The following is a 72,089-nucleotide window of genomic DNA, read 5'->3' as shown; positions in this document are numbered from 1 at the left end:
ATTGCCTCCGTTATTATGATGCTGCTGCATACTATTCCTATTTGGTCCATTCACTCCTGGGTGTCCTCTATGCTGTCTCCTCTGACCAGACCCATTTCTATTCTGTAGATGTGGACATTGCGCTCGCCAATGTCCTTCTTCTTTACAGTATGCACACTGATTTGGTCCCACTGTTCCCCCATGCATATTCAAACTACTCCTTCCTTGTGTGTTCCCTCACCCTCTATTATGTCCTACTACTTGTTGCATTAATACTCGTGTCTTTAGATTTACCCTATCCCTCTCTTCTTTTTCTTTTCCTGCAGTCACTCTGCGCTCATAATATTGGGTCATATGCAGTACTTTGCCCAACGTTTTTGCTTGCCATGCACTCTCTGATGTCATTATTAAATCCTGAATTGGAAGTTTTAACCCCCTCACATATTTGTCAACAAATAACCTCTTTCCTGCTTCTGAACCCACATCCTGCCCACTGAAGTCTGTGAATACTTCTTCAAATCTATTAAAATAATCTGTAGCCAACTCATCTTTGCCTTGTGCACATGCAGTCAATTTGTCCCATTGGATTCTTTTCTCTGGTACAATTGTTTTTAACTTCTGTGCTATTCGTGCTGGTAACGCCGCCAGGTTTGCTCCTGGTGTCCCTCCAACCGCTTTATTTCTATCTTCTATTATCAAGTCCGCCCATGTGGCGCCAAAGGCTGTTGTGTCATCTATCTTCCTTATTTGTTTCCATATGTCTGCTGGCAGGATCACCGGGAATATTAGGTCTATATCACCCATGGTAAGCACGGATGATTGTAGGCAGGACTCTACTTCCTTGTAAAACCCTGCAGGATTCTTTCTTATATCAGGAATCGTCTGTTTTATGTTGTTCACCTCCTGTCTGGAAAAGGGGACATGCACATATTGGGCAGTGTAATGGGCTGGTGTTACCTGCGCCGCTACATTGCCCACTGCGGGCACCTCCACTTTGGGCACAAAGGTAGGTGGGACCTCTCTCATAGGAAATGCCCCACTTACTGTCCCTCCCCCTTCTCTTAGGTGTAATAATATTCCCAGATCTAGCGATAGGGCTGTTTCTCCTGTCCCTCGCTCTAGTGCTCTTCTATATATTGCCATTATTTCAGGCAGGCTGGCCTTATCGTTTTTTATATCTTTATCTAATAAATGTTCAACCATCGACTGTAGCGCTTTTCTTTTCATAGGCATGGAATATTCATCAAATATCTCGTGTATCTCCATTGTGGGAATACTAGGATCTGACATCCATCTAAACGCTTCTCGCATACATACTTTTAACTTGTTGCCCCTTTGTACTGACGACATCGAATGTCGTCGTTGTATATATGACTCTACAGTTTCCTTCCTATTTCTCCCGATATCTCTGCTCCTGTACCCAGGTGCAGTAAACATTTCGGCATAATCATTATCTAATTCATCTTTAAGCTCAAAAAGTCTATACACATGTTCTCTCACTTCTTCATCCCTCTCCCTACAGCGTGCTAATGCATTCAAATCTAACAATCGCTGCGGTGGTAATTTCCCAATTAGATGTTTCCATTTCTCCACCAAATATTCACCCATGCATTCCAACACTACCTGTCTTTCGTTGCTTCTACGGAAGTCATATATCGAAGCCAATGTTGCCGTCCCATCATTACCGTCTATATACATCTCTGCCTGTTGCTGCAATTCCACCTTCCTTTCTTTGCTGATTGCGCTGCGGGTTACCCTCGTGCACCCCTGTTGGTCAGTCCCGCCTCTTGCCCCCGCGGTTTCAACTTCAACCCCGGGAGGAACGGACGGTACCGAGTCTGTGTCTAAGGAGGGAGGTGCGGATGGGACAATGGGAACAGGGAGTGTCTGTTGTGGGCCTGGTTGGCTAATAGGAAGTGTTACGTGCACGGTCTGTGGCTGTGGGAGGGCTTGAGCTACCGGAGGGGGAGCTTGAGCTACGGGCGGGATCTGGGCAATAGCTACTGACGTGTCTGGTCTTACTTCTGATCTTGGGCCTTGTTTTGTATGGGTCAATATATTTTCTATCAATTCATCTGCTATGTGTAATTCTCGTTGTGGGTATATCTTTTCTATATTCAACTGGTCACGCCTACCTGCCCTTCTTAGACTCTCAGTCCACTCCTCCTCTTATTTTTCTTCCGCTACCTCACCTTTTGATTTATGCCTGCACGTATACTTTGCTCTGCTTTTAAATCGGAGCATTGCTTCCTTTCTCCAGTCTTTAATAGTCTCAAATGCTGCAGGACGCGCTTTCTTTCTTATCAACACCCTTTCCAGGTTATCTATCCTCGCCATCTCAAAACTACCATTAATCGGCCACTGATGGTCTTGTTGCTTTCTGGTTTGCCTATGCCAAGTCTCACAGAATATGATCGCACCCACTCCATACTTCACATACATCTCATACGCCGGCGTTCCCCCAGGTGGTACAATTTGGCCCTCTTCCAAAAATTGTCTACCACAGCGGAAAAACTCTGCTAGGGTGGACAATACCCCAGGCATGTTTCAACCTTCCCCCGGTTAATCAACCTTACCTATGGCATTTGATTTTGCAAAGTCAACTCTCAACCAATATCAGGATGCTTTCAATTCGGGGAATGACTCACCTGATAAATCAAGTCGTCTGTATACTAACGCATCAAAGGACATTGTGTCTGCATTTCTTGGCTTCCGCCTCGTTTCGGCACCCTCGCCTCCTTGTTCTCTAGCCAGGCACGTTGGTCAGGGATCAGATGTGTGCAGATCTGCAAAGGAGTCTCTCATCACTTTTACAGGGTGCCCCGAACACCTCTTGATCCCGGCTCGATCGTCCCGTCCTCGCCGTTCTCTGCCTTACTCAATTACAACGTTACACGATGGAACAAGTGGGGGAGGGTCCCTATTCGGGTGCCATCTTGAAAGGGGCCCCTAGGGGACCCTGACGTCTATGGAAACAAGGCGAGTCACCACACACAATAGAGACACCAGACACAAGGTTGTATTCCCAAAGCTAGGGTTTTATTGCAAAGCAAAAGTCTCAGTTGGCCAACTCGTTCTCACGCCCCGCGATGTGTAGCTCTAGACCTCGAGGGACGCAAAAGAGTGAATTACGTACATCAGTTACATATATACAAAATGCATATCAAACAATCAGCTATGACATGTTTAACACCCCCCTTTATTGGGTTTCTTTGAACTTGGTGTGATGATGGACATCTCCGACCACTAAACATCTATTCTAGTAACAATTTGCAATTTGTGAGTGCGAAGGCATCTTTCGGTTATTGAATAGAACATGGCGCTTCTGTTCTTGGAAGCGAACTACATACGGTGGGGGAGTTGCATTCCGGACCTTGCTATCTATCAGGTGCTATTCGCGTCCTGGGAGCCGACATGCTCTAGTGGGCTCAGCAAAGGGGGCCGTAAGAAAAGCATAATTCAAGCCTTTAGCGGTATTATTCTAACATATTCTACCATATAACGAGACTGGCTGGCAGCTGTGAAATGATTAAATGCCCTACATTCGGGAGGGAGCCGGGCATTATTCCTGGCGTTGCCTACGTTTGTGTTTCAGCGAACTCTTGTTATCCTCGCGGCCCTGCGGCCTTGTCCTTTTCACATACAGACAACAATGTTTCACAGTCGAGCAGTGTAAGCGGAAAATATACTGCGAAGCAATAGGAACAGAAAGCAATGAGCAATGGTTAGAAAACAAAATGGCGATTCTTGTTACATCAAAATGGCCGTTCATTGGCAAACTCGAAAACCTACATTCTGTCATATCGTGCATGAGACGGTTGGCCCACGGCCACCAAAATGCGTTTGCGGTCTCAAAGTAGAGGTATCCGTATTTCTAGACTGACAGGCCTAGTAAGATTGTTGTTTTTGTTTCTCCTCTGTTCCCCTTCCCTTGCCTTGTCGCGCTCTGAAACACTTGTGTATGAGCGCGATAGAAATAAAATATCAATATCAATATCAATACTGTTGTCTGAAAGTGCTGGAGTTTGTAGGTGCTCTTCAGTTCCAAAATATTTCCTTTGGATGGGCTCTATTTCTTCGAGCAATTGATTTGCTGTACAGTTTAGGACAATATCATTTAAATGTTGCAATGCTAAAGCTGGTCTTTTTGCATAGTACAGTTTGTAAATGAGATTCCCTACAGTAGATTGGTGTGTTTATAACATTTTAATATGGTAGAAGGTGCTTTTGCAAGTAGGTCCAGAAATACAGGAGAAAGAATGACCTCATAGTCCTGTGTATTTGTGCACTGGACAGGAGTCCATAGTTTGTAGTATTTTCATGTTTCCTTTGTCGTTGGCTTTCACATAGTGATTGAGGAACTGCTGCAAAGATTTGATAGAGTATTGGCGAATGTTACTCATTGATGTGCAAGGCCATTTGTAGGTGGGGCGTATTGGTTCGGTAGAATGGAGAGTGGCATCTAAGTTTGATGGGGATATTTGTGAAAGCAGTGTTTCTTCTTCCATTATGGTATTGTGTACCTTTTTATACCTGTGTCCACTGCTATGTATGGCAATTTGGTTTGTTTTCTTTTGTTTGTATGATTGTTCATTGAAGTATGGCTCTGTGCTGGTGGTGTGACTCCACTCACCTGTACAGATGTTGCCAAAGGTATCTATGCTGATATTGCATTTGTTTCGAAGTAGTGGTTGTAGTTTATTAATTAATTTTGTTAGTGGTTTCATTCTGTTAAAAATTAATATAAACAATTTCCGTTTCAGGAGCATTGCACTGTCGACAAGAGCTTCCAGGATTATTTTCCTGCGGTAAGTTTTATGGGTTGAGCATGATTTCTCCCCTCTATTTATAAGGTTCTGGTGGAAAATGTTTTGTAAAAAGAATTTTTTGGAATGTTTCCTTGTGGTGATATTATCATTTGTACGTGCTCTGTTAGCAGTTGTGCGAGTTGGACTCTTTTTAGTGCATTTCTTTTCATTTCTACATTTTGACAGAGGAATTACAGTTTCCTTACTTGTATGTGCTTTCGTTTTCATTTGTGACTGTATTAGCTCTTCTATTTGAACTTTCTGTACAAATTCTGCTAAGGGTGGATGGCTACTTTCTATGCTTTTAGGTTGTGCTGATTTATTTCTGTGTTTTGTTGTTTCGTAGGCATTTGAAGAAGAAAAAAAAATGGGATGATCCTTTCCCCCGATTCTCGTCCAGACCATGGCCTATGATGTCACGACCTAAACACCCGCCTCATGAGGAGTTCGACCAATATACAGCTGCCCCGGACGTCAAGATCCACCGTGGCCACGCCATACACACCCAGGCAGGCTGCACGTTATCCCAACCTCGGCCTGGGACCTCGGGTGGAGCTGACACCGACCATATGGACCAACTCAATTAGACATCACCCACCAACATCGCTAGAGATACCATGATGACAAAGCCAGCAGGCAGAGCACACGTGCCACCAAGCACATGGATCAGACACACACCAACCCACACAAAGAACATACTCAGTACTATGACCTAGAGGGCCACTAACACTCACATATGCATCATTGTTATTTTTCACATAGGCCAGTTACAGCACTGCAGAAACACAAGACGCCAGAAGAGCTTGTATACATGCTTGCAGATGCTTCCTCACTACTAAAGCTATGAAGATGTAACCCTATATGTGGCCTATGCATAAGAACCCATGTTGCCCCCGCGACCCCTATATTACGGACTGTATGCCACCACCCATGAGCTAGGCTAAGGTAGGCCTCAAACCAGAATCCCCAGGCCAGAGCAGCTCAGATGAGGCTGCAAGACGCTGATCGTGCAGAACGAAACCTGATGAGAGCCCACAGCCAAGGCCACAAAGTTACAATCTACACGCCGCACTCCCTCCCGCCAAGGTTACACCTGCTACTGCTAAATGCTCATCAGAGCCGAATACAAATCAAATGCTCATAATTCTGCTCCAGCCACGGTCTGACCACACGTGACCAGGCCGACCTGATACGATGCCAAGCCCCAAGGACCAGAGAAGCTCTGGGGTCTTACGTATGGGACACAAACTGCAACAATGAAGTGACAAATCAGACACTGACAGTGATGGGAAAGGGACACCCAACAGCTCATAGTCAGACCTGTCCATTGTCTGCCACCGACACATAGCCATACATTGTTGCCAGCACCAGGTACACTGCAAGCTGGGAACGGCGGTGGTCCCAGGATTGGGGGCTCATGGGTAAACCAATCAGAATACGCAGGGCTAACCACTGACGCTACTATAGTTTAGCCAATCACTAACTGTCCCCTTTTAACAACTTTCTTGTAGCAACTATTAGGGATGACCCAAGTGTACCACCTGACCCTCTCTCCACCAATAAAATCTCCTCCTATATGGGCCTATACTGACCCTACCACTCGGGGAGCCAACCCGTGATAACATAAGGTTTTGGGGCTAGTTTTCCCAGATGACGCTCCTAGCCACATCACACAGCTAGAAAAAGGTCCTGCGAGCCCACCACAGGTGAGACGTTTCCTGGGTTCCTGTGATCCGAGAACTTGTCCTTGTCTGTTTTGCACTATAAAAAGCAATAACTCTTTTGCTCTTGTGTGTGCCTCATACTCCTTTGGGACGTGGGAGGAGTTGGGGCCTCCCCAACCCCGGAGGTCCGCGGACCTCCCTGCCGACCCCCGGGAAAGTACCCTGACCCATTCTGTAGTAACTGTTGGAGAAAAAAGGAAAGTGTGGGTGTGCAGATTTTGAAATGTATATGTGTGCAATGTGCATGAGTGGTTGAATATGAGGGTAGGCATATAAATGGAAATGTGTCGCTGTGTAATGGGCTCTAACTTTCAGTTGGGAACACTATATTACTATGTGGGGGTTACTATAATGGTGGCAAGATGATAATATAAAAGGAGGAACTGTAGAGGTGTCATGAGTAAGAATGAAGCACATACCGGTGGGTTGATGCAAGTCTGTATCTTACAATACACTCTCTCTCAGTAAAACGTAAAATACTACAATGGTATTGTACTTACTTTGTTGGTTGGTGAGAGTAGGTTTATTCTAGGTTGTTTATTCAAGTTCACATGCCAGTGGCTTTCAGGACAGAGGTGGGTACTGCAACTGTACAAGATGATTGTAAGAAAATATGTTGGTTAATGGCAGTTAGTGTGTGTGTATGAATGAATGGCTTAGTATATGAATGGGGACTTGGGAGCATCAGCATTTTTGGTAAGGGGTAGGTGGGTTATTTGTAAGTGTGTTGTGTGATGTGCACTTTAGCAGGTGTGTGTATTGGTGTAGGACTATTTAATTTGAAAATTAATTAGTTCTCATTGTGGAAGGGTGAGGAAAAGTTTCAGAAAGATGTACATATTGCAAAGGAGATTGTTTTCGTTTGTGCAATTCCATTTACTTTTCTACATATGTATGTTTGCTACATGAGTGGAGCAATTGTTTCAGTTGTTTCAGTTATTTATGCAGATTTATGAATGGTACTGTTGTCAATGCACACATACATTTTTTTGGTATTTAGGTAATGTTGCATTCTGTGAAGGTGCAAGGTAAGTGGCAGACAACCTGTTATGCATGCATTTATGTACTTGTATTAGTTTGGTAGGATGCATTCACTGATCGTTTTCTGTGAGATTTTTACAAATTTTATAGGAGGTGCATTAGTGGTGGAAAAGGTTGTAAAATTGACAGAAAGAAAGAAGAGAGTAACCGTTTGGATATCACAATGGCTGTTCTGGGTAAATGCCAACTTTGCATGCACATCCACTGTAGGTGGTATTTGATGGTAGGTGATGGGAAAAATGACAGTATGCTTTTTGAGAACGTTATGGAGGTTCAGTGGCAGGTATCATGTTGCGAGGCACTTATAACATAGTTGCAAATGTACTGTATAGAAAATGACACCGGCAGGTTGTGGTAATGGGTGGTGATGTGTATGAATCTGGATGCAGAAATCATAGATAATTTTACAGTACTTTCCAGTGGAGGTGCTTTGAGTATTTAACGGTTAGTATGGAGTGTTGACTGTGTGATGTTTAACAGTACCCAATGAGGGAGTGCTGGAAAAAGAGTACTGGAAATGGAAGAAGGACTGCCACTGCTTTACTGGGACATGGCCCTCGTAGAAGTTGGGGAAGCGAACGTGCCATAGCTGTCCTTCTTACTATGCTTGGGATGTAAATGGGACTGTGGATTATCCAATCAGGTGTTGAGGGTGTGCTTTACAGGAAGGGTTGGTAATACTTTTTTTTATTGCTGTGTACCGTGATGATGGCAGAGATGCAGAGAGTAAGAGTGCTCATCATCGGTGATTCGTTCATGGGTGACCGGCACACATATAGATATGTTTTTTTTCACTGAATATATCGATATGTATATATATATATATTCAGTAAAAAAACTTTGTTAAAGGGACATTATGGTTAAGTTCCGCTACTAAAAACCTATGAAATTCAGTAAAAAAACTTTGTTAAAGGGAGGTTATGGTTAAGTTGCGCTACTACAAACCTATGAAATTCAGTGAAAAAACTTTGTTAAAGGGACGTTATGGTTCAAAGTAAAACCGAAAAACCCCTGAAATTCGCCAGTTATGGTAAGCTAAGCAACCATAACTCGCGCCACCACCGTGCACTGCTAAGACTAACACCCAGGACATCAAAGATGACATCACAAATGTCATTGATGACATGACTGATGACATCACATGTGCATTTACCTTTCATGAAAAGTCTGTACAAGGGATTCTTATTGTAATGTTAATTAAAAAACTGTCAAGGATCATTGGAATAAATATCAAGTGCTAATTAGTGCATTAAGCAATGCATTGATATAAATAGCATTCTATTATTAAGTTCCATCCAGTATACTAAGGTACTCATGTAGAAACATAGGCATTGTGTGCAGCATACATGATGGAGGTACAATATTCATAAGCTTGCCATTTTGAATAGTGAAATGATAACTGTTTTCTTATTAGAGTTTTGCCTACTGTGAAACATGTGATAAGTAGGTAATAAAACCCACTTACTAAATACTTGCATTATTATAGACAAAACACAAAGAGAAAAGAACACATACAAATATGGGTATATACAGGGAAAGTGAAGTAAGTAAAAAAAGCAGAAGTAGTTGCGGAAACAATTCATAACCTAACTGATTATCTTTATGCAGAGAAATGATTACTCTGTTTCAAAGCTGTTATTTACCCTATGTATATGTATCACATGATGTGACAGGACCATGGGGAAAGTAGTGTGGGTACAATGTATACAAATATGAGTATATACATGGAAAGTACAGTAATAAAAAAAACAGATCTATCAGAAAGTGCTGATAACTCTACTGATTATCTTCATGCACAGAAAGGATTGCTGTCTTTCAAGCTTGTGTCTTCCCCTATGTATATGTTTCATATGATATGACTGGACCCTAAGGGAATTACTGTAAGAACATACTTGAAGGATAAGTGTACAAATATAGTAAGTTTTAAATTTTTAGGTGCTGACTGTTACTGAAGAAAACCATGGGGCATAGATATGTTAGTAAAGGAAAAAAGGGGGAGCCAGACATGTGATGTCATCAGTGATGTCATCAATGACATTTGTGATGACATCTTTGATGTCCTGGGTGTTAGTCTTAGCAGTGCACGGTGGTTCGCGCGAGTTACGGTTGCTTAGCTTACCATAACTGTTGAATTTCAGGGTTTTTTTCGGTTTTACTTTGAACCATAACGTCCCTTTAACAAAGATTTTTTACTGAATTTCATAGGTTTTTAGTAGCGAAACTTAACCATAACGTCACTTTAACAAAGTTTTTTTACTGAATTTCATAGGTTTTTAGTAGCGCAACTTAACCATAACGTACCTTTAACAAAGTTTTTTTACTGAATTTCATAGGTTTTTATTAGTGCAACTTAACCATAAAGTCACTTTAACACATTCTTTTTTACTGAATTTCATAGTTTTTTATTAGTGCAACGTAACCATAACATCCTTTTCAATGGAGGAAGACCTCTAGCATCCTAGGTTCTCAAAGTGGGAACCCGGGGGGGTAAAAAAAAGATTTTTCTTCCCAAACCAGGACACCGCAGGCAGGCGTCCCGGTGTAGGAAGGAAAATCTTTTACCAAGATGGACACCAGGGAAAGGGAAGGCAGGGTGTATAAAGAGAACACAACAGGGCATCGGCAGGGGGTCGGGAAGATCAGGAGAGAGACACAGGACATGAGTGGGGGGTAACACGAGGGAGACAAGGGGCATGAGCAGGGGGTGGAAAGAAGGGAGACACGGGGCATGAGCGGGAAAGAAGGGAGACACAGGGCATGAGCGGGGGGTGGGGGTGAACAGGGGAGACACGAGCCATGAGCGGGGGGAAAAGGAGGGAGACAGACACGGAGCATGAGCGGGGGTGGGGGTGAACAAGAGAGACACGGGGCATGAGCGGGGGTAGGGCAAGGTGGGGCCCCCTCCCCCGCTCATGCCCCGTGTCTGCCCTGTTCCAACAGAGCAGACACAGGGCATGAGCGGGGGTGGGGGTGAACAGGGGAGACACAAGCCATGAGCGGGGGGAAAAGGAGGGAGACAGACACGGAGCAAAAGCGGGGGTGGGGGTGAACAGGAGAGACACGGGCATGAGCGGGGTAGGGCAAGGTGGGGCCCCCACCCCCGCTCATGCCCCGTGTCTGCCCTGTTCCAACAGAGCAGACACGGGGCATGAGCAGGGGGTGGGGGGAAAGAAGGGAGACACGGGGCATGAGCGTGGAGTGGGGGGGAAGGAAGACACAGGGCATGAGCGGGGGGTGGGGGGGAAAGAAGGGAGACACGGGGCATGAGCGGGGGGTGGAGGGAACAAGAGGTCAACAAGGGGCATCATAGGAGGGGGTGACAAGAGGAAGACACGGGGCATGAGCAGGGGGTAGCAGGGAACAGGAGGAAGATACGGTGCATGAGCGAGTGGTGGGGCGGTACAGGAGACAGACACGGGGCATGACCAGGGGGTGGGGGCAACAGGAGAGAGACACGGGGCATGAGCGGGGGGTGGGGAGAACAGGAGACAGACACGGGGCATGAGCAGGGGGTGGGGGGAACAAGAGACAGAAACGGGGCATGAGCGGGAGGTGGGGGGTACAGGAGACAGAAACAGGGCATGAGCAGGGGGAGGTGGGGGTGTACAGGAGACAGACGCGGGGCATCAGCGGGGGCAACAGGAGAGAGACACGGGGCACGGAGCAGGACATTTTGGGGTGGCCGGTTCGGCCCGGGACGATTTGGCGCGGGCGGTACGACGCAGGAGCTGGTTCGGACATAAATGTCCTGCATGTTCTTCATGCAGGCACCACAGCCACGCAGAGTACACAGCCGGGCCCGCGAAGGTGGGGGCTGTGCTGCTCAGAGCAGTCTGCTCCGAGCAGCACAGCCCCCACCCTCGTGAGCCCGGCAGATCAATTCTGCTCTGTGCACCGCACCCCAGTAGGGGTAGACACATGGGGCATGAGCGGGGGGTGGGCGGGAGGGCTAGACACACAGGGCATGAGCGGGGGGTGGATGGGAGGGGTAGACACACTGGGCATGAGCGGGGGGTGGGAGGGAGGGGTGCATGAGCGAGGATGGGGGGAGGGGAGAGACACACGGGGCATGAGCAGGGGTTGGGTGGGAGGCCGAGACACACGGGGCATGAGCGGGGGGTGGGCGGGAGGTCGAGACACACGGGGCATGAGCGGGGGTGGGTGGGAGGTGGAGACACACGGGGCATGAACATTGTGTGGGCGGGAGGAGAGACACACAGGGCATGAACATTGTGTGGGCGGGAGGAGAGACACACAGGGCATTAGCAGGGGGTGGGTGGGAGGGAGAGACACACAGGGCATGAGCGGAGGGTGGGCGGGAGAGACACACGGGGCGTGAGCGGGGGTGGGTGGGAGGGATGGACACACAGGGCATGAGCGGGGGGTGGGGGGAAGGGGTAGACACATGGGGCATGAGTGGGGGTGGTAGGGAGGGGGGCATGAGCGCGGGTGGGTGGGAGGGAGAGACACACGGGCATGAGCGGGGGGTGGGCGGGAGGGAGAGACACACGGGGCATGAGTGGGGGGTCGGTGGGAGGGACAGACACACAGGGCATGAGTGGAGGGGTGGGCAGGAGGGAAAGAGACACGCGGCATGAGCGGGGGGTGGGTGGGAGGGAGAGACACACGGGCATGAGCGGGGGGTGGGCGGGAGGGAGAGACACACAGGGCATGAGTGGGGGGTCGGTGGGAGGGACAGACACACAGGGCATGAGTGGAGGGGTGGGCAGGAGGGAAAGAGACATGCGGCATGAGCGGGGGGTGGGCGGGAGGGAGAGACACACGGGGCATGAGCGGGGGTGGGTGGGTGGACTGCGGGAGGGGTAGACAGATGGGGCATGAGTGGGGCATGAGCGGGGGGGAGGGGGAGACACACGGGGCATGAGCGGGGGTGGGCGGGAGGGAGAGACAGACAGGACATGAGCGGGGGTGGGCGGGATTGAGAGACACACGGGGCATGAGCGGGGGTGGGCGGGAGGGAGAGACACACGGGGCCTGAGCAGGGGCTGGGCGGGAGGGGGGACATGAGTGGGGGGTGGGCGGGAGAGATGAGCGAGGGGGTGGGCGGGAGGGGTGGGCATGAGCGGGGGGTGGGCGGGAGGGGTCGACACATGGGGCATGAGTGGGGGGTGGGCGGGAGGGGTAGACACACGGGGCATGAGCGGGGGGTGTGCAGGAGGGGCATGAGCGTGGGGTGGGCGGGAGGCTTAGACACACGGGGCATGAGTCTGGGGTAGACACACGTGGCATGAGCGGGGGGTGTGCAGGAGGGGAGAGACACACGGGGCATGAGCGGGGGGTGGGCGGGAGAGACACACGGTGCATGAGTGGAGGGTGGGATGGAGAGACACACGGGGCATGAGCTGGTGGTGGGCGGGAGATAGAGACACACGGGGCATGAGCGGGGGGTGGGTGGGAGTTTCGAGACACGCGGGGGGTGGGCGGGAGGGAGAGACACACAGGGCATGAGCGGGAGAAAGAGACACACGGGCATGAGTGGGGGGTGGGCGGCAGGGAGTGACACACGGGGCACGAGCGGGGGTTGGGCCAGGATGGGCGGGAGGGGTAGACACACAGGGCATGAGCGGGGCAAGAGCGGGGGGGAGACACACGGGGCATGAGCGGGGGGTGGGCGGGAGGGAGAGACACACAGGGCATGAGCGAGGGGGGGGCGGGATTGAGAGACACACGGGGCATGAGCGGGGGTGGGTGGGAGGGAGAGACACACGGTGCATGAGCAGGGGGTGGGCGGGAGGGGGGCATGAGAGTGGGGGGTGCCGGAGGACTGAGCGGGGGGTGGGCGAGAGGGGTGGGCATGAGCGGGGGGTGGGCGGGAGGGGTAGACACACGGGGCATGAGCGGGGGGTGGAGGGGAGGGGGAGACACACGGGGCATGAGTGGGGGGTGGGCGGGAGAGAGAGACACACGGGGCATGAGCAGGGGGTGGGCGGCTCGGGGCACACACACAGGGCAGGAGCGGGGGGTGGGTGGGAGGGAGAGACACATGGGGCATGAGCGGGGGGTGGGCGGGAGGGAGAGACACACGGGGCATGAGCAGGGGGTGGGCGGGAGGGAGAGACACACGGGGCATGAGCGGGGGATAGGCGGGAGGGAGAGACACACGGGGCATGAGCGGGGGAGGGCGGGAGGGTGGACATGAGCAGGTGGTGGGCAGGAGGGATGAGCGGAAGTGGGTGGGAGGGGTGGGCATGAGCGGGGGGTGGGCAGGGGGTGGGCGGTCGGGGTGGGCATGAGCGGGGGGTGGGCGGGAGGGGTAGACACACGGGGCATGAGCAGGGGGTGGGTTGGAGGGGTAGACACATGGGGCATGAGCTAGGGGTAGACACACGGGGCATGAGCGGGGGGTGGGCGGGAGGGGTAGACACACGGGGCATGAGTGGGGGGTGAGCCCCTGCAGACAGCCCACATCACAGGGGACTACCCTGCACCCCTGGACATGTCCCGCAGGCAGCCCGTCCACCATGGCCATGCCCCCCATCCAGGCCACTTGTCACATTGCACTAGTGATCACCAACTCATGTCCCCCTGCACCCCCACCCCCCATCAGTGAGGGGCACCTGCCAGCAGGCCCCCACACATGTCCCCCTGCACCCCACCATCCATCAGTGAGGGGCACCTGCCAACAGGCCCCCACTCATGTCCCACACATGTCCCCCTGCACCCCCACCTCCTTCAGTGAGGGTCACCTGCCAGCAGGCCTCCACACACGTCCCCCTGCACCCCCACCCCCATCAGTGAGGGGCACCTGCCAGCAGGCCCCCACTCATGTCCCCCTGCACCCCCACCCCCATTAGTGCCAGCAGGCCCCCACACATGCCCCCCTGCACCCCCACCCCCCCATCAGTGAGGGGCACTGGCCAGCAGGCCCCCACTCATGTCCCACACATGTCCGCCTGCACCCCCCCATCAGTGAGGGGCACCTGCCAGCAGGCCCCCACTCATGTCCCACACATGTCCCCCTGCACCCCCACCCCCCATCAGTGAGGGGCACCTGCCAGCAGGCCCCCACTCATGTCCCCCTGCACCCCCACCCCCCATCAGTGAGGGGCACCGGCCAGCAGGCCCCCACTCATGTCACACACATGTCCCCCTGCACCCCCACCACCCATTGTTAGGAAAGATTTCGTAATTGTAGGGAATTTTCCTTCCATGTGGCAACCCCTAAACTTTTTGCTATTGTTTTTAACCTTGTTGTTGACTTTGCCAGAGAAGTACAGCCTTCGGCCGCACTTCTCTGGGCTTTCGCTCCTTTCTTACGGGGAAACTGACATGCCCTTAAGACAGTCAGTACCGGGGAACGTGGTTTCCCGTAGTTTCTTTTATCGTGTCGCAGCTTTAGTGCAACACGACACAAGAGGGCACTGTAAGCTAAGTTACAGCTCTCTTGGGTCTCTAGCCTTCTACAGACCCTAGATACTCTTTTAGGATGGTATTTGATCGGTGCAAGTCATTCAGGGACTGGGCTGGTGGCAGCGATCGTTTTGTTTATTTTGAGCTCCTTTTGGCGTTCTGAGCACGTTTTTGCACTGAACCCAAAATGGTGGCCTGGCTCCCAAAATGGCCAGGCCGCGAGGCTCCTTTGTCCTGTCCACTGTCCGTCTTGCTCCCTTCACCTTCCCCAGGTCCGGCGACCCGGGGCCTTCCTTATTTGGGCATGTACTTTCCCGCGAAACGTGGTTGCTTTCGCGGGCTTCTACATGTCGTTTGTGTGCCTCCAGGGTGTGGGCTGGGATGTCTGGTCCCAATACACATCCTGGGTGCCAGAGAGTCTAGGGTGGTGTGAATGCCTGGGACCACCGTGGTCCGTGATTGGTCCACGTATGGTATGTGTTTTGATGAGCGGATCTCCCATTGGCTCCCCTCCGTTTTGGCGCGAAGGGAACCGTGGATAAGAGGGGGCTGGAAACACCACTACCATGTCGATCTCCTGAGTTCTCACGAACGAAGGAATACAGGAGCCAAGTATCCTGCAACTACGAGGCTGGACCGAGGAATCGCTGGTGACCCGCTGAAGGAATCCTCCTTTGCACTGCTGTCGTCCGGAGAGCCCCTGTCCTCCTTTGATCGAACCAGAAGGCCTGTACTGGTGCTTCGACCTTTGGAATAGCAGGAACAGCTATTCCCGGCATCTTCAACCATCTCCTGCCAAGTAAGCCTTCGGAAGCGTCTCTGGGCCATCCAGTTGACTGACCAGCTTACCAAGGAGTTTGGCTCTGCAACCGCCGCCAGGTTGTGTTGTATTGCGAGTCCTTGTCCCTCTCCCACGCTTCGTACGCTTGGCGTCCCCAGGTCTGAAGGGAGGAGGGTTCATTTGGCTCGAATACACACGGCCGCTCCGTTGTCCTGTGCGGCAACAAAACTGTGCCGGTTTCGTCGATTGGGACGTCTTTTTGCTCTACACGACTACAAAGCGTTCCCTGCTCTTCTGAACCTGCCAGCTGCTGAAACTATCGTGGAGAAGCCTGGGTCTGCTTGCTTCGGGGACCGGTGAGTAGTATAGCTAGGATCTGGTCGCCCTCCTGCAGTATCCCATTGCTTTTCCCTGCTGTGTAAAAACAGCACCCTTTTGCCGCGCTCGCGCTCTACTTCTGCCCGCTGTGGAGGCTGCGCTTGAGTTGCGGAACCTGTTCTTCTTCTGCTGTGCACTAACGTGAACCGCCTGACTTCCTCCGAAGAGCTTCCCCTTGTGCCCGTCGGCACCGGCGTGGCAGGTACTTTGAGCGCAAGGCTCCACTCTTCGTAGGGCTCGGACTTCCATCTAGTTAGGTGCCTATGAAGGCGAACTGAGTCGAAAGCATTATCGCACTGCCTGTTTTCCTTCCCTGGCAGGTGGACTACATATTTCGTGCTTTAAACGCTTGCGACTGTGTATTTGTATATATATTGTGTTGATATGGTATGTGTTGGTTTAATATTGTGATATTGTGATTTTCTCGCTACGGTCATTATTTTAAAGGCCTTAAAATAAATGTGTATCTATTTTTGATATAACAACTGTTTGGAGTAGTTTGTCAGCGCTCTTGCTTTGTGTGCTCACTGCGGGCTTTCAGTCACCCTCACCCCTCTTGAGACCTAGTCTTGACCGCCGCGATCGCTACCTTGATTGGTCTGGCTTGTCCAGAGGTTACCCTGTTCCAAGTAATTAGGTTGGCCTTCTGAACTTCTGCGCCACCAGGACAGAGTTCAGAAATCCGTCTTAACAAATTGGTGTACAGCGGTGGGATACGACTGAAGGTATCCAGTGTTGCGCTCGAACTAAGGCATTTCAGGTTATTCCAAACAGTACACGTAGTGAATTGTTATAGTATAACTTTAAAAAGGCCATAGTCCTATCAAACAGTATGGAAACAAGTACGTTGTTAACTTTAAATGCTTCTAAGTCAGAAACATTGAAAAAGATGTGTGCGGAGAGAGGTGTTTCCTCTCAAGGCACTAAATTGGAAATGATCCAAAGAATCGTGGCGTGGCAGGAAGCGCAGCTTGACGCTATAACTTCCGAGGACAGTGCAGAAGGTGGTGGGGCTGCTCTCACTGGCAGAACCGACGGTTCTGCCGCTGCACTGATCCATCACGACCACGAGGACAGGGAGGACGAGCTGTCTAATGTTTCCTCTGCCAGTGTTGATGGGGAGGCTATGCTTGAATTCAAGAAGCGAGAGCTGCGGTTTAGGCAGCAGGAGCTTGAATTCAGCATAGCCAAACTAAAAATCGAACAGGCAGAAAAACAAAAAGACAGGGATCACCAGTTGGAACTGGCCAAGCTTCAGGTTGCAAATGGATCCAAGGGTCCTGGACATGGGTCTGGGGCCTCCTCTCATCCACGGTTTCCAAAAGATCTGCTCAGTGTGTATGAAGAGAGGAATGACATTATGGACTGGCTGAATGCGTTTGAGTATGCATGCGAGGTCCAGGAAGTTGACAATGCTGATAAGATTGCGTGGTTGCTCAGTAGACTGCCCCATTCTGGCTGTAGTGCCATTATGGAAATGTCGAAGGCTGAGCGGGCTGATTTCGCAATGTTAAAGCAGACTCTCATTTTAAAGTTTGGGAAGACTCCGGCCCAATATTTAAAGCGTTTTCGAGAGTATAAGAAAAAGGAAGGTGGTACTTGGGTATCTTATGTCGCCGAATCTTTGAAAAACTTAACTGGCTGGGTCGAAGGCTATAAGGTTTCTACCTTCGACGGCATGATAAATCTTGTCATGCTGGAACACATTTTTGCTTCTTCTTCCCCGGAGCTTAAGCAGCATTTGGCCGATTCGAAGGAGATAGATCCTAAGAAGCTGGCCATTGCAGCAGACTTATGGGTGTCACATCGAGTGTCCCATAAGGACAAAACTCATCCTGGTAAGCAGGAGGAGGGGAAAAAGTCCAAAGATATGGAGGGTGGGGAATCTGCTAAATCTTCTTCCCAAAAGGGCCACAAAAAGAAAAACAAGGGTAAGACACAAGAGAACTCACAGGGTAGTGGAGGTGCGCCTCCGAAACAGAACTCTGGTTACAATAAGCCTCCCTACGTAAACAGACCCCCTGGGGCTTGTTTTTCTTGTGGAGCAACTGACCATGTGAAGGGGGATCCCCGTTGTAAGGTTAGACCTTTGGGGGTCCACTCCGCTAATCTGGCCTTCTCCTCCTACGAGGAAGAAGAGATTACAGGAGCATCCTTCTCCTCGGACTCATTTCCCAGCGGAATAGAGGCCGAGGTAGTTTTAGTGTCCCTGGGTTCCTGGGAGCCTAAAGTCGCAGAGGCGTATGCTAGGATTCCGGATAATACCAAGCACTACTTTAAAGACAGTGTGCTGATCAATGGAGTGGATACTCCAGCTCTTAGGGATAGTGGGTGCAGTCGAACTGTAGTGGATTCTACCTTGGTAGACTCAGAGGAAGTTGCCAGAGCTACTCTGATGCCCACTAAGTTGGCTGACGGCCCCCTCCGTATGTTTCCCGTGATCCCTGTTAATCTAACTTTAAATGGTACAGCTGTCAGGATTCCAGTGAGCATTCAGAGAAACGTCCCGGGAAAGGTCTTATTAGGTAATGATCTCAGAGCTTTAGGGCTCGTAGGAGACACTGCCGAACGACCCTACACACGGTCTCAAACACGGGCGGCATTGGCCAAGTCCAATACGCCGCCCCAGCCGAAGGGGCAACCCAAGGCGAAAGGAGTCTACAAGTCAAGACGGGGGAAAGAGAATATTCCCCCGAGCTCGCCTACCACTGCGGTGGAGGGAGTTGGTCAATCGCCCGAGCCTGACGAGGAGGTGGCGATGCCTGAAGTATTCGACCCCAACGATCATCCTGAACTAAAAGACTTGTTAGTTGAAGGAGGTCCTGATAGGGACGAATTCAGTAAAGGCCAACGTGAGTGCCCATCTCTGGAAGGCCTAAGGAGACAGGCCTGCTCCCAGCTTGAGGGTGAACCTCCTGGGAAGCATAGGATTTATTGGGAAGGTGGACTCCTGTATAGTGAGCCCACAGAGTCTACAGAAGGAGACCATAGGAGGTTGGTGGTTCCCCTTGCTGTTAGACCCTTCCTCCTGCAGTTGGCGCATGAAGTTCCCCTTGCTGGTCACCTTGGTATGAAGAGGACCAAGCAAAGGTTATCCATGCACTTCTACTGGCCCAAGATGGGGGTGCAAGTAGAAAGTCACTGCAGGAGTTGCGCCTCCTGCCAGTTGTCTGGTAAGGTTGGCGCGACAATCCAAGCTCCGTTGGTACCGCTCCCAGTTGTGGGGGTACCATTTGAAAGGGTAGGGATCGACATCGTTGGTCCCCTTGACCCGCAAACATCCTCGGGCAATAGGTTTATCCTGGTGCTGGTCGACCATGCAACCAGGTATCCTGAGGCCATCCCATTGAAAACTGTAACTGCCAAGTCAGTTGCAAAAGCTTTACTCGGCATATTTACTAGGGTTGGCTTCCCTAAAGAAGTTGTGTCAGATCGTGGCAGCAACTTTATGTCGAAGTATATGCAGGCTATGTGGAAAGAATGTGGGGTCACCTACAAGTTCTCTTCTGCATACCACCCCCAGACCAATGGTCTGGTAGAACGCTTCAACAGAACGTTAAAGAGCATGATTGGGGCTCTGGAGGAGCCCCAGAGAAGAAAATGGGATCTTCTTTTACCATGCTTGCTGTTTGCCTACCGAGAGGTACCACAGGAGGGTGTTGGCTTCAGCCCCTTCGAACTTCTGTTCGGTCATCCCGTACGGGGACCCTTAGCCATTGTCAAGGAGGGATGGGAGATGCCCACTCCCCCTGTTACTACCAATGTAGTTGACTATGTGCTAGGGCTCAGAAAACGGATGGTACTTCTGATGGGCTTGGCTAGTGATAAATTGAAGGCAGGGCAAGCGCTGGTGAAACATTGGTACGACCAGAAAGCTTCCCTCATCAACTTTACACCTGGTCAGCAAGTCCTGATCATGAATCCAATAAGGCCTCGCGCTTTACAGGACAAATGGTCAGGCCCTTACACAGTGGTGGAGCCCCTGGGTGAGGTGAACTATTTAGTGGACCTTGGAAGGCCTGGACAGGCTCCAAAAGTGTTCCACGTAAATAGGCTGAAGGCTTTCGTCCCAAGAGTCGAAATCGCAGCACTGCTACTGGCGTCAGACGTTGAGGAAGAGGAGTCAGAACCTCTCCCCGACCTGTTCCACAGCGGTCCTTCAGATAGCTCCATTGAGGGTGTCCGAGTGGCCCCTCACCTGACTTCTGATCAGCAGGCTGAGGTGAAAAGTTTGCTTAGGCAGTTTTCCCCCCTGTTTTCACAGTCCCCTGGTTTGACACCTTGGTGCAAACATAACATTGACACAGGAGACAGTGTACCTACCAAAAGTAGGGGATACAGGATGTCAGATAAAGTACGGTCTTATATTAAGACCGAGGTCAACAAGATGTTAGACCTTGGGGTGATTGAACCCTCTAGTAGTCCTTGGTCCAGTCCTGTGGTTCTGGTTCCAAAGGCAGGCACTTCTGAATTGAGGTTCTGCGTGGATTACAGGGCTCTGAATGCTGTCACCAAGACAGATGCCCACCCCTTGCCTCGAACAGATGAGCTGGTGGATACTTTGGGTGCCTCCAAGTACCTCAGCACGTTTGACCTTACTGCTGGCTATTGGCAAATAGCTTTAGCAGAACATGCCAGGGAGAAGACAGCATTTTCGATGCCAGACGGCCTTTACCAATTCCGGGTAATGCCGTTCGGGTTGAAGAATGCACCTGCCACTTTCCAGAGGCTTGTGAATCATGTGTTGAATGGGTTGGACGAATTCTGCCTTGCATATCTGGACGATATAGCAGTTTTCAGTGCCACCTGGGAAGACCATGTGAAACACCTCGGGATTGTGCTCCAGGCTCTTCAGAAAGCCCACTTGACCATAAAGGCGAGTAAATGCCAGATTGGACAAGGCTCAGTGGTTTACCTTGGACATGAAGTAGGTGGAGGGAGGATACAGCCTCTACCCAGTAAAGTACAAGCAGTACAAGACTGGCCTACCCCCACTACGCAAACCCAAGTGAGAGCCTTTTTAGGACTCACGGGGTATTATCGCAATTTTGTGGCAGACTATGGTACCATAGCTGCTCCTCTGACTGCCCTCACAACTCCGAAGAAACCCAAGAAGGTAACTTGGACCGACGAGTGTGAGAAGGCCTTCAATGGCTTAAAAGACTCCTTGTGCCAGGCCCCTGTCCTAAGGGCCCCTGATTATCAAAGACCTTTTATCGTGCAGACGGATGCCTCTGACACTGGGATAGGAGCTGTACTATCACAAGTAGATGAGAAGGGTAAGGAACACCCTATCGGTTTTATTAGTCGCCAGCTTAAGGACAGAGAGCTCAGGTGGTCCACGGTAGAGAAAGAATGTTTCTCTGTTGTGTGGGCCCTAAGGAAGCTGAGGCCCTACCTCTATGGGACCCACTTCACTGTGCAGACTGACCATAAGCCGTTAAAGTGGCTAATGAACATGAAGGGGGAGAATCCAAAGTTGCTTAGGTGGTCCATAAGTCTTCAAGGCTTCGACTTCACTATTGAGCATAGACCAGGTGTCCAACATAGCAATGCTGATGGGTTGTCCAGAATGTTTAACCGACCTGAACAAGAAACTCATCCAGGGGTGGATTAGTTCCCCCTGTCCATAGTCTGGGAGGGGCGAGTGTTAGGAAAGATTTCGTAATTGTAGGGAATTTTCCTTCCATGTGGCAACCCCTAAACTTTTTGCTATTGTTTTTAACCTTGTTGTTGACTTTGCCAGAGAAGTACAGCCTTCGGCCGCACTTCTCTGGGCTTTCGCTCCTTTCTTACGGGGAAACTGACATGCCCTTAAGACAGTCAGTACCGGGGAACGTGGTTTCCCGTAGTTTCTTTTATCGTGTCGCAGCTTTAGTGCAACACGACACAAGAGGGCACTGTAAGCTAAGTTACAGCTCTCTTGGGTCTCTAGCCTTCTACAGACCCTAGATACTCTTTTAGGATGGTATTTGATCGGTGCAAGTCATTCAGGGACTGGGCTGGTGGCAGCGATCGTTTTGTTTATTTTGAGCTCCTTTTGGCGTTCTGAGCACGTTTTTGCACTGAACCCAAAATGGTGGCCTGGCTCCCAAAATGGCCAGGCCGCGAGGCTCCTTTGTCCTGTCCACTGTCCGTCTTGCTCCCTTCACCTTCCCCAGGTCCGGCGACCCGGGGCCTTCCTTATTTGGGCAAGTACTTTCCCGCGAAACGTGGTTGCTTTCGCGGGCTTCTACATGTCGTTTGTGTGCCTCCAGGGTGTGGGCTGGGATGTCTGGTCCCAATACACATCCTGGGTGCCAGAGAGTCTAGGGTGGTGTGAATGCCTGGGACCACCGTGGTCCGTGATTGGTCCACGTATGGTATGTGTTTTGATGAGCGGATCTCCCATTGGCTCCCCTCCGTTTTGGCGCGAAGGGAACCGTGGATAAGAGGGGGCTGGAAACACCACTACCATGTCGATCTCCTGAGTTCTCACGAACGAAGGAATACAGGAGCCAAGTATCCTGCAACTACGAGGCTGGACCGAGGAATCGCTGGTGACCCGCTGAAGGAATCCTCCTTTGCACTGCTGTCGTCCGGAGAGCCCCTGTCCTCCTTTGATCGAACCAGAAGGCCTGTACTGGTGCTTCGACCTTTGGAATAGCAGGAACAGCTATTCCCGGCATCTTCAACCATCTCCTGCCAAGTAAGCCTTCGGAAGCGTCTCTGGGCCATCCAGTTGACTGACCAGCTTACCAAGGAGTTTGGCTCTGCAACCGCCGCCAGGTTGTGTTGTATTGCGAGTCCTTGTCCCTCTCCCACGCTTCGTACGCTTGGCGTCCCCAGGTCTGAAGGGAGGAGGGTTCATTTGGCTCGAATACACACGGCCGCTCCGTTGTCCTGTGCGGCAACAAAACTGTGCCGGTTTCGTCGATTGGGACGTCTTTTTGCTCTACACGACTACAAAGCGTTCCCTGCTCTTCTGAACCTGCCAGCTGCTGAAACTATCGTGGAGAAGCCTGGGTCTGCTTGTTTCGGGGACCGGTGAGTAGTATAGCTAGGATCTGGTCGCCCTCCTGCAGTATCCCATTGCTTTTCCCTGCTGTGTAAAAACAGCACCCTTTTGCCGCGCTCGCGCTCTACTTCTGCCCGCTGTGGAGGCTGCGCTTGAGTTGCGGAACCTGTTCTTCTTCTGCTGTGCACTAACGTGAACCGCCTGACTTCCTCCGAAGAGCTTCCCCTTGTGCCCGTCGGCACCGGCGTGGCAGGTACTTTGAGCGCAAGGCTCCACTCTTCGTAGGGCTCGGACTTCCATCTAGTTAGGTGCCTATGAAGGCGAACTGAGTCGAAAGCATTATCGCACTGCCTGTTTTCCTTCCCTGGCAGGTGGACTACATATTTTGTGCTTTAAACGCTTGCGACTGTGTATTTGTATATATATTGTGTTGATATGGTATGTGTTGGTTTAATATTGTGATATTGTGATTTTCTCGCTACGGTCATTATTTTAAAGGCCTTAAAATAAATGTGTATCTATTTTTGATATAACAACTGTTTGGAGTAGTTTGTCAGCGCTCTTGCTTTGTGTGCTCACTGCGGGCTTTCAGTCACCCTCACCCCTCTTGAGACCTAGTCTTGACCGCCGCGATCGCTACCTTGATTGGTCTGGCTTGTCCAGTGGTTACCCTGTTCCAAGTAATTAGGTTGGCCTTCTGAACTTCTGCGCCACCAGGACAGAGTTCAGAAATCCGTCTTAACACCCATCAGTGAGGGGCACCTGCCAGCAGGCCCCCACTAATGTCCCACACATGTCCCCCTGCACCCCACCCCCCATCAGTGAGGGGCATCTGCCAGCAGGCCCCCACACATGTCCCCCCCCTACATGAAATAAAGATGCACAATCATGGCCCACTTCTACACCAAAATACCACAGCACGCCACCCCATTACTGAGATGCAATGATTTCCCAATCAAACCCACACTTGTATGCCCATTGCAAGACACAAACCAAAAGTCAACTATGTACATCAACACATGTCCGTCACACACACACACTCATTGGCATTGATTGTGTAAACCCACATTTTCACATGCATTAACCCAATGAGCAAATCCCACACATTGAACTAAAATATGAAAATGTATTATGTACAAAAATAAATCAATAAAATGAAAGCATAACAAAATAGCAAACATGAAATGAAAAGCATGTGCAAAAGAAGATTAAATGAAAAGTATAACCAATACAAAGAAATCCAAAAGAAAAATAGTCCATACTCTCCCTCCACCAACGCAAATCCAAAGGAAACGTAAAAAAAAATCCATTTATCCATGGTGAAATCAAAAGAAAAAGTTCAAAATAATCCATTGTCCAACTATGTACAATCCATTGTCCAAAAGAAAAATCCATTAATCCATGTACAAAATCAAAATCAATCCAACGTCCAACTATGTTCAATCAACTTTCCAAGGGTCCATGAGCCCAACGAAACAAATGAAACCTATCTAATAACCTACCCAACAAAAAAACTATTTACAAAAGTGTGGGGCATAGTCCAAAAGCACCAAAACAAAGAAAAAAAGTAAACCTAACTCTATAAACTATTTACAATGGCGACGGGCAAGTCCTGCGGCTCACTCAGGGATGTTTTCGGCCAGGGCATCCTCGAACTCCATGTCTATTTGCTGGAGGCGGGCCTCTGTCCTGGCCCCGAGGTCTCGCAGACACTCTGCCCGCCTCAACGCCCGACGCATGGAGAACTCTGGCCTAACCATGGTGAGCCGCGCCTCTTCCGCCAGCCGCCGCTCCGCACCTACACGCTGGCCCAACCACAGCCACACGGAAGACACATCCATTCCAGGGTTCTCCTGCCCTCTGGCCGATGCCTTCCCCCCTGATATCGATGGCCCCGAGCCATCATTGCTCCCACCTAGAACCTGCTCCTGCTGCTACTGTCCATGTGCCCTGTCCGATGATGCCTGCACATCCTCCATCAGCTGGTCTCCAGTTGCGGTGTCCACCCCTGCTGGCCGCCGACTCCCGACTGTGGCAGGGATGGGATCTCCACCAAGCTGGCTGTCTTGGTCAGGCCAGGTCCACAGGGGGCCCTGGTGGAATCTGGGCCGGAAGACGGCAGGGAGAACGACTGTCACATAGTCTCCACAGGAGAGGAGAGGTCCGCCAGAGTGAGCGTCACATGTAGGAACCCACCAACCAGGGCCCCTCCTAACAGTGCCATGTCGCGACGCTGCTGTTCGTGATGGCGTGCGTTCTCCGCCCTGGAAGAACGCATGTCATCACAAATGTCACGCGTGTGCAATGCAACACCCATCAGGACGGAGCCCATACGTTCATTGGACCTCTCGTCCGCAGGTAGTGGAGAGGCATATGACATGGCACTCTCCCCTACTTGCGGACGGGCCTGGGACGGGGCATCCCTGCTGGTGCATGGTGGTGCAGTCACAGGGTCAAGGACAGGGACATGCACAGGCCCCTCTGCGGTGACCTGTGCTGCCTCCTGACCCTGGCCCTGGACTTCACCACTTGCACCAGTGGTACTACCCCCACCAGGCCCCATGTGCGGCTCAGTAGCGGGCTCCTCCTCCTCTGTGGAGACCACCAACCTGGATGTCTCCGTACCGTCTTCCGCCATTGCAAGCCCCTGTGGGGGCTCACCCGGCCCTTCCACCACAGCCGTAGTGGCAGACGCGTCACCAGCCCCCTCGCTCCCGGATGATGACAAGTCGGGAGGGTGACTGGGCCTTGCGTCGCCGCCCAGTGGAGGCATCCCCACCGCTTGGCTCCACAGCGCCGTCTCCGCCTCTTCTTCACTTGACGCTGCGTAGAGGGAGACATAGAACACAAGCATCAGGGTACAGTACAATATTCGCCTAGACAGGAAGCAATGACACATGAGTGGCAGTGTCTAACGTCACTTCCATCCTGTCCCTCCACAACACATGGGTGAAGGCACGCAACACACATGCATAAACAGGCACGGCGCCTGCAATCAACATCAGCATCCATGTACAAGGGCCTCTATTAATCCAAATGTTGCCTTCAAACTCACATGCATCATGGCTCACACTGATCCCATGCACACACATCACCGGAGGGTCATACATCATGCCTTGTACACCACAGACACATTGGATAGACACAATGCATACAACGGTGACCGGACTGCATGAGTGAATGTACACATCATCACAGACATGTGTCATGAATCCATGGCATATCAAAGTCACAGACACACTTCTCAGACACACACACATGTGCACTGTACATGTACATGACAGCAGCACCCATCCCTCACACCCCCACCATGTGCAAGAACAGACACTGGCATGCTTTCATGTGAGCATTTGCCATACAGCTCCCCATGTTGCATTGGAACTCATGCACCAACCATGTGGTCCGCACATTACTGGTCTCACATGCATGAACATGATGTCCCTGCACACACACATCCATACATGGCCCATGTCACACATACAGGCAAGTATCAGTCTACCAGCACACTGCAACATGCCCTGTCTCACACAACAATGCTTGGCCACTTACCGCTCAACTCCAGACGGGTCTTCCTCCAAAGGATCTGGGTGTGGAGCGCTGGGCATACGTGTTCCAAGACCCTCATCTGGATGTCACTCATTCTGACCCGGCCCCCCTCCGCAAGGCGCCGGGCCTTGTGGAGGGCCCTGGACCTGAAGTCCTCCCAGCCCTTCTTGACGTGCTTGATGTCACGGGTTGCCACCCCCTCCGCATTGATGGCAACCACTACGTCGTCCCAGATCCTCTCCCGTCCTTCCTTGTTGGCGTGTGATGTTCCGAAGAGGGCATCATACTGCCCCAGGACATGCTCCACCAGGACACCAACTTCCTTCAAACTGAAGCTGTGGCCCTCTGCCTCTCTGGCTGGGGGTCGCCAGTGGTCTCAGATGGTGTTTGCCCCAACATGGCGACCCCCGAGGCAGGTGTGGGTGGGCATCTGGGTCCTGGGGCTGGGCTGTGGAGTGATGGTATCCCAGTCGGGAGTCTTCTGTTCCAGCAGGGGTGGATACAGCAACTGGAACCCTGGCTGATGTGCAGGCACCAAATACCAGGGCACGTGGGCAGGAGGCAGGCAGGCAGCAGCAGATGACAGGTGGGAGCATGCTCGGGGCTCTAGGGGGCAGTAATTCAGCCCTCTGGGCAGGAGCGTGGTCTTCCGTGTGTTGTTGCGTGGCCAGCTTGATACGGAGTGATTTGGCACGTGAAAATCTTGCACATCAGCGTGTAATTCGAGGAAAGGCCCTTCGCGCATAAGCGTGTCAGCACACATACGCGGTTTCATTGGACCAAAGGCCCGGGCGTTTCCCTCGTGACGTGGGCAAAGTGGTTCAGCGCACGTGAAAAAACTGCATGTCTGCGTGTGAATGCGTGTAATCCGAAGAAAGGGCCTACGCGTGTAAGTGACGAGACACGCGCGGGCGTTTCCATCAACACGGGTGCATGTTCATTGTACACGTCCAAAAACTGCACGTCCGAGTGTGAGCTTGTGTAATTGGAGGAAAGGGCCTTAGCGCGTACACGCGTAAGTGACGCTGTACGTGTGGGCCACTTTAAAAGGTACGTGTAGGACCCCATTTCCTTCTACGTGCTTTTCGTGGAGAGCGAGTGGGTGAATTCTGTACTTCTTGGTGGTTCACATGCGGTTATTTCACAGCGTTTCAAGTTCGTACTCCCTGTTACCTCTGACAGCGTTCATTTTTTTTGTTGGGCCTGTTTCCTCAAACAGCGTTCACTTCTTCTTTTGTCCTGTCTCCTCAGACAGCGTACAATTCTTCTTTTGGCAGGGGTGTTGCCAACGCGCACACACGCGTTTTTTTCATGTTCTTTTTCCAGGCAGACGGTGAGTTGCGCACGCATTTACCAACTGTGCTTGCCCTGTGTGTCGTGTGCCCCTTCAGAGGTAATTGTAGGCTGCGTGTAACACGTGTACGCTTATTTTTGTGTTTCTGGGTGCCACAGCGTAGTGCGGGTTCATTTTTCCACGCACGTGGTCTACGAGGGGTTGTGTGCAAGTTACTTTTTGTTTTTGGGGTGCCTGTGCATTGCGTGACCCGTCATCTTCCCCCAGGGGTTACAGACAGCCTTGCTAGAGCACTAGGGTACGACTCCATCTAGTACCTTACCCCTTTCACCCCCAATTGCCCAGGACAATTGTTTACTGCAACTCCCATACGCACAACAACATCAGTGCCATGGTTGGGAGGCGACCAAGCGGTAAGGGAGGCAAAGGTGGCCGACCTCCAAAAGGTGGGCATGGTGGGCGCGGTAGGGGACATAGCCAGGATTTGCAGGGTGCCCCTAGACCCCCATGTGTGGAGGACCAATCAGGGACACCCATGCACCCCCCCATGGTTGAGGGAAACATGGCTGACACCATCCCAGCTCAGCCCTTGTTGGACCAGCCCATTGTGGCACCTGACCTGGCACAGGATGACTCCCAGGCTGACTTCCAGGTCAGCAAGTCTAAGCCACGTGTGCCGGTGCAAGTTGGTGTCACCAGGCCACGTGGATCTGGGGCAGCAATGTCATCTGCTGCCCCAAGTAGGCAGGGTGGGGAGGCTGCAGGGGCAGCTGCAGCTCTATCCACCCCAGCTCTGAGTCTCCCAGCCGGGACAGTGTCAGTCCTGGTCCATCAAACTGACGTTGTCCCTGCCAACATCACACTTCAGCCAATGCCTGCACCAAGACCTATGGTCATTGTGCCTTCGCACACTCCCAGTACCCAGTCCACCTGCGCTTCTGCCCCTACTGACCAGAGCGGCGCAAGCCACTCAGGATCTGCTCCACCTTTGAAAAAGAGGAAGAAGTGTGCTCTGGCACTACAGGCTGAGACCCCAGACACGGCTACACAGTCCGGCACGTCAAGGAAGCCTAGCTTTAATGACGCCGAACTTGATGTACTTGTGACCTATGTGTCGGCACATAGCCGCGAAATGGTGGTGACTGCAGGTGATGTGCAAGTCCACACCTGGTCAATGTAGGGCACACTGGCAGACCATCGCGGACCGCATAAGTGCCCTTGGATTTGTGAGGCGCACAGCTGATGATTGCTACAAGCGGTGGAAGGACCTGAAACGCAGAGAACAAGCTGGCCTCTGGTGACTGGCGGTGGGTCTCCACCAGAGGACAACGAACTCACTGAACATGAGTCTGTTGCTGGGACCTTCGTCACAGAGGAACAGATCCAAGGCGTGGGAGAGCTACCTGATTACAACGCATTGTCCGGTGAGTGCCCATGCATGTGTGTGTAATCCATGTGTATGTTGTTTGGGTGACGAGTTCAGATTGAGTGCCAGGGGAGGGTTTGTACTCCTGAGTGTTATGGGTCACCCATGTGCTTCCTCCAATACATTTGAGTGCCTTTGATTTGGGTATGACAGTATCCCTTCCGCCCACAGTAGCCAATTCGCCCCACATTACTGCTGTTGCACTTGAACTATCATCTTGCAACAACATTGTTCTGATTTTTTCTGTGTTCATTCAGGCTGATTGTTTAGATTATCCCATTTTTCATATGCTTTTTTCATCCTTAATGCCACATATGTGACATGCTTCTGTCATTGTTTACACCCCACATTGTGCCACTTTAGTTAACTGGTTATGTGAATGATTAAACCATTCAGGGCGAGGGAGTATTGGCCTGCTGAAATTTATTTTTAGGGCCTGTTTGCATATGGAACATGATAGTTGTTTCCTGTTATGTTGAAGTGACCAACCATTGATGTGTACATCTGCCTACAATCACTGTCTAATTGTACACTGGATGTGTTGCAGTGTGCGGCTGTGAGGGTGGACGTCGGAGAGCGGGACGCCCGGCCAGAGGAGCCCGCTGTACCGCGGGCGTGTGCTGCGCTGAGGGCGGGCGCCGGGGAGGCGTCCCTGTTAAAGGGAGAGCCTTGTTGCCGTCCCGTGACAGTGCCGGCGTTGCAGCCGCAGCGCCGCGTGTGCCCACAGCTGCAGCGCCGCGTGTGCCCACAAGGACCCGGGCCACTAGCGCTGCGGCTGAGTGACCCGCGAACACGGCGTACCTCGGCGGCCTCCGGCAGCGAGCGGCGGCGGGGCTCGGGAATTAGAGAGCCCGGCTCGTGCCGACCGCTCGGCATCGGAGGTGCGCCAGACACATGGTCTGGAACCAGACAGGGGGGACAAATCAGAACCCCCTCCTTACCTCGAGCAGGGCAGACCCCTAGCAGCAGCATGGGGCCTCTAACAGGACGGGCCTCCGGGGAGCATACCTCAACGGAGACACCATGTTGGGGGGGCGGGGCCTATGGAGAGGACGTGGCTGACAACAGGGAGGGGGAGCCGGAACCAGGCAGCCAAGGTAAAGGAGGAGGAGGGGAGGGGGCAGCTCTATTCATAGAGGGTGGGTGCCTAGAGTCCCCACCAATCGGAAAGGGGGGGAGGGAAGTTGTCCCTGATTGGCCCTTTTTCCCTCCAAGCACCGGGTATAAAAGGGACTGGCCTAATGGCATGTTTGTTGCTTTTTGCAGGGAGAAGGAGAGGAGAGTGAGAGCAACTGGTGGGCCTATCCGGGTCAGTGAGAATAGGAGACACTTCAAGGGAATAGGAACTCATGGTGCCTTTTACTCACAGTGAAGTAACTGTGGGGTCAACCTAGAGTCCAACTACCGTGGTTAAGACATTACATTTAACCAGTCTGTAATAAATGTCTACAAAAAACTCCACATCGGCTACTGTCCTGATTTCCACAAGTGGCGTAGTCGGCAGGATAAAAGAGAACGCAATGGAGAAAATAATACAGACACTGCTAGAGGGGCAACAACAGTTACAACAGCTCTTCCAACTTCAGGCCCAGCAGGCGGCCGCTGATCGCCAAGCCTTTCAGCAGGCAATACAAATGCAGGGTACCCTGCAGTCCACATCTCAGGACAAACATCAAGAGACGATAAAACACCTGACGGATGCTGTCACCGGTACCCGAAACCAGCCCATGGTCCCTTCCGCAATGTTGCAGAAATTCAAGGAAGGCGAAGACCCGGCTTTCTTTTTCACCACATTCGAGAGGATCGCCCGAAACGCTCACTGGCCGGTGGACCGCTGGGGCCAGTATGTCGCTCCCCTTTTGTCTGGCATCATGCAAGGTGCCTACCAGGCAGTTAACCCAAACGAAACCACGCCTTACGCTGAAATCAAAAAGGCAGTATTGGACCGGTTGGGACTTGACGAAGAAGCCTACAGAATGAGGCTGCACGACACTAAACTCAAACCGGGGGAGAACCCCCGACAACTCTTCTACCGTGTTAAAGACCTCACTGAGAAGTGGTTACAAGCACCGGGAACAGGCCTCCAAGATGTGTTAGATAAGGTCACCCTCGAGCAGTTCATCGAGGCCCTACCCCCTCCGATGCAAATATGGGTCTGACAACATCACAGGCCCACCTTATCTGAGGCTGTGGACATAGCGTCAGCCTACCAAAAGGCCGGGGGAGCAGGTAAACCCTTTGGAGTCGGATCTCCCAATCGCAACCCGATGCCACCGTTGGAACCCCTCACAACCAAGAGCCTGAGAGTAGGGCCTCCCAAATGGAGAGCAATGGAAGGACGCCCTTCTGGATCCGAGGAGAAGAGGAGCGGTCCCGACCCGCGGTCCACCCCGTTGTCCACGGGATACCGGCAACCGCAATGTTATGACTGTGGCGAGTGGGGCCATATAGCCCGGTTTTGTCCCTGGAAGAGAGGCACCGAGCTGATGAAGATCGGATTCATGAGGACCGAGCAAGGACCACGATGCCAAGGTCTCTACGAGATGGACGTCCGGGTAGACGGGAACCCGGCCAGGGCCCTACTCGACAGTGGAAGTTGACAGACGGCGGTACTACCAACCGTAAGTGATTCTCCTTACCTCACCAATGTTAGTATCCCAATTCGATGTATACATGGTGATGTGAGGACCTACCCCATGAAATCCATAACAGTAGAGGTGGGCCCTAACATTGCAGAGATGAGAGCTGCCGTCCTCCCCTCCTTACCTGCCCCAGTGATGATTGGGACCGATCTGCCCCACTTCCACCAGACTATCAAAGCCCTAGACCAGGGATGGTGGGAAGAAGCACCCTTTGCCAGGGAACCCATCCCCCCGAACACCCAGGGACGAGAGAGACCCGCTAGGAAAACAAGGGAAGCTCGCCTTGCTAAGTGCGCATCCATGTATGCCACCCAACGGATAGCCTGGAACCCGGAGGACCATGAGGATTCCATCCGAGGAGAAACCTTGACGGACCCTACCTTAACACTTGCCCACGAAAGAGCCATCACAGATGGGGACCCAGACCTGACCAAGGGAGCCGGTTTTACATCTAGACAGGGCCTGCTCTATCGGGTCTACCAAGAGGAGGGAGGAGCATGAAGGGAACAACTACTCCTGCCCAAAACACACAGGGGCATTGTCCTCCAGTTGGCACATAATCACCCGTGTGGGGGCCACATGGCCTCCCTAAAGACACAGCAAAATATTCTAAAACGTTTCTACTGGCCAGGGGTCTATGGGGAGGTGGCGAAATTCTGTAAGGAACGCAAAATCTGCCAGTTGACGAGTGGGGAAAAGCCAACCAAGGCACCTCTTCAGCGGATGCCCTTGATCACCATACCCTTTCAAAGGATAGGTATAGATCTGGTAGGCCCGCTCGAGCCAGTCAGGCGTGGATATCGATACCTGCTGGTCATTGTGGATTATGCCACCCGGTACCCCGAGGCCTTCCCCCTAAAGGGGACGTCGGCTAACTAGATATGTGACCAACTCACCCCCTACTTCGCACGGGTGCCTACCCACCGAAATCCTCACCGATCAGGGTACAAACTTCATGTCGGCTGTCATGCGACAAGTCTGTGAAAGACTACAGATCAGACGGCTGCGTACCTCGGTCTACCACCCCCAAACGGATGGGTTGGTGGAGAGGTACAACCAAACGATAAAGAAAATGATGAAGAGGGTAACAGGCCCGGAGGGGAAGGACTGGGATAGAGTCATACCCCTGATCCTAATGGTATTAAGGGACACCCCCCAGTCCTCGACAGGATTCTCCCCGTTCGAGCTGCTGTTTGGAAGGCAGCCCAGAACAATCCTAGATCTGGTCAAGGAGGACTGGGAAAACGCTAAGGAAACGTCCCTCACCGAGTACGCTGAGGACCTTAAGGAACATCTGTCTACTTTGAGGGGACTAGCAGAATCCCATCTAAGTATAGCCCAAGACCGGCAGGAGAAGACATACAACAAGGGCTGTCGCCTAAGAAAGCTAGAACCAGGGGATAAGGTACTGGTGTTGCTACCCACCAGTACGAACAAAATGTTGGCTCGGTGGAGAGGTCCTTATGTGGTGAAGGACGTGGTGGGACCAGTGAATTACCGGATATACCAACCTGACCGAAGCCCATCACATAAGGTCTACCATATAAACCTGCTGAAGAAATGGACCGAGCCTGCCCCGGTCGACATTCTGGCCACCCAGGGTACGGGGGTGATCTACGCAACCGGCCAATTGGATGCGGTGCAGTGGGGTGAAACACTCACTGAACACATGAAGAACGAGATCCTGGAGACGCTCAAACCCCACCGCAACACCTTCTCCCATTTACCTGGAAGGACCAGCCTAATGGAGCATCGTATCGAAACCCTAAACGGACACATAGTCCGGCTGAGACCCTACAGGATCCCAGAGGCTCAAAGGTTGATCATTAAGAAGGAGATCGAAGAAATTATTAGGTTGAATATTATTGAACCATCAACCAGTGCGTGGTGTTCTCCAATCGTACTCGTACCCAAGCCAGACAGGGCTGTACGATTTTGTATGGACTTTAGGCAGCTCAACATGATATCCCACTACGAGGCCTATCCCATGGCCAGGATGGATGAACTGCTGGAAAGGCTGGGTGCTGCCCGTTACCTCAGTACCTTGGACCTCACCAAGGGATACTGGCAGATCCCACTACGGGAATCTGACAAAGAAAAAACGGCATTTGCTACACCCCAGGGGCTCTTTCAGTATAAAGTACTACTATTCGGGTTGCATGGGGCTCCGGCCACCTTTCAGAGGCTGATGGACGTCCTCCTACAGCCCCACGACCAGTACGCTGCAGCCTACCTGGACGACATCGTGATATACAGCGCATCATGGAGTGATCACCTAACTCATCTACGCGAGGTGGTCGGCACTATGACCCAGGCCGGACTCCATATCAACCCAGCGAAATCGGTCCTAGGGACCCAGGAAACCAAGTACCTCGGACATATAGTCGGTGGCGGCGTGATTCGACCACAGGTGTCCAAAATCGGGCTATTCAGGGGATCCCAGTACCAACCAACAGAAAACAAATTAGGGCCTTCTTGGGGTTTATAGGGTACTATAGACGCTTTATTCCCGGTTTTTCTTCCCTGGCTGCGCCGCTGACCGAGGCGTTAAAAATCGGGGGTTCCCCGGACCTGTCGACCAATCACGCAGCCATATTGGCCGTCGAGGGGCTGAAGCGCAGTATATCATCCCACCCGGTGTTGGTATGCCCTGACTTCCGGAAGCATTTCTTCCTGCAGACGGATGCCTCTGGCATGGGGTTGGAGGCGGTCCTTTCGCAGGAGGTGGACGGGTTCCTACGACCGATCTGTTTTGTGAGCCGGAAGCTCCTTCCACATGAGTTAGGGTATTCCACTATCGAAAAAGAATGTCTCGCCATTAAGTGGGCGGTGGACTCCTTGCGATACTACCTACTGGGGAGGAAGTTTACGTTGTATACCGACCATGCACCGCTGCAGTGGTTGGCGAGACACAAGGACACCAACCAACGAGTTCTGCGATGGTTCCTGTCCCTCCAGCCCTTCGACTTTGTTACCTTACATAGACCTGCCAGCTTCCAGCTGGTGGTGGATTACTTGTCCAGGAGTTCGATCCGGCCCGACCGGCCTGAATCTGTGGTGGGGGTATGTGAGGATGTGAGGGTGGACGCCGGAGAGCGGGACGCCCGGCCAGAGGAGCCCTCTGTACCGCGGGCGTGTGCGGCGCTGAGGGCGGGCGCCGGGGAGGCGTCCCTGTTAAAGGGAGAGCCTTGTCGGCGTCCCGCGACAGTGCCGGCGTTGCAGCCGCAGTGCCGCGTGTGCCCACAGCCGCAGCGCCGCGTGTGCCCACGAGGACCCGGGCCACTAGCGCTGCGGCTGAGCGACCCGCGAACACGGCGTACGTCGGCAGCCTCCGGCGGCGAGCGGCGGCGGGGCTCGGGAATTAGAGAGCCCAGCTCGTGCCGACCGCTCGGCGTCGGAGGTGCGCCAGACACATGGTCAGGAACCAGACAGGGGGGACAAATCAGAACCCCCTCCTTACCTCGAGCAGGGCAGACCCCTAGCAGCAGCATGGGGCCTCGAGCAGGACGGGCCTCCGGGGAGCATACCTCAACGGAGACACCATGTTGGGGGGCGGGGCCTATGGAGAGGGCGTGGCTGACAACAGGGAGGGGGAGCCGGAACCAGGCAGCCAAGGTAAAGGAGGAGGAGGGGAGGGGGCAGCTCTATTCATAGAGGGTGGGTGCCTAGAGTCCCCACCAATCGGAAAGAGGGGGAGGGAAGTTGTCCCTGATTGGCCCTTTTTCCCTCCAAGCACCGGGTGTAAAAGGGACTGGCCTAATGGCATGTTTGTTGCTTTTTGCAGGGAGAAGGAGAGGAGAGTGAGAGCAACTGGTGGGCCTATCCGGGTCCGTGAGAATAGGAGACACTTCAAGGGAAGAGGAACTCCTGGTGCCTTTTACTCACAGTGAAGTAACTGTGGGGTCAACCTGGAGTCCAACTACCGTGGTTAAGACATTACATTTAACCAGTGTGTAATAAAGGTCTACAAAAAACTCCACATCGGCTACTGTCCTGATTTCCACAGCGGCACATGCATATTTTGCAACACTATTCTGCATTAATCTTCTCATCATGTCCATGTGACATGGATGTGTGACAGTACTCATTCACTGACATTTTTACTGTAGTTGTCTAATTTACCATGGCTATGCTACATGACATCTGTGTGCTGGCATGTGTCATGTATGTGTATTGGACATGCCACTCACAGGCTGATGTGTGATGCCAGTGCTACGCGACATGCTGCAAATGTGTTGCTTTTCCATCTTGGTGTCCTCATTGTTTGTCTTTTTGACTCCCCTTCAAACTCATTGACAGTGCATGCATGCCAGGGTTATAGACATGTGGGACATGTGTAAATCATGTACAGGATCTCTGTCTTGTCAGGCCTATGTGTGTGCTATGGTGCTCATGCCTGTTTCCATTTCTTGTATTTCATGTTTTTGCAGGTGACGACGCACTTGATGCTGTTCCTCGCAGCAGTGGTTCAGGAGAAGGTGCAGACCCAGGAAGATTCTCAGCCACGACCAGGCACCAGTGGGAACGTGGTGTGGTGGTGGGTGAAAACACTTTGGTACTGCAGACCATACTGGCGAGGGATGCCTCTGGGTGCAGCTCCCCAGACCTCTATTCAGGTGCTGAGTCGGATGATGAGACTTATGTGCTGTCGCAGGTTAGTGCTTCTGGCAGGGATTCTGTTCTGTCCAACCCACCTGCACCAGGGGTAGAACCCTCTATGGGGATGTCAGTGTTGGTAGGTCCACCTTTGGCGGTTACGGATGCAGGGTCACACTCCACAGCCTCTGATCCTGTTCCTGGGCCAGCAGATCAGAGGGGGAATGCAGTCCTGCAGCCTCAGGCAGTGCCAGCACAGCAAGGTGCAGATCGCCTTGCCCCGAACAGGTGTGGTGCCCGCCGACGCAGTGGCCATGCGCCACCAGGAAATACTGTATGGGAAAACTCCATGTATGGTATGGCAACCAAACAGGCAGTTTCAGTAGAAATGATGGCTCAGGCAATGGAGAGGGTGGCCACTTGCATTATCCCCCTGAAAGGCAGATGGAGCAACAACAGCAGGCAACAGACTCCATTTGCCAATCACACAGGGAAGACATGTTAGTGCCCAACAGGGACCGACGGGCGGCACTGGAGACTCTGCGCAAATCCATATCAATAGAGTCACAGGGCCACGGGGAAGCCCTGAGGGTGGAACTCCACAACCTCAGGCAGAGTCTGCTTGAACTTGAGGCTTCCCGAAATGTTAGGGCAGAACAGCAGCTGGAGCAGCTCACACATTCGCTCTCAGCTGAGCTGCAGGCAACACGTGAGGAGATCCGGGCATCCCGCGAGGCCATACGTGCAGAAGTGCAGGCAACCCGTGACGTGCTGCATGGGGATCTCCGCACTTTAATCCTCCAGAATCAGACCTTCCAGACCCGCATGCTTGCTACCATGGAGGACCATACCAGGGCTTTGCGTGGGCTGCCTCCCATAGTGCCACCACCTCCTGATGCAGCAGCAGAGGGTGAAGAGAGCGACAGCAGTTCTCCCACAATGGCGTAGCCGTGCAGGCCATGAGCCCATGGAGGTATTTTTTTTTCTCGCAACATCCACGCAGGTGGGTGTTGGTGTGCACCCTGTCCTTGAACCTCCTGGGTGGCCTCCCCCCCCCAGCCCCCACATGGGCATTTTTTTTTTTTTATTTTAATTTTTTTTTTTTACAGTGTGTTGCCTTGTGTGGCTCCCGTGGGCATCCACTGCGTATGTCCTGAGTTTGGGTTAGATGCTTGGGTTCGTGACACACACACCCCTCCTGCTTCCAGTTTCCATGGGCTTCCAAAGGGTGTGACCAAGTGACAGTGACTTACACAGTGACATTGGGCTCCCATGAGCTGTGTGGGCAGTCTGTAGTCAATACTGTGTGTACATCCCTAGTGGGTAATGTTGTTGTATTGTACACTGCATGGTGTATTGATATGTGCTTGTGCATACATGTCTTCCTCCTAATTTGCAGGTTCCTTCCTCATGTCTTCAAAAGGCCGTCTCCTTTGCAGATGGAGTTCATGTTGTATGCAGTACACTGACACATTTGCGTGGCAGCAACACTCTACAGTTGGAAGGGGTTGATGTGCTGGCTTTTTCAGGTTGTAAGACACCACCATTACTTTGACTTAGTACTGTCATGCTTTTGCAATGTTTTATGGTGTGTTGCTGTATTGTGTTGGTGGTAAGTATTTGTTCATGTGTGCTGTTTGTTATAGATTACTGGGAGCATATTGTCTGTGGGCAGTTTCCATTTGGGACAGTGCACCTTGTGACACTTGTATCAGGTCTTGTGCATTGCTTTGTTTGCTTTCACATTGCATGACATGCCATGGTGTGTTGGGTGGCAGAGTTGGGGAGGGTTTGGGTGACATGGCGCTATTTTCATGTTGTATTTTGCAAGGGGGTAGTCATTCATGATTCATAAATATGTGTTTTTTTGTGACACAGCATTGGTTGTCTTTCGGCAGGTAGGGATGCACACAATGTAACAATTCCAGGTGACCAATCTCAGGCTGGTATGGTTGTGACAGTTGACTGTCCCTCATGTCATCATCATTGATTGTCAGCTGGTATGTGCCAGGGCTGTGTGCACTCCACAGGGGTGTGATTTTAAGTGAAGTAATTAGCCACGAGCAGCGTACGGGCTGCCTCACCATGTGCCCTTTCCCCTCCCATGCGCAGCAGCCGTGATTGTGGTTGGGGATGTGGGGGCACCACCATGTCCACCGGCAGGCACTAGCGTGTTGCTACGTTGTGCAGGACACATGCTGCCACTATGATCCTGCACACTACTGGTGGCGCGTATAGCAGCTTCCCACCAGAGCGGTCAAGGGAGTGAAAGCGTGACGTGAGCACTCCGAATGTGTGCTCCACTATGCCCCGGGTTGCAATATCGGCTGTGTTTTATCTTACCTCGGGTGGTGTGGTGGGGTTCCGAATTGGCGTCATCATGTGGGTGCTCAGTGGGTAGGCACTGTCCTCTGGGGAGGTGATGATGGGTATCATTAGTGGGGTTGTGACATTACTCAGTTTCTGACATGCATGCATGTGCAGGGGCATTTATACTCACCAAGCAGCCATGTATCGCCATGCCGCCCAGCTTCTAGGTCCCGGTTTAGGATTGACATTCTGTGAATGAAACTGTCATGGGTGGACCCTGGATAGTTGACATATACTGAGGTAATGATTCCCTTGGCATCACATACTACCTGCACGTTGATGGAATGCCAGTGCTTGCGGTTTCTGTAGATGTGCTCAGTTGCCCTGGGAGGACATAGAGCCACATGGGTGCATTCAATGGCACCTAGCACTTTGGTGAAATGTGCCACCCCGTAAAAATCCTGGACGACAGCCTGCCTTTCTGCAGGTGTTCTGGGCAGGTATATGTGCCTGTGGACTGATGGGCATGCAGTCATGATGGCCAACAACTGGTGCAGACAGCGTGACTGGGTGGCCTGTGAGACCCCCCCCCACTATGGCAGTTGTCCGCTGAAATGAACCAGTGGCCAAGAAGTGCAGTACATTGAGCACCTTTTCCAAGGGGCTCAGTGCTTGGGAGCACAGGGTGGGTGATGTGAGGTCATCCTCCCACTCACTCACCAGGTCAAGTATTATGTGAGGTGGAAACCTATACCTCCCATACACCTGGTCATCAGGCATCCCAAAAAGGCTGGTTCTGGGTGTAAAAATTATGGGCCTGACTATCCTCCTCCTCCTCCTGTGGTATCCCACGACCACTGCTGCGAGGAACAGTATATTCATCTTGGCGTCTGAGCTTGTTTGTTGTCTGCGCGCACTTTTATGCTGCGCGGATCCATGTATGCCTGCTTCCTGCTGGCGTACGTGTTTCGGGATTAGCGCGTCTTTTTTGGCGCACGTGTTAGCCCCGTTCGATTCCATGAATACGTGTTGTAGGCACGCGTGTGGGCTTTCCGCGCATTTGCCTCCTGTACTTCCCCCGTGACGCCCACATTTTCACACGTTGTTCCCCATTCCGCGTGTTACGCCCCGTGTTACGCCTACTTTTGTTGTGTGCGCTTCATTATGAGCGCTTTCGCAGTGCGCGTAGCTCACGCTGTTTGAAGACGTGTGCACCAGCGTGCACCACGCAGGATTTTAGCGCACATCCATGGATTTACATGCGCACGGACTTCCATGAATCGCTGTGCGTGGGTTTCGCTGCGATTTTCGCACTTGCGCTGCGATTCGCACACTTTTGCACGCTTGCGCAGGAATTTTCAGCGCACATTAATTCCATGAATAGGCCTCTTGAACAGTTCAGATACCACTTGCAGTGGGATGCTACCCAGTTCATCGCTAGCGCACAATGCTAGAGGGTATAGCAATGACTTTTGACAATTTATTTTCGCGTTGGAGCAGCTATGGGGTAGTGTGGCTAGTATTGACAGCAAACAGAAGTATGTCGTCCACATACTAAGCTACAATGTGCTGCAGGCCATCCCCCATAAGACCTCGATCACCTAATGAGTATCTCAACTTGCATTAGTGGTTCCAACATTAATGTTCAGGGTAATACTGCACCCTCATTTAACTTGATATGAACCACTTCTATGCTCTTGAAGGGCCCTAAATCATGGGGATTGTAAATCCATAAAGTGATGGGTACCCTTGCAATATCTTCCTGTAAATAGGTGGGCATAGTCTTAGCAAAGGGTATAGGGTAAGGTAAATGTCTATGTTGAATCATAATTTGACATGAATGCAAGTCTCAAGTATCTTCCTTACCATTGCTGTCAAATTCTTTGAACAGCTATCCATCTGACACCGGCCTCAATCGCTGGGTCGGATCAATACACACATTTTTACACACTCATCTCTCGCCTCGTCAGTTCCTATTAGCACTACATTGCCATTAGCAATCATCAGTGCTTCCAAGTCTAGAGTAATAATTGTACCCGGAGCCTTATCTTGTGGAACTGCTGGTCTGAACAAAAATTCCAACAGCACGCTCCATGGTTTATTTCTGATGCTAGGAACCAAACTCAACAACACCCTTATTCCATACATAAACAAATCTGGGTGCAAGGATATTTCTCTAGTAGCTCTGTCGCTATACAATTCTTGTGTTACTGTGAGCAATCTAGCAAAACTAATTCCTGGTGTGGAACACACCAACACTGCCTCTGTGAATGAGATTGTCATATTTAACTTACATGGAAGGGCCTAACCTAGCAAATTCACTGGTGTTTATGCTGAAAACAATAGGACAGCTAACACTGCTTGAGTACCTACCTTGAGGGATACATCTCTTATTAATCGAACTGATTGTATTTCCCCAGAGAATCCCCTGCATGTCCATTACCTTTCCTGATAAAGGGAAGCATCCTTCCGGTATGAATGATTTTGTTGCACCTGAAACAACCATGAAAACTAAAGATGTCTTACCTATCTCGACACCTGACAGGGGTTTCTTCTTCTGGGTAAACAGTGATTGACAGGACTGGGCACTTCAGGGTTCTCTATGGGATGCCCTAATCTGCATAGGTGTTCGACTCTGGGAATAAGAAGTGGTTATCACCCATCACATGCGCCCCTGTATAGTGCATCATTGTTCCGTGCAGCAAAGCATTTTTGTCCTATAGTTGGGGCACTGAATGTTGTGTTGCTGTTGTGCAAACACTGGTGCAGCATTTGGCACATATGGGTGGCTTCTTTTGTGGTAGTGGCTCCTGACACTTATACTGGGGCCCCTGCTGGGGCGACTGGGCAGAACCTGGGCAGAACCTGGACCATACGGGGCAATCAGGGCAATTATTCCCAAAAGCTGATGATATGTAATTGGGACCACCGGTCCGCTGGGGTAGGCACAGGGATCATACAAATACGTTTGTCTATTTCTAGCAGCCCATTCTCCCGCAAACCAACACAGTCCCAGCCCTCCAAATCTCAGATCCATCCCTCCAAATCCTCCTACTCTGTCTCTTCGTCCTCCTTGACATCCTCCTCTCCCTTGCTGATAACCTTCTCTGATAACCTAGGTTATCTGGATAATCTTAGTTCCCCTCTATACATTCCGGTGCTATTCTCGTGTCCACCTGCTCTACAGGTGGGCTCGTAATCACTGCACCTTTTAAGCTAAACTTTGCTAGTTTCTTCTGCATTAACTTAGCACCATTCTTCTACGCATTATCCACCGCTTTCTTCTCCTTCTCCTGCCTTTGTCTGCAATGGTGTACTATGATTGCCTGAATCTCTGCTCATCCCTTAGTCTAAATCGTCACCAGTCTGTCCAAATCTGTCCTTACATCCTTTGGGAATCCATTCTTTAATATGTGGTGAAATATTGCTTGGGCCCTGTCTCCGCATTTCACATCTCCTGAATTTGGTATATATATATTGTGGAGGTTCTTTTTCCTCTTTCATAATGTGTGCCATGATCAAATTTATATCTGGTGTGTTGGGATAAGCTGCCCTTAAGGCAGCCCATATCTTTGCCTGACAATCATTGAAATGTGCTCCGTCATGATTGTCATCATCCATTATCTCTGGATGACTTGCTTTCCTCAAAATATTGTCTGCTTGATCTCCTAATTCTGCAGAAAACAAGCTCTTCATCTCCCTCACTGCTAACGTAATGCTTGCTGTTTGCATTTCATGTGCATATATCCACTTTCCAGCTCCTGCTGTGAGTGATGACAGTGCCTTATCAAATTGTTGCTTTCCATGTGTGGCCACGACATATATTGTTCCCGTATAGGGCCTTTATGTAGCAATGGAAGTTGTGTCTGTCTTTTAGGCTAGAGTGCCTGTCTGTTCAGCTGATAAAGTTCTCCTACCTCTCTTCCCTTTCACCACTGCCATGCAAACTGTTCTTGGACCCCATAAACTCTCTACTCTTGGTCTTACCCCGGGTGGTATCTCTTGCCCCTTCTCCTCATCTGTTTCCCATTCCTCCACCCCTGCTACTCCTGCATCTGTAGCTGATCTAATCGACTCACAATCTGAACTATCAGCCCGCTGTGGTCCCACTTGAGGCCTCTCATTGTTGCAGCCAACACCTTCACATCAACATGTGCATCCCTAATTGCTGTACTGTCAATACGAATAAAATATCTCCTGCTCTCCATTCATCTGTACCTATTGGCACTCTTTGTCCTTCGCCCTGTCTCAGCTCAATCGCGCATGCTCTTCCTCTGCCCTTCAAAGCGCTGTTTCTAAGTCTCTCTGTGGCCTGTTCTCCATCTCACAACTAATGGGTTCCAGCTTACAATCACTACTGAGTGTTGCGGGACATTTTCATAAGTGGCAGGTGCTCTCTGGCACTGGGCTGTAGGAGCACATACTTGAGATTAGTATAACCTGCAGTTTCTTGCAAGGGGTAACATACCTGTGGGGGCATTGAACTGTGGGGATTGTTGGGGTATGACATGATGTGAAGGATACACAAGGTGCGGGGGTTACACAGGGGGATGGAATTACAATTTCTCTCCCCGTAGGGTCATCAGGAAGTACTTGAAATCCTCAACCATCCACCAAAGCTAAAGAATGCCATGCCTGTTCTTCAACTTTCTCCCCTTATGTTTTGTAGCTAAATATGTGTACATATTGCCCAACAAATCAGTATTATTCGTTCCTTCTTCAGGCCAAGGCTTATACATCCCTCCTCTTATATCAGCGATCCACTCGCACTCGTATTTAACTATCTTTTCCCGGTACCTCAGAACACGGTACACATGTATGTTTTACGCACTTATAATAACCTTTTGTTTCCCAAACATCGGTCCAGCAGCGCCAATCTACCCCACCCTCCCAATACTGCCCACACTCCCCATTCCCCTTCCTGTTTTCTGCACACTGTGAGGAGTCAGCAATGAGAGGTGGACACAAGGACTTCATATTAACAAACACCGACATTTATTAAATGAAAAAGAGGTTGGAGAAATGCCTTTCTAGCCCTATTCTAAAGAGGAATTACCCTATCTAGAAAGCAAAACTAAGGATCTGTCAGTGTCAGGAAGTTGTAACTAACAATCTGTCTTTGTGTCCAAAACTTCCTATCCTGGCCCTCACACTATAAATAAAATAAAACAGGGTGCAAGGAAATGATTTGTCTTGATGAATGTAAAAGTGTTCACGAACCAAAAGTAATAACTCCAATGAAAATATTCTCCAAGTTAAAAGGCCCTTGGACCTAGGGGATGTTTCCATTCTGCTAGATTCTTCAAATAGGATTGCAACAGTGTTCCATTAATTAACGGTTCCAGTAAACATGCTTTGGAACTCACACAATTCTTGTTCAAGCAATAAAGATCGGTATAATGATTTCCGTGAAACTTCTTGAAACTTTGTACATTGCCTGGTATCCTCCCCTGCCACGCATCTTGGTTCAATCTCAATTGCCTGGTATACTCGCCTGACAGGGGCTTCTTTTGTAGGTTTGCAGATTATCTGGGATACTCTCCTGTCAGAAATCTTGGTTCAATCTCTATTGCCTGGTATACTCGCCTACCAGGACTTCTTGCATGTGTCTCAGTTCTTTAGATACAAGAAAATACCATATACCGTGAAGTCCTTGGTATATCTAACTCTGGCAATGTTTGTTCAAACCTCTCCCCCATAGTGGCATCTCACGCATCTGTATTGGGGTGGGGTTTGTTTTTTGAGTTTGTCTTGACAGCATTCAAACATTCTTCTTACTTTGTCTTGGCTGCATTCAAACATTGTTGTAACTTTGCCTTGTCTGCATTCGAACATTCTTCTTACTGTGTATTGTTTTTGTAAACTTTGGGTTTTACCCACATTAGCAATTTTGTACCATTCAAACAATCTGTGTTCTTGCACTTGTCGGAATGCCATGGGGTCCTCAGCTGCTTTGGGCAGACTCACCAGGCTTTTTCTGATTGTCATTGTGCCTTTCCGGAATGGCTCCTTCATCCGCTCTACATCCGGAAGTGTGTGAGCAGCTCTGAATTACCTTGCCTGCATCCCTTTTAATTTGGGAAGGAAGAGTGCTGCTTCAGCTAACGGTCTGACTTCCAGGAGCTCCAGTGTGGCTCGTCTCATCTCCACGACCTTCTTGGCTCGCATGTGCCTTCTATTCCTACGTTCTGATGGCCTTCTCTGTGTTCACAAGTCCCGACCTAGGGATTACATTCCTCTCCTTCACAGCTCGCTGACATATTGCATTTTGCATCTTTAAATGTCCCATGCACTGAAGGTATGGCAAAACAACTAGTCTGCGTGTGATACTTCGAGTTCCTGTTCCTTTGCACACACTCCTTACTCCTCTTCCTCATCTCAGTTCCTGAATGATTATAGGAGATGGAGTCCATAGATGATATTTGATTTTCAACTCTCATTTGGTTTTCCATTGGGTTTTCACATAAGGGCATATCTGAAAAAGGTGTTGTGCATGTGTTAACTCTAAGTGATTTTTCTTAAGATTCTCACGTTAAGGTACATTAAGAAAATATTGTATGCATGTGTTAACTCTTAAGTGTTTTTCTTAGGGATTTTAGATAAAGGGATAAATGAAACGATGGGTGCCATATGTGGGTTGTGGGTGTTTGGGTCAAAGGTGGAGTTCTGGCCACAAAGGTTTAGAGAAGAGTTTTTCTTCACTTCTTCTACAAGGGGGAACTGTTAGCTGAAAATAGGCCATTAAGGTCTTTGATGTCAGCTGGCATTCTTCATGGAGAAGGGGGAAAGTGTGTCTTCTCAAATGGAGTCAAAACATCTCCCAAGTAGTTATACTGTCCCATGTGATACTCCCTCATATATCTGCCCCCAGGGTCAGGATCAGGCAGAGGCTGCCCTTCCCTGGCCTCATGAGAGAGCGTCACCATGGAGGATTTTGAGATGACTCCACTGGATTCATCACAGACCTTTCCGCTAAAGACTTGGCTTCCCTCTGTAGAGCTATCCTCTGCAGGACAATTAGCAGTCACCCCCATATGTGGAAGGGATTTCTCAGTTTTGGTTTTCCAATTCTAAATAGGGCCTTCTGAATAAAATATTTCTTCTTTCCATGAGTAAAGTGAAGAGTATGATGGTGATGTCTTATTGCCATTCTTTTGTAGGGCTTCTAATTTGTGGAAGTCAGTGCCAATGATGACTTCTTCAGGAAGCCCTGGAATGACGGCTGGATTCATTTCAGTGGATCCCCCTTGAACCCTGATGGTGACTGAGGGCTGGTGATAAATCTCACCATCCCCACGTACGCATCTGCCCTTGATTGTGGTTTCCTTTTTTAGGTCTCTGGGATATATTTAATTGGATCTTATTGCCGTCTGCTTACTACCTGAATCAATTAGAGCTCTGACGGGGCTCCGTTTACTGCCACACAATCAGGGGTTTTAAAGGGAGTACTGGTGAAAAAAGAAATGCTAGTAGTCTCCACATTTTCCTCCCTTAGATCGTCTTCCTCCGAATCCTGCCCTGCCATGTATCCAATTTCCATTGGCTCTTCTTTTTTTTTTTTAGAAGGGAGTTGTCGAGCCAGGTGACCTAGTTGCCCACAATAAAACACACCAAGGATGTGGGTTTTGGGATTCATCCCTCTTCAGATTTTATTTCTCCCCTCTCACTAATTACTGCAGGTTTCCTTTCCCCTCGATTAGATCTCTCATCATGGGTTTCAAATGACTGTCTTGGCTTATATCTTTACTCAGCAAGGGGAGAAAATGGGAATGTCCTTTTTGGGTTCCTCGACTGGGCTTGTTTATTGAAGGGCCACCTTATGCAAGAGGTAGGCAATGAGTTGATAAACTGTTCCAGAACTAGTGTTTCTAATACTGCTGGTAGTGACATTTTCCCCAATCACAGTGAAAAGTATTCTGCACTCTGGCCCCAAGCACCACTGGTGTTTTATCAGGTTGCTACTTAATGGTTCAAAGTATTTGTTTATAAAAAGTTGTCTGATTGGACCACCTTTTTCCACAACCCTTGTCTGATGTCATCAAAAAGAATTGTTCCTAGGGGATCAGGTAGCAGCTGCCATTCCCTGGATGCATGGGAGAGGGTCACTGAAGCTGGGAATGTGTTTAATGAAATGTTTTAATGGCATCTGAAAATAATCTGTGTGTTTGGCTGTATTGGTTGTACCGAACTTCGGTTTATAGTAAGTATTCAGCTGATCATCTGGCTCACAAAAAGCTATTAGAATCAAGCTGAAAAATGGCTTGCTATTTGGCTATTGCTGAATACTTTCTCTTCTCATTTTAATGCAGTGTAGCCACTCAGAGCGGCAAATATGGAGTGCAGATTGAAAAAGGAAGAAGGTGGATTACATATTTTTCTTAAGCATTCCTAATTAAACAGAAGACCAGAGTGCATATGTGTGTGTAGTGGAGTGAGTTAGTGGTGAAGATGAGTGAGAGGTTGGCTGGTTTGTTCCTATGGTGAAATGTCTCAAGGGAAACTTGAAATATTCCCTACAGGTAGTGGAGACCAACGGGGCTGAGGTAGTTGGTTATATAGCAAGCATTGTGACATGCCCCTGTCTAAGAGGCCCTCCAATTGAACTTCAAGTTGAGGAATCTCTCCAGTTACCCTGTGGGCTAGTCTGACAGAGGGATAGGTGATAGTTGTGAACACCCAGCTTCTATGAGACTCAGTCAACGAGCTATGTTCTGATGGTGAGACTGGTAGGAGGAGAGGATTCTTGGAAATCAAGCGTCAGTTACATGGCAGGCGGTGTAAGATGTGGATGACATTTCCCAACCCATAATGGCCTCTTGGCAAAACTTGCTTTCTGGAAAATCTCTCGCATAACATGATATGTTGGTCTGCTCCAACAGGAACAGTGAGATGATGAGAGATCTTTCTGTGCCGACGAGAGATAGATAGCACTGTATATACTGGTGTGGTGGGTGGAGGGTTGAAGAGTGAGTGATATAGAGAAAGCCATAGAGCAGGTACCCTCTGGTGTGGTGGGAAGGAGGTGGGTGAAATGCATGTGGATTAAGATTTGGTGAAATTGAGCAACTGCCCAAAAGGCAAGTGCATTGGTTCATGGAGCTAGTTATATAGAGTTTGGACATATTCAGTCGCATGTCAGGCTTTCCTACATATGTGTATCTCTGCTCCCACGGTATCATCCTCTGGGACAGTCATCTACCATGTGTGCCACAGGGGAAAGGAGGAACCTCGTAATAATTAATTGGATAATGTAATACACTCACATAACATGTACCCTCGGCGTGTGTCCTGCACACGTGAACAGAAACCATATTCACATTTCCAGGAATGCACGAAACTCTAGCGCTTTGCATTCGTGAAGCCTGACGCTTTGATTAGCACTGGTTTTGCATATGCAACATCCCCTTTTGTTTGTTAATTTGTCCTTTTCTGGAATGTGTGCTTTACATTTAGATAGCAATTAAAACTATGAGAAATACATGAATCATGGGAAAAACATTTAAAATATTTTTTTGGGGTTTTTTAAAGTGTAGTTTTCATATTTGGAAAAGGATTTATTTTTTAATAAAACAAATACTTGACTTCATATTGTGCTTCTGCCTAACGCTTGATGAACTACTCGGTATTCGGCCGATAACTAAACATGCTATTCGAAAAACCGCTAGGTTGCTGCGTCTACAGCATTGCAACCTTACAACTCAACATCAATAACGTTTTCCGGCCGAGCAGTAATGCCATGTTCTTATTTTAGGCGGGCAGTGATGTCACAATTAGAGAGACGCAATGATGCAATTGTTAATACATAAATTGCAGGCTTCCAGGTATCCCAACATTCCAATTTGCAAGCATCGTATAGCATTTTTCAATATAGAAATCTTGGTAAATTGTGCTGACGTTGTGTCATCAGCGAGTCGTTATTAGACACCCACACTTCCAGGACTCTCTCTAGAGATCTCTCACTATGGAGGGGAGGCACACGCAATGAATGACACACACAGGCAATGTTATTACAACGAAAGCAATTTACTCTGAAAAATAGGAGGCAGCTTTGGAAAGAAAACAATAAAACGGGCGCTACCACAGTTTATGTCCCCCACACCGCAGCCGTAATGTGGACGCCTTTGTAATTGGCATCAAATCATCTCATGTCACAATACTGTCAACCTTAATATGACTTAACAGCAGCGGGGGAGGCTATGAGCACGGTGGAGTTATTTCTGCATCTCACGTTTGCACACAATGATAAAGCGAAAGGTTCCTTTGAAATATTTACTCGTGCAATGTAATTAAGTAGCTAGGGCTGCCCGATTATTTGTGCGCATTAAAAACGTATTGTAAAAAGCAAACCTTAGGCTGAATTATAGGCATAAGAGAAGTTAATAGTCGCTCTCACTTCTTCATTAAATTCCAAGTATGAACGAGCAAGGTGGCTATCAGTTCACAATCTTTATAACACCTCTGCCAAGTGTCAATTGTTGTAATGGTTGGGTGGAATGACAAAATAAGAAATAATGGGCATCATTACAGTTTTGCCCGTGCAGTAAAAATGGCAGTAAAAGTGGTAATACCGCCACCGGCACTTTTAAAGCATGCGCAAAACAAAGTTTGCGGACGGGGGCACTGATTTATCTCCAGTCAAGAGCTAGAGGTAAATCTTGCCCACACCAGCAAACAAAAAATTACCAGCACCAGTAATTCCAGCAATCCCCTCCACCGAGTGCTATTGACTCCATCGAATGGGGTATTACTTACCTTACTGGTACTCAGATTCTGCCAGTAATTCCGGCAGACCGAGTGCCGGTAATAGTAAGTCTCTTTGGTGTTATGCCACTGGTAATACCGGTGGGATACCACCAAACTTTCAATGACCCCAAATTTATTTCCGTTCATTTAGTTCACCCTACCAATATCTTGCCCATTAAGAAATGCATTCTTTTGTTTGATTACTCTTTCTATGTGTTGTGTTTAAGCTCTTTCAAAGCACCCACGTTGTCATATGGGCAATATAACGGAGGCAGTGCTTCATACAGATGTTAGTTCCAATAACAAGACTAAGCAGGCAGATATTCTCCGGACTCAAATCCTGGTGAGGGAACGGGTGTGAGTCCTTGGAGTGGGATGCTCCTGATCTGTTTTTATAGTGTGAAGGAATACACTTTATAGAGTACAATTTACATGTTATTTGAGTTTGGGAGGAAAGAATCAGCAGTGACGTAAATCAAAATGAGAGGGGCCTTGCCAGCACTGCTGTGGGCCCTCCTCAAGGTCCTCAAAGAAGCATATGCTGCACCACAGACTGTCAGGCCACTTGGGCCACCGATGATGCCTAATGATTATGATGTTCATGCTCCTGCAGTACTATGATGCAGGCTGTACTGGGTGAAAAATGTAAGGTTTTGGATCGAATCATAGAAGAAAGGTGTTAATGTCTGGCCGATGTTAACCAAATGTCCCATCTACAATTGTGTGCAGCTAATATTATAATGCACATGGCAGAAGTAGGTGTAGCTTTGGGTCAAGCAGCTCTTCAGGAGACACTGGCACTGTAAAAAATGTTAGGTCATTGGCAGCAGTTGAATAATCTCAGTGCAGGGGCATGGACATATTCCACAAATTAGCACAAGCGATCAAGCATAGACGAGAGCCCTAAGTGATATATTCAGTCCGGAGCAGGGGTTCCACTTAAAAAAGGCAGCTGTTGAATCCTTTGTTGTGTGGAAGGAGTCCTACATGGCCCCACTTCTGCCTTTGTCTCCTGATTGGCCTTCTCTCACTAAAGTTGAGCCTAGTCAGTGGAGCCGGCAGGCGAAGCCGGCCCCCGGTAAAGACCCATCTTTAAGACCATGGACTCCCTGTCTGGGCAGGTTTGGGCCAGGAAGACAGCTGACATGACTGTCCACCAAGGTAAAAGACCCTGTTCCGATTCTATTGTTAACCCAATGTTGCCATTCTACCATCCAGTGATGTCTACTGCTATACTAGCATACACTTGACTTTGCTGTGAAACCAGAACAGAACCACATCAGAAAGATGGCTGAGCAGGATGGAGTGGTCAACTGTATCAAAAGCAGCTGACATATCTAAAAGAAACAGTGCTACCACTCTACCCAGATCAGAAATACATGCCAGGTAATTCAGCAAAGACACAAAAACAGTTTCAGTGCCCCACTCTGGCTGGAACACTGATTATAATGTGTCATATAGACCAAGGTACTTCACAAAGTCTAACTAACAGTGGAGCAATCAAAAGCTTTCATTGCGAAGGGGGGCAAAGATATCAGGCAATAATTAGCCAGAATCAAGGGATCAATGGTTGGCTTCTTAAGCAGAGGAATGACCAAGGCAGGTTTGAACTCAGTAGGAATCTCACCTGGAGAGCAGTAATGATTGATAGCTGAAACAGCATTAGCAGCATTATAAGACATAATGGGCCTCATTACACGGTAGGCGGTAAGGGTTTACCGGTACCGGTATTTTACCGGTACCGGTAAATCCTTACCGCCTTACTACGAGGTCCCTTTGCGGGTTGGGGAATTTAACGCCTGCTTTTTGCAGGCATTAAAAATCCAACCCACAAAGGGACCAGGGTGCTAATTACGGTACCGCAATTTGCGGTACCGTAATTAGCGCCTTCCCCATTCCCATTATGCCCTATGGGGCAAAAATGGGAATGGGGAAGGGCAATGGAGGAAGGAGGAATTACCGCCCCGCCAACCTTGGAATAGGGCGGTAATTCCCCTTTCCTCCAAGGCGGTATCGGTAAATTACCGGCATGAACCATGGCGCTAATAGCGCCATGGTTTACCGCCTACCTTGTAATGAGGCCCAATTTCTTTAACAATTTTTAAAGAAGTAGCATCAATAGGTGATGCAGATTTCATAGAGAATGTCAGTCATGGAGAAAGATGGAAAAAACTACCAAGAAAGTGCAAGATCAGTCGAGGGCAGATACAAAAGTACAAGATCAGTAGTAGGTGAACAAGCCACAGACTCATTAGACCTTAACCCAGACTGAGCAAATCTTTGCAAATATCCACAATCTTTTGTACAAAGAAATTTGCCAAGGAGACACACAGGTCTGGAGAAGGAGGAATAGAATCCTGAGAAGACCCTTTCGAAGACAAAGGGCCTCATCACGAGCCTGGCGGTAACCCTTAAATCCGGCGGTAGTGCTGTTACCGCCGGATTTAATGGTCCACCAAATCAGGGCTTTGGCGGATTTCTATTAGTATTTAGTATTAAGTATTTATTTATTTATATTGCGCACCTAACCCCTAGAGGGGTAGCAAGGCGCAGAGGCAACAAGAGGAATGCAAAGCTTGGTTACATACAAGGAATGAAGTCCAGCCGTGGTTACAGTGCTGGATGCGTAAAAAGAAACAATCCACGCCAATGAGGCATGGGTTACAGAAATATACAATATAAGTAATACTATATACAATAAATCGGTTGTCTCATGAAAGCTGTTGTCTCGACTACACTGAGCAGTTGACGACCTAGATGTACATATTTACAATCACAGTGGTGGTGCATTAGGGTAGTAAGAGATCAAGTGGTCGTTATGTGTCGTGAGTCTTGAGCCAATGGATGGTCTTAGTTCGAATAGGCGGTAGGCGAGGTCCTCCCTGCAGGGTGGTGGAAGGGAGTTCCAGTATTGTGCTGCTTTAACAGGAAAGCTGTTCCCACCCGACATAGAACGTTTAAACCTGGGCACCAGGAGGAGATTGGAGTTGGCCATTCTAGAGGGGTGAGAGGAGGTAGTTCTGGTGAATCTAGTGATAAGGTATTGAGGGGCTGCTTGTTGGAGGCATTTGTGGGTCAGGAAACCGATTTGAGGAATATTTTGTCTTTGGTAGAAAGCCAGTTGACAGACCTTCTAGAATCAGAGATGTGGATTTTCTTTGGGATACTGAGGGCCGCTCTTAGGGCGTTGTTTTGGAGGATCTGAATTTTGTTCGTAATATATTTGTTGCATCCTACATAAAGTGCGTTGCAATAGTCCAGCTTGGACAGGATCAGAGCCCTGGCTAGGGTGATACAGTTAGACGGAGAGAGAAAGGGTTTGGCTGCTCTGATGAGTTTGCATGTATAAGATGTGCCGGATGCCATAGCATTAACTTGTTTCTTTAAAGGTGAGAGTGGAGTCTAGGTAGAAACCAAGGGTTTTAACCTCCTTGGCTACCGTGATCTTATTGTTGTCAATTACGAAGGAGGAGTAGTTTTGGTCTAGTTTGTTAAGGTTATGTGAGGACCCTAGAATGAGGAGTTCTGTTTTGTCGTCATTCAGGCATAGACCGTGTGAGGCCATCCATGCCTGGATGATGAGGTATACTTTGTTGACGAAGGCCAAATCCTTGTCATAATCCCCCATCAACGGGATGAGGATCTGGGTATCATCGGCATAGTTGGTGTAGGTGATACCCAGATCATCTAGATCATCAAAAAGGGGCTTCGTGAAGATGTTGCATAGGGTCGGGGAGACCCAAGATCCCTGCGGCATGCCACAGGTGATGGGTGTAGGGTCGGCTGCTGCTAGTAGGGAAAAGACTCTCATCGTGCGGTTATTTAGAAAGGATTGGATCCAGTCAGGCGCCTCTTGAGAGAAGTGGGCGGCTTTTTGAAGGTGGTCACATAGGATCTCGTGGTCGACCAGGTCGAAGGCGGCTGAGAGATGAAGAAGTAGCAGTAGTGCCACCTTACCCTGATCTCTCAGCTCATCTATCTGTGCCTTAAGATCTATGAGTGCGGTTTCGGTGCGGTGTTGATGCCTGAAACCCGATTGTCTGACTCCTAAGAGGTGGAAGTGCTCAAGGTAATGTTGGATTTGTCGGTATGCTATTTTGTCGAGGATTTTAAGAAGGAACGGTACTGTGGTGATGGGTGGTTATTATTTGGGGTAGAGGGGTCTAAATTCGTTTTTTTGAGCAGGGGGAGGACCCATGATTGTTTCAGATTGTTAGGTACGCTGCCTGATGTGAATGACACATTTATTAGTTTGGTAATAAATGGTGCGAGATCACGAGCCGCGTCCTTTATCAATTGTTCAGGGCATAGGTCCCTGTGGCAGTTTGAAGGTTTGAGGGTGAGAATGACCTTTTCTACCTCTTTGGTGGATACTCTGTGGAAGTTGAAATGGGGAATGTGCACAGGGGGGTGTGTCTGATTTGGGTGTATCTTTGTAGGAGTGGGGATGTTGGGTTTAGTAGAAGAGAAAAGGGAGTCCTTTTTAATGTTTATCTTTGTCTTGAGAGAGGAGATTTTGTTAGCTAAGGCATTTTGTATATCCGTGCACCAGTTTTCATCCTTGAGGCACGAGTCAGGAGCTTGGATGGGAGATTCAACCTCTTTTAGTATTGTAAAGAGCTCTCTGGTGTTGGATTTGGCTTGTGAGATTTGAGTGCTGTAGGACGTATGTTTGGCCAGGATGATTTATTTTTTATAATGAGAGGGTAGTCTACTCAAGTTTTTCTTGTTTTTTTCTGAGGGAAGTGCTCTCCAAATTTTTTCACAGCGTCGCTTTTCCTGTCTGATGGTTTTAAGATGAGGAGAAAACCAGGCTTTGAAGTGTTTTCTTGGTTTGCTCTTTTTTAACTTCAGTGGGGCTATGGCATCAAGAGATGAGAGCAAGACTCTGTTGTATATGTCTACCATCATTAAGGGATCTAAGTGGTCCGGAATGGCATTCAAGGTTGGTACGATTAATGGGATCAAACTTTCGGGGGTGATGTTCTTTTTATTTCTGGTCTGAACAGCTGGAGCTATGCTGTCAAATTGTGCTGGTGTCGGCTCTAAGGTGAACGAGATCAGGTGATGGTCTGTCCAGGGCTGTGGAAGTATAGAAGAGATCAAGACTGGACAATTGTGCACAGCTAGCCAGTCCAGGGTTCTACCTTTGGTATGAGTGGGCACAGTAATCCTCTTGGTGAAGCCCAGTTCCTCTAAGGTATTATTAATTATTGTGGCGTTAGCATCTGCGAGGTCGCTAAAACCAAGGTTAAAGTCTCCTAATACTATACTTTGTGAGGAGTTCTTAAGTTTATTTGATAAGATATTTGTGAGGTCTTCTTCAAATGACCCTAAGGGGCCAGCTGGACGGTAAATGAGGTGAATAGAGAGGGATTGTGTATTATATAAGGTTAACTTTGCAGTTAAGGATTCACAAGATCCTATGTTGGCTGGTGACTCAATGGTCAAAGGGAGTTTAGTTTTAGCTCTAATGCTATTAATATGCTAATTAATGGTGATGCCACATTCAATTGGTATGTTAATAAGTCCCCCCACCTATTTTTTAGGACTTGACTCCTGAAAGGTAGCATACAAATCGTTAATATAGGAAGCAATAGAAGCGCGCTCAACCGACCGCCAATTGCATTTGAATATATTTGCATACCGAGATACAGGTAGAGGGTCATTAAACTCAAATATAAGACTCATATCCAATGATAAGTTCAGGTGACTCTAAGGGCCGGTGCTACCCTAATATCAGTGACCTGAGAAAAGGTCAAATCAAGCCGATCACCAAGTGCATGCGTAGGCTGAGACACAAGCTGCACCAGCTCTCAAGGTGAGAGGGAATGGAGTGTATTTACCCTGCTCTACAAGCTTCAACCCTCGAATATAGGTATAAACCTTCAACAGACAACAGGGCTTGTAGGCAGCTTTCTAATTCAGGAAAGGAGTACTAGCACCTCTTAGATATACCAACATACCAATATTATGGAACAATACCGATGGGCTGTAAAAAAAAAAATCTGCCACCAGTCCGATTTGATTGTAAAAAATGTATAAAGTTTTAATTAATAAAAACATCAAAAAAAGTTCAAATATTAAGAGACAAAACTAAAAATAATTTGTCAAAGAGTAAAAACCGCTGTGCAAACAAGAAAACACAAAAAAACAAAATAATATTGCAGGTAAATTATTTTACTGTTAAAACCAAGGGTCCACCAAATCAGGGCTTTTGCGGATTTCTCCCCAGCTCTGAGCTGGGGGGAAATCCGCCGAAAATTCGCGCTCATACCCATTCGTGAAATGAGCGGGGCATTCCCGAATGGGCTCAATGGGGAGTGGGGATTTCCAAATCTGCCAAACCCGTGATCCGGCGCTAATAGCGCCAGTGGGTTTGGCGGTAGGGCAGATAGCACCAGCGCTATTAGCGCCGGCGTTACCGCCCAACTCGTGATGAGGCCCATAGAGTGCACTACATTAAACAGTACGTTGGGTTGGTTGATTGCATTCTCTATCTGACTGATAAAGAATGTGGCTTATCGTCACTAATGGCCCTATGTTAGGTGATAGTAGTAGCATGGAAAGACACCCTATTATTCGGCGCATAGGAAGAGTGCCCTTCCATTCAGCTTACCTATGCTTAAGGGGCAGCAATTTAAGATTCTCATTAAACCATGGCTCAGACAGCCGGCCACGAATACTAATACTTTTTAGAGGAGCTAACAGACCAGCTGTAGTAGAGAAGATCTGAGTTAGAGAGGAGAGGTGTAAGGCAACAAAGGTAGCAGGACCCAAGTTGAGGGTACACACGGGTGGACACAGTCCCCCCACTTTATTCACAGGGCACCGTGATATGCTAATTAATGGTGATGCCACATTCAATTGGTATGTTAATAAGTCCCCCCACCTATTTTTTAGGACTTGACTCCTGAAAGGTAGCATACAAATTGTTAATATAGGAAGCAATAGAAGCGCGCTCAACCGACCGCCAATTGCATTTGAATATATTTGCATACCGAGATACAGGTAGAGGGTCATTAAACTCAAATATAAGACTCATATCGAATGATAAGGTCAGGTGACTCTAAGGGCCGGTGCTACCCTAATATCAGTGACCTGAGAAAAGGTCAAATCAAGCCGATCACCAAGTACATGCATAGGCTGAGACACAAGCTGCACCAGCTCTCGAGGTGAGAGGGAATGGAGTGTATTTACCCTGCTCTACAAGCTTCAACCCTCGAATATAGGTATAAACCTTCAACAGACAACAGGGCTTGTAGGCAGCTTTCTAATTCAGGAAAGGAGTACTAGCACCTCTTAGATATACCAACGTACCAATATTATGGAACAATACAGATGGGCTGTAAAAAACAAATCTGCCACCAGTCCGATTTGATTGTCAAAAATGTATAAGGTTTTAATTAATAAAAACATCAAAAAAGTCAAATATTAAGAGACAAAACTAAAAATGTTTTGTCAAAGAGTAAAAACTGTTGTGCAAACAAGAAAACACCAAAAAACAAAATAATATTGCAGGTAAATTATTGCCTCAACTATACACAAAATCGTAAAAAATAAACCAAATACACAATAACTACATGAACAAAAACAGTATCAATACACCATTAATTACTTCAAGGCAAAACCATTGCTCTCTCAATCATTTCAATTCATACTCATTCAAATCACCCAACATGTTTCATTCCTCATACTCACACTTTTAAAATTAAGGGAAATTCATCAGGGGAAAGTTTGTCTGTAACATTATCAACAACATACAACAATTAGAGACAGTGGTCCAATTTGCGTTGGTCCAAAATTCAAAGCACAGCGTACATATTGGTTGCACCGCAAGAGGATTATAGTAGACCAACCTTAACAGAAGTGAAGGTCGAATAATCTAATGCGGCCATATGTAGAAAAAGGACAAGGTGCACCAATTCTGACCTTGCTACTCTTCATCCATAGAGACAAAATAATGCACACCAAAATCTGAATTAAGCTCCACTGCTCATAGCACCTTGGGAAAACAGAATTTTCAGTCTGCCGTCCCATCAGATTTTGTTGGGAAGTTATTAAGCGTTATGTTTCTGCTGCATTACTGTGTAGCAGCACTCTTGGCGGTCATCAAATAAAAAAGATTGTCATGAAGTAGGCAAACGTATCATAATTGGTAGGGAATGCCATTGTATCTCCGCTGCCGAAAACCGCAGTTCACACCCATGTGTGGATAAATCTGCATGCACGGAAAATCGTATGGCACACACGAACCAAACAAAACTTTTAACAGAAACGTAATGCCTCCAGTTGTCAGTCCTGTTGGTCACGGATGTTGGCCTAACTCCTCCCAGTAGAAAAAATCCACAAGCTGGACCAACAACAGATCTGTCATGGGAGCAATAAAATTAACAATAAACACTAACAGATTCTAGAAGTAGCTAGTGCTATAGCCGTTCTTAAAAGATCACAAACATATCAGATCAGAAATACATGCCAGGTAATTCAGCAAAGACACAAAAACAGTTTCAGTGCCCCACCCTGGCTGGAACACTGATTATAATGTGTCATATAGACCAAGGTACTTCACAAAGCCTAACTAACAGTGGAGCAATCAAAAGCTTTAATTGCGAAGGGGGGCAAAGATATCTGGCAATAATTAGCCAGAATCAAGGGATCAATGGTTGGCTTCTTAAGCAGAGGAATGACCAAGGCAGGTTTGAACTCAGTAGGAATCTCACCCGGAGAGCAGTAATGATTGATAGCGGAAACAGGATTAGCAGCATTATAAGACATAATGGGCCTCATTATACGGTAGACGGTAAGGGTTTACCGGTACCGGTATTTTACCGGTACCGGTAAATCCTTACCGCCTTACTACGAGGTCCCTTTGCGGGTTGGGGAATTTAACGCCTGCTTTTTGCAGGCATTAAAAATCCAACCCACAAAGGGACCAGGGTGCTAATTACGGTACCGCAATTTGCGGTACCGTAATTAGCGCCTTCCCCATTCCCATTATGCCCTATGGGGCAAAAATGGGAATGGGGAAGGGCAATGGAGGAAGGAGGAATTACCGCCCCGCCAACCTTGGAATAGGGCGGTAATTCCCCTTTCCTCCAAGGCGGTATCGGTAAATTACCGGCATGAACCATGGCGCTAATAGCGCCATGGTTTACCGCCTACCTTGTAATGAGGCCCAATTTCTTTAACAATTTTTAAAGAAATAGCATCAATAGGTGATGCAGATTTCAGAGAGAATGTCAGTCATGGAGAAAGATGGAAAAAACTACCAAGAAAGTGCAAGATCAGTCGAGGGCAGATACAAAAGTACAAGATCAGTAGTAGGTGAACAAGCCACAGACTCATTAGACCTTAACCCAGACTGAGCAAATCTTTGCAAATATCCACAATCTTTTGTAAAAGAAATTTGCCAAGGAGACACACAGGTCTGGAGAAGGAGGAATAGAATCCTGAGAAGACCCTTTCGAAGACAAAGGGCCTCATCACGAGCCTGGCGGTAACCCTTAAATCCGGCGGTAGTGCTGTTACCGCCGGATTTAATGGTCCACCAAATCAGGGCTTTGGCGGATTTCTATTAGTATTTAGTATTAAGTATTTATTTATTTATATTGCGCACCTAACCCCTAGAGAGGTAGCAAGGCGCAGAGGCAACAAGAGGAATGCAAAGCTTGGTTACATACAAGGAATGAAGTCCAGCCGTGGTTACAGTGCTGGATGCGTAAAAAGAAACAATGCACGCCGATGAGGCATGGGTTACAGAAATATACAATATAAGTAATACTATATACAATAAATCGGTTGTCTCATGAAAGCTGTTGTCTCGACTACACTGAGCAGTTGACGACCTAGATGTACATATTTACAATCACAGTGGTGGAGCATTAGGGTAGTAAGAGATCAAGTGGTCGTTATGTGTCGTGAGTCTTGAGCCAATGGATGGTCTTAGTTCTGAATAGGCGGTAGGCGAGGTCCTCCCTGCAGGGTGGTGGAAGGGAGTTCCAGTATTGTGCTGCTTTAACAGGAAAGCTGTTCCCACCCGACATAGAACGTTTAAACCTGGGCACCAGGAGGAGATTGGAGTTGGCCATTCTAGAGGGGTGAGAGGAGGTAGTTCTGGTGAATCTAGTGATAAGGTATTGAGGGGCTGCTTGTTGGAGGCATTTGTGGGTCAGGAAACCGATTTGAGGAATATTTTGTCTTTGGTGAAAGCCAGTTGACAGACCTTCTAGAATCAGAGATGTGGATTTTCTTTGGGATACTGAGGGCCGCTCTTAGGGCGTTGTTTTGGAGGATCTGAATTTTGTTCGTAATATATTTGTTGCATCCTACATAAAGTGCGTTGCAATAGTCCAGCTTGGACAGGATCAGAGCCCTGGCTAGGGTGATACAGTTAGACGGAGAGAGAAAGGGTTTGGCTGCTCTGATGAGTTTGCATGTATAAGATGTGCCGGATGCCATAGCATTAACTTGTTTCTTTAAAGGTGAGAGTGGAGTCTAGGTAGAAACCAAGGGTTTTAACCTCCTTGGCTACCGTGATCTTATTGTTGTCAATTACGAAGGAGGAGTAGTTTTGGTCTAGTTTGTTAAGGTTATGTGAGGACCCTAGAATGAGGAGTTCTGTTTTGTCGTCATTCAGGCATAGACCGTGTGAGGCCATCCATGCCTGGATGATGAGGTATACTTTGTTGACGAAGGCCAAATCCTTGTCATAATCCCCCATCAACGGGATGAGGATCTGGGTATCATCGGCATAGTTGGTGTAGGTGATACCCAGATCATCTAGATCATCAAAAAGGGGCTTCGTGAAGATGTTGCATAGGGTCGGGGAGACCCAAGATCCCTGCGGCATGCCACAGGTGATGGGTGTAGGGTCGGCTGCTGCTAGTAGGGAAAAGACTCTCATCGTGCGGTTATTTAGAAAGGATTGGATCCAGTCAGGCGCCTCTTGAGAGAAGTGGGCGGCTTTTTGAAGGTGGTCACATAGGATCTCGTGGTCGACCAGGTCGAAGGCGGCTGAGAGATGAAGAAGTAGCAGTAGTGCCACCTTACCCTGATCTCTCAGCTCATCTATCTGTGCCTTAAGATCTATGAGTGCGGTTTCGGTTCGGTGTTGATGCCTGAAACCCGATTGTCTGACTCCTAAGAGGTGGAAGTGCTCAAGGTAATGTTGGATTTGACGGTATGCTATTTTGTCAAGGATTTTAAGAAGGAACGGTACTGTGGTGATGGGCGGTTATTATTTGGGGTAGAGGGGTCTAAATTCGTTTTTTTGAGCAGGGGGAGGACCCATGATTGTTTCAGATTGTTAGGTACGCTGCCTGATGTGAATGACGCATTTATTAGTTTGGTAATAAATGGTGCGAGATCACGAGCCGCGTCCTTTATCAATTGTTCAGGGCATAGGTCCCTGTGGCAGTTTGAAGGTTTGAGGGTGAGAATGACCTTTTCTACCTCTTTGGTGGATACTCTGTGGAAGTTGAAATGGGGAATGTGCACAGGGGGGTGTGTCTGATTTGGGTGTATCTTTGTAGGAGTGGGGATGTTGGGTTTAGTAGAAGAGAAAAGGGAGTCCTTTTTATTGTTTATCTTTGTCTTGAGAGAGGAGATTTTGTTAGCTAAGGCATTTTGTATATCCGTGCACCAGTTTTCATCCTTGAGGCACGAGTCAGGAGCTTGGATGGGAGATTCAGCCTCTTTTAGTATTGTAAAGAGCTCTCTGGTGTTGGATTTGGCTTGTGAGATTTGAGTGCTGTAGGACGTATGTTTGGCCAGGATGATTTATTTTTTATAATGAGAGGGTAGTCTACTCAAGTTTTTCTTGTTTTTTTCTGAGGGAAGTGCTCTCCAAATTTTTTCACAGCGTCGCTTTTCCTGTCTGATGGTTTTAAGATGAGGAGAAAACCAGGCTTTGAAGTGTTTTCTTGGTTTGCTCTTTTTTAACTTCAGTGGGGCTATGGCATCAAGAGATGAGAGCAAGACTCTGTTGTATATGTCTACCATCATTAAGGGATCTAAGTGGTCCGGAATGGCATTCAAGGTTGGTACGATTAATGGGATCAAATTTTCGGGGGTGATGTTCTTTTTATTTCTGGTCTGAACAGCTGGAGCTATGCTGTCAAATTGTGCTGGTGTCGGCTCTAAGGTGAACGAGATCAGGTGATGGTCTGTCCAGGGCTGTGGAAGTATAGAAGAGATCAAGACTGGACAATTGTGCACAGCTAGCCAGTCCAGGGTTCTACCTTTGGTATGAGTGGGCACAGTAATCCTCTTGGTGAAGCCCAGTTCCTCTAAGGTATTATTAATTATTGTGGCGTTAGCATCTGCGAGGTCGCTAAAACCAAGGTTAAAGTCTCCTAATACTATACTTTGTGAGGAGTTCTTAAGTTTATTTGATAAGATATTTGTGAGGTCTTCTTCAAATGACCCTAAGGGGCCAGCTGTACGGTAAATGAGGTGAATAGAGAGGGATTGTGTATTATATAAGGTTAACTTTGCAGTTAAGGATTCACAAGATCCTATGTTGGCTGGTGACTCAATGGTCAAAGGGAGTTTAGTTTTAGCTCTAATGCTATTAATATGCTAATTAATGGTGATGCCACATTCAATTGGTATGTTAATAAGTCCCCCCACCTATTTTTTAGGACTTGACTCCTGAAAGGTAGCATACAAATCGTTAATATAGGAAGCAATAGAAGCGCGCTCAACCGACCGCCAATTGCATTTGAATATATTTGCATACCGAGATACAGGTAGAGGGTCATTAAACTCAAATATAAGACTCATATCCAATGATAAGTTCAGGTGACTCTAAGGGCCGGTGCTACCCTAATATCAGTGACCTGAGAAAAGGTCAAATCAAGCCGATCACCAAGTGCATGCGTAGGCTGAGACACAAGCTGCACCAGCTCTCAAGGTGAGAGGGAATGGAGTGTATTTACCCTGCTCTACAAGCTTCAACCCTCGAATATAGGTATAAACCTTCAACAGACAACAGGGCTTGTAGGCAGCTTTCTAATTCAGGAAAGGAGTACTAGCACCTCTTAGATATACCAACGTACCAATATTATGGAACAATACCGATGGGCTGTAAAACAAAAAATCTGCCACCAGTCCGATTTGATTGTAAAAAATGTATACAGTTTTAATTAATAAAAACATCAAAAAAAGTTCAAATATTAAGAGACAAAACTAAAAATAATTTGTCAAAGAGTAAAAACCGCTGTGCAAACAAGAAAACACAAAAAAACAAAATAATATTGCAGGTAAATTATTTTACTGTTAAAACCAAGGGTCCACCAAATCAGGGCTTTTGCGGATTTCTCCCCAGCTCTGAGCTGGGGGGAAATCCGCCAAAAATTCGCGCTCATACCCATTCGTGAAATGAGCGGGGCATTCCCGAATGGGCTCAATGGGGAATGGGGATTTCCAAATCTGCCAAACCCGTGACCCGGCGCTAATAGCGCCAGTGGGTTTGGCGGTAGGGCAGATAGCACCAGCGCTATTAGCGCCGGCGTTACCGCCCAGCTCTTGATGAGGCCCATAGAGTGCACTACATTAAACAGTACGTTGGGTTGGTTGATTGCATTCTCTATCTGACTGATAAAGAATGTGGCTTATCGTCACTAATGGCCCTATGTTAGGTGATAGTAGTAGCATGGAAAGACACCCTATTATTCGGCGCATAGGAAGAGTGCCACTTCCATTCAGCTTACCTATGCTTAAGGGGCAGCAATTTAAGATTCTCATTAAACCATGGCTCAGACAGCCGGCCACGAATACTAATACTTTTTAGAGGAGCTAACAGACCAGCTGTAGTAGAGAAGATCTGAGTTAGAGAGGAGAGGTGTAAGGCAACAAAGGTAGCAGGACCCAAGTTGAGGGTACACACGGGTGGACACAGTCCCCCCACTTTTTTCACAGGGCACCGTGATATGCTAATTAATGGTGATGCCACATTCAATTGGTATGTTAATAAGTCCCCCCACCTATTTTTTAGGACTTGACTCCTGAAAGGTAGCATACAAATCGTTAATATAGGAAGCAATAGAAGCGCTCTCAACCGACCGCCAATTGCATTTGAATATATTTGCATACCGAGATACAGGTAGAGGGTCATTAAACTCAAATATAAGACTCATATCGAATGATAAGGTCAGGTGACTCTAAGGGCCGGTGCTACCCTAATATCAGTGACCTGAGAAAAGGTCAAATCAAGCCGATCACCAAGTACATGCATAGGCTGAGACACAAGCTGCACCAGCTCTCGAGGTGAGAGGGAATGGAGTGTATTTACCCTGCTCTACAAGCTTCAACCCTCGAATATAGGTATAAACCTTCAACAGACAACAGGGCTTGTAGGCAGCTTTCTAATTCAGGAAAGGAGTACTAGCACCTCTTAGATATACCAACGTACCAATATTATGGAACAATACCGATGGGCTGTAAAAAACAAATCTGCCACAAGTCCGATTTGATTGTCAAAAATGTATAAGGTTTTAATTAATAAAAACATCAAAAAAGTCAAATATTAAGAGACAAAACTAAAAATGTTTTGTCAAAGAGTAAAAACTGTTGTGCAAACAAGAAAACACAAAAAAACAAAATAATATTGCAGGTAAATTATTGCCTCAACTATACACAAAATCGTAAAAAATAAACCAAATACACAATAACTACATGAACAAAAACAGTATCAATACACCATTAATTACTTCAAGGCAAAACCATTGCTCTCTCAATCATTTCAATTCATACTCATTCAAATCACCCAACATGTTTCATTCCTCATACTCACACTTTTAAAATTAAGGGAAATTCATCAGGGGAAAGTTTGTCTGTAACATTATCAACAACATACAACAATTAGAGACTTAGTGGTCCAATTTGCGTTGGTCCAAAATTCAAAGCACAGCGTACATATTGGTTGCACCGCAAGAGGATTATAGTAGACCAACCTTAACAGAAGTGAAGGTCGAATAATCTAATGCGGCCATATGTAGAAAAAGGACAAGGTGCACCAATTCTGACCTTGCTACTCTTCATCCATAGAGACAAAATAATGCACACCAAAATCTGAATTAAGCTCCACTGCTCATAGCACCTTGGGAAAACAGAATTTTCAGTCTGCCGTCCCATCAGATTTTGTTGGGAAGTTATTAAGCGTTATGTTTCTGCTGCATTACTGTGTAGCAGCACTCTTGGCGGTCATCAAATAAAAAAGATTGTCATGAAGTAGGCAAACGTATCACAATTGGTAGGGAATGCCATTGTATCTCCGCTGCCCAAAACCGCAGTTCACCCCCATGTGTGGATAAATCTGCATGCACGGAAAACCGTATGGCACACACGAACCAAACAAAACTTTTAACAGAAACGTAATGCCTCCAGTTGTCAGTCCTGTTGGTCACGGATGTTGGCCTAACTCCTCCCAGTAGAAAACATCCACAAGCTGGACCAACGCCAGATCTGTCATGGGAGCAATAAAATTAACAATAAACACTAACAGATTCTAGAAGTAGCTAGTGCTATAGCCGTTCTTAAAAGATCACAAACATTTCTTGTTGCATGTGTTAGTAAAGGTACAGTGGGAACAGGAGTCTCAGAAGAAGGTTCTCAGGGACTGCAATGGTAAAGCAAGCAGCCCATACCTGGTAAAAAAAAAGGGGAATTATTAATAAAGGAGAATTGTTCTTCTTTTCGTATCTGGCTCTAGCTGAAGATTTGTTTACCAAGTGTCATTTCTCTTATCCAAACCTCCCTCAAGAACCTGATCAGAATTCAGAAGTTCACATCTTGAGGTAAAATCAAATGATGCAAACTTACTGAGAAAGAGCCATCTTGGTTTTAACAGAAAACGTATTGTTGTTGCAGTCATGTTTTGCTTTCTGGAAATATGTTATATTATTATTTCACAATAGCACCAATTAAATTACTATTTTAAAGTAATTTTTAAAAAACATATGCAGGAGTGTTGTACTCGAGCCAATACTGCTCCAGTCCTGTTATCACTTGTGAGAAAGATGCGTGAGGTTTGGCAAAGGCCAAACCAAGTAGAACCCTTACCGAAGCATTGCTGGCAGGTACAAAAGGAGGCCAGCCATTCAGCTAAAGAGGAAGACAATTACAAACCTAAAATGTTAAATGTATGTCCAGTTTGTGAAAGTCAAAAGCCGCCCATTATTATAATTTGGGAGTACTGTGGATGATTCTGGTGGACTCAAAAAAGGAGACAATAATATTTTTTTTACTGATTTCGAGGTTTTTTTTGTTGCATTCTACCCACACGAATCTTGGGAGGGGGAATCCCAGTTTATTTCTATTCCGTCCTCTATAGAATGGTCAGTAGTACCCATAACATTGCACATTAAAATGTGATGTTATTCCAAATATGATCAAGGAAATCCAATCAAGGAGGTAACATGTCATGTCATTTACTCTCACCATGTAAAAGAGTAGGTTCCATGCTTTATAAAAAAGCAAGCAGTGATCAAAGATATGTACAACAGGACAGCATTGTCATTGTTGACATTAAATTAGAATAAAGAAAATGAAGGCTATCAAGCAGACGTACAAGAATTGGCTCATTCTTCCCCGCAATCTAATGTTGCAGCGTGACAGCAAACTTATGCTACCTATACTTACAGCCAAATCGGACGTGCACATTTGGCTGCTTGTTAATAAGACAGAGTGGAGCCAACTGGGAGCCAAACTTGTGCCTGGGTGTTACACTTTCTGGCACTTAGTGGAATCTAAATGGTCACTCATCTTGGCCGCAGAGGATATTTTATTCATAATTAAACACCCTTCTAATTCTAAAGCCCCTGGCCCTGATGGCCTTTCCATTATCTTGAAAGATGAAGCTAAGCTATGGTCTTTGTTATACTGTTTTCATTTTAAAAAAAATAGTTTATTGAATTCTCAAAAAAGAGTAACATCAACAATGTATACATAACGGGCAATTAATTCAAAACACATCCAGATTATCACAGTAACATGCCAATTAAAAAAAAGAAATATAAACCTAAATGGGAAGAAGGAAAATGAAAGGACGGGGCAGGTAATCAGTCATTAACATCATGCCAAATGGCTGCGTACTTATCAAGCCGCTCTTTATATTTAGAGGACACCTTCTCCCTGCCAAAAAGGATCGATAAACTGTGAAGCCAGTCATCAACTGTAGGCCTGACATCAGTCTTCCAATGCAACACAATATGATTCTTACTAACATTATTGCAACAGAGAAAACCCCGGAATCAAGGAAGTCATCATTAGTGGTCCCCATTAGAGGCCTATTACATTATTCAAGGCGGACAATCAAATTAATTCCGCCATTCTCACGAGGGAGCTGGAAACCTGAGCTGCTTTTTGGTCGAAAGAATAAAGAGCGATCTGGATTTTATGTAAGTTCTTAATGAATTTATTTTCCACCTTAGTCAAATTGGAAACATTAGCATAGCTCCAAAGCTCCAAAGTTCCACACCAAACAAGGCAGATGTCATTTATTTATTTATTTTAGTTTTTCAGTAAGGCGCTACATGCCCAGAGGCCTCAGAGCGCAGCAAGTCAGAGAAGAGCAAAGCAGTAGGAAGGTCAGTCTACGGGACTAAAATTACTCAGCTATGTAAAAAAAAAAAGGGTTTTAACGTACTTCTTAAAGATGGCTATTGAGTGCGTGGTTTTAACAGCTGGTGGAAGGCATTCCATTCCCACGGTGCAAGGTAGTCGAAGGTGGTTTTGCTGATTTTTTTCAAGTGGAAATGTGGTTGAGTTAGCCAGGGACGTCAATTAGGGGTTTCTAGGGGTCTCCCTTGCAGCCTCCGAGGTCTCCCTTGCTACCCTTTTGGTCTCCCTTTCTACCCCTTAAAAAAAATATATGTTTTCTATACATTTCTTTTACAAATTGAAGCTCCTGAGCTGTGGCCCATGCCATGTGCCTCTTTGTTTCTGGAGTGGCTGGCTTTCTTGTTCAGGCTTCTTAAAAAACACAGGGGGTTCCACAAGTGTAACACTTTGAGTAGAGACCCTAAATAAGAAAGTATAGGAATAACAAATAATTTGTCTTTCTGGAATTCTAAACAATAATTGCTAGACTCATTACATGTTTATTTCATGCACACTTCAGGGGGTGAGTCCCTGATTTTGTCTGTTCTTAAACACCTCAAATTCACAATGCAGACACAATCTTCCAAAAAGCATTTAGAGTAGAATTGTAACTATCTGTTTCATAATGAACTTAGAAACAATGCTATGTGCGATCACTTCCTGTTTTGGGCATTTTGGTGAAATTACATCCCTGGAGTTAGCTTAGGGATATCTGTAGAACCCAGTTCTCTACGGGAGGATTTCAGTGATAGTCTCCGGGATAAATAGAGAGGAGCGCATTTTTTCTGACATTTGTATGCAAGAGAGAGTGTCTTGTGTCTTATTCTCTGCTTATTAGGAAGCCAATGCAGTGTCCGCCTGAAGACAGTTACATGGTGTCGCCTGGAGAGCCCAAAAACTGCCCTCACAGCCCCATTTTGAATGGTCTGGGAACGATGGCGATTGCCTTGTGATGTGCCAAATAGTAGACTATTGCAATTGTCTAACTGGGAGTCCACAAGAGGTGATGCAAGAAACGCTTTGTTGGTAACAGAAAGGTATGACCTAATCTGATGGAGCAGGTTAATGAAGTGTCCACATGATGAATGTATTTTAGAGACTTCTTTCTTCATGGGCAATTCAGCATCAAAACATACCCCTAGAGTTTTCACAAATGTACTGAAAGAGATATTTGTACCGCCAATGTCAAAGTGCGAATATTGAGTATGAAGTTTCTTCAAGCGGGCACCAGAAGCCATAATAAGGAGCTCAGTCTTGGAACCGTTGAGGGCAAGAGAGTTTCGGCCACCCATGTTTCAATTTGATGGGAAACAGCATTCACTGGGGCCAAGTCACTAGAGTATTCAACCGAGAGTTGAAAGAGGGTTTGGGTGTCAACTGCATACTTTACGAATTGGACATCCAGATCATCCAAGAGGCCCATGAAAGGTCTTATATTGATATTAAATAACAGGGGTGAAAGACACGATCCCTGTGGCACCCCACAGGAGGGAGTTATAGGATTGGCTTGAGCTCCAGGCACAGCTACTCTCGATGTCCAGGGACCAAGAAAAGAGGCCAGCCAATTGACGGCACCTTCCTGAACAGTTATTGCTTGCTTTTCATACATTTCAAGTGCCAGCAAGACTGCTCCCTTACAGTGTCTTTTAAAGGAGCCCCCAACTGCACCAGTGTACTTTTCCAAGCTAATTCAGGATGTATGAACTTGGGAAGTCCAAGTCCGACTCTTGTAAAAGCTGATCCCAAATAATCGATAAAGGGGACTTGCTCCAACCTAGAGCCTGCTACTCTAATATCCAACATATAGCGTTTGGAAAACCTAGGCTTAAAAACAAGCATCTTTTTTTCCCATTATTTAACATAAGTTTCAACTTCTCACATTTTCTCAGAAAGGATGCCATGGTAATTTTAAGCTACTGAGGTGAAATGGACTAGAGAACAGCATCACCTGTAAAAAGTAACACCGGGAATCTGTCATTTCCCATTATTGATTGGTCTAAACATTCTGACAACAATACTGCAAGGAATTCCTGAATATAGCTACAGAACAAAAGCGTTGTTAGTCTCGGGAGGATATCTCAGGGGCAACGCGCTGGCCTTGGAAGCAAAACGATGCAGAGCAAGACAGATTCGATCCCTCGGTCCGTGCTTAGATACCTCTGGGAATTAAGCATGTTATAAATAACCAATTAAAATAAATAAAGTGGGGCAAGGACACAGCCTTGCCTTACAACATTAGTAAACTTAAATGCCTGTGTGACCTCCCCCTCCAGCCCACAGCAGACCACTGACTTGTTATCAGTGTTGAAAGACTGCTATCGAAATCAAATGAGAAGGCATTTTCCTTTTGTCAAGAACCTGCCACAAAAGTTCACAAGATACCCCATCAAACACTGCCTTCCGGTTACCTCCTTTTTTATAGATTGGTACAATCTCTGCATGTCTCCATGATGAATCACTGTTTTGAAAAAGCACCATAAGACTGAAGACCAGATAAGAGGTTCTTCTTTAAAACGGTCTATATGGACTTTGTCAGGACCATGAGTCTTCCCCCCTATGTGCAGCTTAGTAGCTTCATACATTTCTTCCAACCCAAGGTGCACCCCATCACGCCCCATTGTAACTCTCAAATTGAGATGGTCCCAAGGTAGCACTATTAGTGGGATTATCAGTAGCACCCCACAGAGTTCATTAAAGTGCTTAACCCAAGCATCAGCGCTAATACTGCAGTGGAGTTCCACATCCCCATTAATCTCACTACCAAAAACTAGCTTGAAAAAGGTCATGGAATCACCTTTCTCATAAGCTGTTAGGAGGTTATCCCATTTAGTTCTTACAACAACAACTTTTTCCTCTTTGTTTTTTTATAATTAGCTCTGCAAACATGCAGGTGAGACTTATCTACAGTTGGACAGTTAGCTAAACTGGCAACTGTTAGGGAGAATTCTCAAAAATGTGCTAATTCCCTTCACCTTAGAGACCCCCAGCAACTTTGCTGGATTTTGTGGACTTGATTTTTTAACCTGGTGAGAGTGTGACTCTTTTTCCCACTCTCTCGTGTGTTTTGAAATGTGTTTTACTTTTATGTTTCCTTTGGTAATGGAGTCTAACCAACTCCATAGGCATCATATTTTCATTTGTGTCACACTGTACCCTCAGTGCAGTGGCACAGGGAAACCTTTTCAGGCTTTCCCAAAGTTTAAATACCTTCTCTGGGATAAACTACTGTTTCCCAGAGTAAATAAAGTGAAATTGGCTTTACTAGTCTTTTGAAATTCCTAGACCCAGCACACCCTATATTACAATAGAGTGCTGGAAGGGTTACTTAGTATCCCGTGTCTAGATACTCATGTAGCAGTCAAATGCTACCCGTTCCTCTCAAAATGGCTGGTGGCAGTGGTTTTACAAAAACTACCCTGATTTTTCCCAACCGCGAACACCAGTAGTGTTAAATGAAAGGGGATATGTTTTGCAAAATGGCGTCTGAGCCCCCTCTGTAAAAACAGGTCCTGGTCTTCTTTTTTCACCATTTCTATGTGAAAAGGTACTTCTAGAGTTTTGCTCTGCGCGCCAAACCAGGTTTGGTTTCTTTGTTCAATCGCCTTTTGCAGGCTTCAAGAGTGAAGACCGCCTCTGGCACCCAAGTGTCTGGGGGTAGGCAGGAAGTGAGGGGAAGTGCCCAATACTCCCTGTGCTTAGTCTCCTAGGAGACCCAAATGCACTCTATGGTGATTGGCTGGCTGACTGTCTGGCAAGGACAGCCACCCTGCTGGGTGAGTGACAGCCAGGCTGGGATGAATGGGAGAGAACTGAATAAAAGGCGAGTCTCTTGGCTTGGAAGGCAGAGTCGACCACTGGAACGAAAGAACCGAAGAAAAGCTTGAACTCCTGGACCTTTGGTTTGCCCAGTGAAGCCCTGCTTCAGGTCTGAATCGCCAAGTTCACCTTGACAGAGAAGCCCCTTTAAGGATGACTTCTTCCTTTGAGTTGGTGGGACCAATCAACTCATCAGTAAGCTACCTGGATACTCATCTCGAAGCAGGTTGAAATTTAATCAGAGTGCTGCAGGAATCCGTAGACCCAGGTAGAGATACTCCAGCTTGTGTGCTTGATTTACAGCTACTGAAATTGAAGTTTTGCCATGCTTTTTGACTGTTCAAAGTGCAGTGCAGGAGCCCGCTGACGTCCTCCCTCTTGTTCCCACGACTGAGGCACAGGAACAGCGAGATCTGCAGGAACTGCCAGGAACAGAAGTCATCATCTGCCTCTTTTTCTTCATTTGTAAGGTACTGTAAAACCAGACTGAGAGTACTTACCTCTCGTGGTGAAAGTGATTGAAACTTTCCCAACTCACAGACCTAATCAGCTTGTACCCAACATATGAATGTTCTTGCTAGAAACTATTCCTAAGAACTTTTGCAGAGACTTTTCTGTTTAACCAACAGAAATGCTTTATTCTATCCAAGACTTTAGCCCATTGACTTTGGCATAGCCTATTGAATTGAATCGACTCTTCTGGTGAACTCAAACTACCCACACTGTCTAAGAATAATTGTAACCTTTCATGTTCTAATAATCTTTGCCTTTTACTCCTCTTGAAAAGTATTTCTAAAATAGTATTGAAGTGTATTTGTGTTGCTATATAATCGCCTCCTTCTTATGAATGTTGTATAACTGACAGTTAAATAAATTAATAAGTATTTAACAAAGAAACCTTGAGTGTAAGAGATTATTTGAACACTTGTGATTGTAGACCTCTGTGTAACATCATTACTGCTCACATTTCCCCTCTTGAGGTATGCCTGGCTGCTCAGCTCCGCTACCAAAACTATGTAGTACAGACTTATAC

The sequence above is a fragment of the Ambystoma mexicanum genome, chromosome 6p, assembly GCF_040938575.1.
Source record: "Ambystoma mexicanum isolate Mex_15411 chromosome 6p, UKY_AmexF1_1, whole genome shotgun sequence".
Taxonomy (NCBI): Eukaryota; Metazoa; Chordata; class Amphibia; order Caudata; family Ambystomatidae; genus Ambystoma; species Ambystoma mexicanum.
This window is presented reverse-complemented; position numbering follows the sequence as displayed.